Raw genomic sequence first — 61,414 nt, 5'->3', positions numbered from 1 at the left:
CCAAGATATTAAGGATTTAATTGGGCAAAGTAATGTCATTGTTTGTCATACTCTTAGGGAGGGAAATCAATGTGCGGACTTCTATGCTAAACTTGGAGCTAATTCGGATACTGAGCTGCTCTACCATGCCTCTCCTCCGGCTGATCTTTTGCATCTTATAAGGATGGACGCAGTTGGAACCCTCTACTCGAGAGAGTAGTTCCTTCTGTTTTTCTTTTCTTGTCTTTCTTCCTGTTGTTGTTTCCTTTTGTTTTGCATTGTAACAAAAAAAAGAATACCACAACACATTGATGATCGAAGAGGAAGGAATGGACCAAAACTCTCCTAATAGTTAAAAATATTTAAGTAATCGAACCTGATTTTTTTAATGCTAAATCATTGTGTTGTGATTGTATTTTTTTTTTCCTATGGTTTTTTCCCTTGAAAATTGTAGACATTGGATAGAGTTTTTTATTTGTCGAAAGAGTTTGGATGCCATTAGAGATATATTTTTTTAATTTTGCAAAATAAATTATATTTAATTTTTTTTAATTTAATAGAACAAACTTTTATTCTAAGAAAGTTTTCAAAAATTATTTTTATTCAATTTATAAAAAAAGTTTAAACTTTTAAGGTATATTTATGATTATTTGTAAAACATTAGTTGGTATATTTGTAAAAATATTCAAAATGTTACGATAATAAACGATTATCTTGGACTCTTGGTTTTATTATGTTTTTTCTTAAGTGATGATCTTCACAAAATAACATGAATCCTTACAACTACTGGAGTCTCTACAACAAAACATTTCCAACATAATTCTTTAAAAAAAAAAAAAAAAACACTTCCAACATAATTCTCTTCCTTCTCACGTAAAGATATAGTGGAGGGAAAACATCCTCTCATGTTTTCTCGTGTTTCAAATCTTAAGCTTAATCAACTTTTCCTCATTTTCCAACAAATTCCAAATTGTAAGCTTAATTAACTTTTCCTCATTTTCCATTAAAACATCCTCTCATGTTTTCTCGTTTTTCATATTTTACTGTTTTGCGAGTGTGCCAAAGACTTGTGATCATACTCGTGCAACTATGGAAGACTTGCTCATCGGAGTAACTCAAGCCAACCTTCCTACCCGCTCTGCCCTCCCATTAAGTCACCCCCAAGACACTAACTTCACTTTGTTCAACAACTATAAAAAAATCTGCCATCCCACCCTTAAAGTGAATGGCGTTTCTCATGAGCCAATTGGAGTAACTCTCATATCTTTACATTTCAAGGGTCAGGATCTCATATTTCTTCATTATTGATTTCACCATGAGATAATGCGCTTGTGGAACTACAGTTCCACAAGACGGTGATCATAATCAATGACGGTAATGTTTAGGACATGTTTGTCATCGTCATCCATGTCTAACCCCGCCGTCCCACACTAAAACTGAATTTCAAAACTCGGAACTCGCTACGTTCAACTGTAAGGGAAGTTGGTTTTTCACAAAGCGGGCTTTCAAAACAGAAGTTTTGAATTTGATTCCAAACAGATCTGTTTTTATCTAGGTGACATCTCATCTAAACTCTGATTGGAAGAACTACTCAAGAATTCTAAATACATTACAAATGATTATCTGCTAAATAACTAATTTACAATTATTTTTCTAAACCGACATTTGTAAAACAAAACTAATACTATCAGATAAATGCAGCAGATCACAGATGAGCTACCACCTTCAATTATTATTCAAATGCTTTAAAGGTTTCCTTAAACTATTGACAGCCTAGTTGTTGCAAGTCACAACCATTTTTTGTTTTACTAGTAATTCACCCATAACAGATCAGAGAAAATCAGCTTACAAAAAGACAGAAAATATCTACTTTTGTCCTCAAAATTTAAACTTAGATCTGGATCATCCTCCAAAATACTCACTGTCAGAGCAACGCTTATTGTTGAAATATTTTGTGTATCTGGTATTTCAGATACAACGTATGATTCAATATTAAGCTACATTGTAGATCATAAAGCGAAAACTCCAAACAATTTAAACTTACACAAAATAGTAGAGCATTCAGTACTGGCAAAACTTATAATTTGAGTGACTCAGCTCCCATGTTACAAACAAAATCCAACTTCATTGTCTTGCACTTGCTTCTTGCCCATTATGAAAGTTTCAACAACCATTCTTCCTTTTAGGTTCCATCTAAAGTTCTTAACAATTTGAGCATAAAAAAGGAAGTTGCAAAAGAAAGAATAACATAAAAGAACTAGGAAGCTTAATTAGAAGACCAATGTTAATAGAGGCAGAAACAGTTGGAATCTTGAACAGCCAAGTACAGCAATCCAGCCCCCCAGTCAAGAAGGTAAACAGTGAAAATTGTGAATCTGATACTATACAAATCTCAAGGCCTACGCATACAAGAACTAGGAAAATAACATATATAAAGCATCCACGCTGAAAATTTTCCTCAGATAATGCACTAAAATGGAAACCCGATCCCTTCTAAATTATAAATATAACCAATATGGTTTGGAAGACAGAAGTAATGGGGACCAACAACGTAATGCAAAAAAAACTAATGACAATAGAAAAACACAAACAGCATATTGATGACAACAGACAATCAATTTATCAAGCACGATTCATTAAGCAACAAAATGGAAACCAAAATTAATCATATAAATGAATAACGTTGTTGATGAACCATCATAAATAATGAATTCATGCTTATCAAATTCAGTATACAGCAGAGAACCAGTCAATGAAAGAGATGTATTTATTATGTATGTATATGTTCATCCTCAACATTGATACAACAAGACTATTGGAAATTTCCAATATTCCTCTCATCCTAACCACATATATAAAAAGAAAAAGGGAACAAAAACATAAACCTAAGTTTTGAGTACCTTCCCTTTCAAGATGCCCTAGGATCAGTTCCATGTTGCCAAACATAAACAAGTTCATCCCAACCAGTACTAGCAAGAAGCCCTTCAACAAGAACACTCATATCAACCCCAACAGCAAACTCAGTATGATGATCATATCTACTCACCAAAGCATCTTCCACCATAAAATCCCAAACACAAACAGTCATATCATAAGAACAAGACACCAACAAATTCCTCACATGCGGCGAAAATTTAACCTTTCTAACAGCATAACCATGCCCATTAAGCACGGCAACCGGAACCCTATAACTCCTTACATCCCAAACCTTAACTGACTTATCAACCGACCCAGTTGCAATTATACATTCATCATACTTATTCCAATCGCACGAAAGAATCTCATGTTCATGTGCCGGAAGAATCATTGTAGAACCTGGTATTAGATGTAATAGATAGTTAGAATAATTAGTCACACTGATTACTTAAAAACCTAGTATTGGATGTAATAGTTAGTTAGAATAATTAGTCACAATTGTTACTTAAATTAGTGTATGTTTGGTTCCACTTTTGGAAGAGTCAAAATTGATTCTACAAGTGTAGAATATATTTTGACATTTTTGGTTCCTCTAAAGTAGAATCAGTGTATGTTTGGTTCCACTTCTATACGGGTTAGAATTGATTATGGAGGGTTAGAATTGATTTTGATATGTTTGGTTGCTTACGAGTATTATTGATTTTGCCTCCATAATTGATTCTGCTTGAAGCTAGAACTTGTAGCTTTTGATTCTAGAATTGATTTTTCTAAACAAATTTATAGTTCAACTAACTTTTAAGGGAATGTATTCAAACACAAATCACTTTACCTTCAACTCACTTTTAGTCACAATCAATTTTACTAAATCAATTCTTGTCACCGCACAATCAAACATACCCCTAATTTTGCTTTAATGGATTCTACTTGAAGCTAGAAATTGCCGATGTTCAGTTCATTTTTACATGAACATAAATCACTTTACCTGAACTTAACTATAGCTAAAATCAATTTCACAGAATCAATTTACTAAACAAAATCAATTTTTCTCACTCCAAAATGAAACATACACTTAGACTAATCAATTGTTTTAATTTGCTATATAAGCATCATTGTATAATTTGTTATTTATTTGTGAGTTATATCAAAATTGTAATACCTGGTTCACGAACATCCCAAATTCTGACAGTACAATCCCCAGAAGCCGATGCAAAAACATCGGCGTGACGAGGATTCCAAACAGATGAATAAACACAATAAGCATGCTCTTTGAACGTTCTCACCGAAGTGGGACGATCCACGGTCCATAATTTGACGGTATCGTCCCACGCAGCGGAGAGAAACGAATCACGGCGAACAGGATTATAATCAACGGAATGAACTTCACGTGTATGTTCATGAAAGGAACGAATAGGGTTTGAAGTAGGTGGAAGAGCGAGGTCGTAAAGTTTGACGGAACCATCGGCAACGGCGGCGACGGTAATGGAGTCGTGAGATTCGGACCATGTGACGTCGTAGATGCCGTCGGCGGTGTCGTAGGCGGCGAGTTCGGTGATTGGGAGGGCGGGGTTAGAGGAGAGTTCAAGGACGTGGAGACGGCCGTTGCCGAGGATGCCGAAGTTTTGAGCGGTGGCGACGGCGATGCGGTTTTCGTAGAAGGGGCTGAATTTGACGGAGTAACCGTTGAATGGGGTTTTGAAAACTGGCATCGTTTTGGTTAGGTGGAAGAGTGAGTGTTAGGTGTTTGATGATTTGTCATTTGTTTCTCAAGCTTCAAGATTTTAAGATTCCCCAGATTCAGTACAAGATGATTTGGCTAATTTCATCCTCTTTTTTTTTTTTGGGTTTTTTTTTGTTCATAAGAAGTTTAGGTTTGTTTTGAGGGTTAATAGGCTTTTACCCCCCTGTAATATAGGTGACTTTTGGTTTTGCCCCCTAGAAAATTTTTTTTTTAGATTCCGTCCTCGTAAAATGAAGATTCTTTGGTTTTGCCCCCTGACCCCAATGAGTCAGCAGAATCTCCTATGTGGCACGTGACGTCAGCAGATTCTGCTGACGTGGCGCGCTGACTGTATAATTATTTTTATTTTTTATTTTTTTTATTGGGGTACACGTGGCATTTTTATTTTTTTTAAAAAAAATATTAAAAAATAAATAAAAAATTCTGGAAAATTGAAAAAATAATAAAAAAAATTTAAAAAATTCTGGAAAAATTAAAAATTAATAAAAAAATTGAAAAAAAATATTAAAAAATTCTGGAAAATCGAAAAATTAATTTAAAAATTCTGGAAAAATTAAAAATTAATAAAAAAATTGAAAAAAAATAATAAAAAATTCTGGAAAATTGAAAAATTAATAAAAAAATATTAAAAAATTCTGGAAAATTGAAAAATTAATAAAAAAATTAAAAAAAAAATTTTATTCTTGAAAATCGTAAAATTAATGAAAAATCTGGAAAAATGAAAAATTAATAAAAAAACTGTAAAAAATATTAAAAAATTCTGGAATTTTTTTTTAAAGAAATTAAAGAAATCTGGAAAAATTAATCAAAATAAAAAAGTATCTGAAAAAATTTAAAATTTCTGGAAAATATTTAAAAAAATTCGAAATTTTCAAAAAAAATTAAAAAGATTAATCATTTTTAAAAAAATGAAATTTTTTTAATTTTCATTCGTATTTTTCGAAATTTTGATTAGTATATATGCATTCATCACTTTAAAATTTAGTTTTGTATGGTTGTATTAGGTCCAATTTAAATTTGAAGACATGCAATTGAAATAAAACGAACCAACATGTCATAACATTAGTGAATGAGAAAGCTAGATTAATAGAGTTCGATATTGCACCCGATAGAAGAACAACCCGCAAAATTCCAGGAAATACTAATAAGTTGTAATTTTTAAATGGTCGAGAAAAGGGGAAATAATGGGCGATAATAGAACACATGAATCAACGAATGTAGTAGACATTGTTGAAAACAAAATTTCGAAAAATACGAATGAAAAATTCAAAAATTTCATTTTTTTAAAAATGATTAATCTTTTAAATTTTTTTTGAAAATTTCGAATTTTTTTAAATATTTTCAAGAATTTTTTCCAGAAATTTTTTATTTTCCAGAATTTTTTCATTATTTTTCATTTTATTAGATTATTTTTCATTTTTTAATATTTTTTACAGTTTTTTTATTAATTTTTCATTTTTTCCAGATTTTTTATTAATTTTTTGATTTTCAGGAATTTTTAATTTTTAATCGAAAAATTAATTTTTCAATTTTCCAGAATTTTTTAATATTTTTTTCAATTTTTTTATTAATTTTTCAATTTTCCAGAATTTTTTAATATTTTTTTATTAATTTTTCATTTTTCCAGAATTTTTTAATTTTTTTTCAATTTTTTATTAATTTTTCATTTTTCCAGAATTTTTTTATTAATTTTTCAATTTTTTTATATTTTTTAAAATTTTTTTTATTAATTTTTCAATTTTTTAAATATTTTTTAAAAAAAAAAATAAAAAATGCCACGTGTACCCTAATAAAAAAATAAAAAATAAAAATAATTATACAGTCAGCGCGCCACGTCAGCAGAATCTGCTGACGCAGCGTGCCACATAGGAGATTCTGCTGACTCATTGGGGTCAGGGGGCAAAACCAAAGAATCTTCATTTTACGAGGACGGAATCTAAAAAAAAAATTTCCTAGGGGGCAAAACCAAAAGTCACCTATATTACAGGGGGGTAAAAGCCTATTAACCCTTGTTTTGAAAGATAAATGTTAATGGTTAAATGTTAAATTAGTTCTCCTTCGTTTAGATTTGAAGCTAGAACTTCGATCTTTATCTTTAACTTAAATTAGTTGAGTTTCTTAAGTAGGATTTTCGCGTTCATTAGAGATGATGTAGACCTAAGTTTCTACAAACGTCTACAAATCAACCACCAAAAAGATTTTTACATCACTAACACGAGTTGAATAGGGTGAGTTAACTTATTCCCGATCGAGTCAACCTTCATCTTTTCAACCATTACTCAAAAATCATTAAAAGAATATAAAAATAAGGGTTAAATATGTTTTTGGTCCCTATAAATATGTCAACTTTTCATTTTAGTCCCTCTAAAAAATTTCTTCAACTTTTAGTCCCTCTAAAATTTTTCATCTTCACTTTTGGTCTCTCTTTTAAAGTACACTCACAGCGGCGAAGCTAGCCATTTTTTCATGAGGGGGCCAAATTTAAAAAAAGTAAATAAAGTATATTCTATGTGTTGTTTTGACAATTTTTATTGTTAATAAAACTATATTTGTAGCTATTTAAAGGTGCAAAAATATGATGAAATACATCTATCAAACAAGTGGATATATTTTGGGTTTTCTTTTATACTGGTTTTTGACAAATAAACTTATCCGCGGTAGCTAAATATATATTATTGGGGTAGCTAATTACACAATGCACTAAAATTTTCAAATAAAAAAATATGTTATGGGGTAGCCAAAGCTACCTCATGGTGAAGGCATAGCTTCGCCCCTGTACACTCATATGTAGAATTCATATTTTTTAATAAAAATTTGTAGAAAAATTCATAATATTATAAGAATCTCTCCCCAAAAAAGTTAGAATTTTTTAACAAAACATGAATTTAATATGAATTTTTATATTTTTTAAGGTCAAATATTCATATTTAATTAGTGTTTTGTTAAAAAATTCTAATTTTTTTTGGAAATTTTTTTTAGAATATTTGACACATTTCTGCACATTTTCATTAAAAAATACAAAAATTAAATTGAAAATAGGGACCAAAAGTAGTGATTGAAAATTTTATAAGGACTAAAAGTTGAAGAAAAATTTTAAAAGGACTAAGACGAAAAGTTTGTATATTTATAGGGACCAAAAACATATTTAACCCTAAAAATAAATGATCAATTTGAATTACCACTTGGTGGTGTACCCAAAAACACTTGCATGAAATAGTAAGGGGTCTCTTCTGACTTAACCAAAGATCTTGAGTTTGAATTTAATCCTAAGGAATGCAGCAAGGCTTAATCTTTTAAGAGAAAGTTTTGTCATCGTTAACGTCCTAATCGATTCGGTTGGTTAATTTATGTCGTTGTGTGTAGAGGATACCTAGTTCGAAAAAGAAAGAAAAACCTAGTATAATTCTTTTTCATGTGGTTGAGAGATTCAAGAAATTGTAGAAACTACAAACTAGATTTAGTATAATTCTCTATAATTGAAGACCTTTGAAGAATCCATACGACGGTTTCTTCAAATTATTTGATTGGTATCGAAATAATTATAAATAAACAACGACTTGATATTAGATTTGTTTCTTGAGTCTTCCTATAAAATATTGGCGTTCAAAGATCCTTTTATCTATCATTAAAAGTCTTAAAACTTTGACAAGTCTTGATGTTTTTACATGTAAGAGTTTCTTTGATGGATCTTTTGAACATTTTGCTAGAATTCTAATATATTTTTATTTCTCTGTTAAAATAGAATTTAAGTTAACGAGAATGTTCTTCAAAAAAAAAAAATTAACGAGAATGTTAAACTTTTTTTTTGACAAGATGTTAAACTTTTCTTATTAATGGTATGTTTCATCTTAATGTAATACTACATTAAGAAAACAACACTTAATTGAAGACATTTGTGACCTACAAGTCATAACAACCAACCATGTCAATCCATACATTATCCTTCAAAAAAAAAAAAAAATGTCAATCCATACATTATATTACTTAGTTCCCTTCTTTGATTTGACCTTCAACTCATAACCATCCAATTGTTTTTACTTCTGTGGTCTCAAATCTCAAGCTACTCAATAATATCAATATCATGAATTCATTAGAGAAATTAATTCAGGGTCAAGTGAAAATGGTTGAAGGAGGGAAAAATGACAAAACTAAAGCATTCAATAATATACGTCAAAAAAAAAAAATCCATTCTATCAATATCATGAATTAATTGAAGAATTTAATCTCATGAAATTGGTTGAAACTTGAAAAGAGGAAGAAATGGAAAAACTAGTTTTCATATGCCCACATCACATCAATATCACCAAACATACTTTTCTCCTTTCTCTATATCTCCTATTTGCTATAATTAAAGGAACGAATGGCTCCCATTATAGGTTAAAACTTTGAACTCCAATTGTTGCAATTTCTTACAAATAACAACGACATGAATGTGTTAAAAGTTCATCATGATGCTCTTTGGTTGTTGCAATTCTTGTCCTTTCTCCTTATTATTTTCTCTTAGGAATTTTGTTCTTTATGTATCCACACACATTTTTAGACAAAAGCTTTTTCACATTTTTATTTTCTTACCCTTTATAAATGGAAGAGTAGATGGCCATAAAATAAAAAAGTTGGTTTGTATAGCACTATAGCAGCTGTTTGTGGGGCAACAAATTAAGCATAATCCCTTGCTTTCTGAATGACTTCGATTGGATTCAGCTTGCTGGATTTGGAACCTTTCTAACCAGCTTTATTAATAATGCTTGAGATTTCTCTACTTTCCAAAATACTAAATTCTACAAGTTATATGTCCTTTTGTAAAATTGGGACTCAAAAATCATCCACAAATATAGAATGGTTCACAAACGACTATGATTTCTCAATCAATAATTGTTCACTGCTGGCCAACCTTTTTTTAGGGCTTGAATTTTTCACTTTCATTTTTATTTTTCGACAACTAGTTGGTTGAATATTAAAGCTTTTTTTTTTATGAAGACGTTGAATGATAGAACTATATTTCATGTTTCTTTATTTTTGTCAACGGACTACATTGCATTATGAGTTACAAATTATTACTACAAAAATTACTACATTGAAAGATATTCGATGGAAGGTTTCTATGTATAGAAATTTTGAGGCCTAAGAATTTTTTTAAAGAGATTTTTATTTTGGGGATAAATAAACTTAATAATAAATTCTTATATTAATCTTTTAGTTTTCTTGAGATTCAAAAGTTCAAAGTTTTATCATTAAAATAATTCTAATGTATCACTTTTGCTTGATATTCGATCCATCTTGTAATATTATTTTATCTTAGATAGGATTCAAGCAATTTTGATATATTTCCTAAACACAACTTTAGTTTTAAAATTCGAAATATTTTGATTATCGTACAATTTAATATATTTGCACAGTACAGTCGATAGAAGCATGATTGATCTCTTCATAATAACAAAAAGGCATGATAATGGTTCGAACACTCCAACCAAATTCCAAATCGTCAATTATTTCATAAGTACATATTAATAAAGTAAAAAGGAGGCAAAGGGTTGTAGCCTCATTGGCTTAATTTGCCCTTTACATGGCCTGTATGTATGCCTTTTATTAATCTTAAAAATTAAATCAATACATGTGTGCTTCTTGCCTTTGCAACATTAAAAACTAATTTTAAGTTGCAGAAGTATATTGTGCTTTTCGGTCAAAATTTTTATTTATATGCCCATTTGTAAATTTTCACTTTCTTTTGTTGAATATTATAGAACTATATATCATGTTTCTTTGTTTTTGTCAACGGACTACATTGCATTATGAGTTAAAAATATGTATAGTTTATTGCATGTTTTTTGGTAAAAAAAAAATAGTTTATTGCATTGTTTTAAATCAAAATGAATTTGACGAAGTTATGATGACACCATAATCTTATTGAAACTCTAAAGTATATATATTTTTTTTTGTTAAAATTACCATGACACATTCCATCAAATTAAACTTACCGTCAATCTAAACATGCTCTTAGTTTTTATTATTTTTCAAGTAGAAAAACTTCATATGCCGTCAAAAGTTTTGAGGGCGATTTTGTGGGGGTTATAAGATGAGGGGTGGAGCCTGATATTAAACTATGAAAGAACTTAGATATTTGACATATATAACAAATAAATTAGGATATTATACCTCTAAAATGATTAAAAAGTTTAAAGATTATAAATTGACAGTGTATTTTTTTTTTTAGGATTTAGGGTTTAAGAATCATTGTTTAGGCACTTTGGTATGTTATTTGATAAAGTATCTTACAAAATACCTATACAGTGGAACATAATTGAACGTAAACAATTATAATGTCAATGTATACCTTTTAAATTTAGTCGAAAAAGTTAAACCAAGAGTAGAGAACATTAGCATGCACATTCCACATGTGCTTCTTGTCTTTTAACATCAAGAGTTGGTATTAAGTTGAAGAAGTGTATTGTGTTTTAATTCAAAAAATATTCATGTAGCAACAATATTATTATTGCATTGAATATATAACCCTATTTATAAAGCCGTTTTCACATTTTTAAATGAGACAATGAGTCCTTCAAAAACAAATTTTAGGTTGAAGAAATGTATTGTGTTTTAATGTTTTTTTGCAACATGTCTACAAAATATTTGTTCTTGTCTAAAAACAAAATCAACCTTAGGGAAGGTGAAGGGAGATTGATCTCTTGTGGTGGTGCATATCTCTACAGTGGCAGCGTTGGACTGGAGTGGGAGGTACCCACAAAAAAACATTATAATATCAAAGTTAATATAAACATAATATAGTAAATGAATTAGAAAAATGAGAAATACTTGAATTAGGGCAAATCGTGCCCTACATTTGTGTTCGTTTAATAAAACACAAATATATTTGATTTCTTTTGCTTATACTCACTTGATTATTTCTGTGCATAGTATTAACCCGGTCTTGTGGATCAAAATATTATATACCGAACAAGAACCAATTTGCATATTTTTTTAGAAAGAATGTTAAAAGCTCACTTCCTCCTCCTTGAAGGAATGATGGTCAAGGACACATGTGTATTAATTCATGACCCCAATATGAAGTTAATTAACTAAAGCAAAAGCATCCTATATTCTATTCGTACCGGGCCGGGTGCATATAGAATATCAAAGCTCTCAATTTCGTCCCTCCTATTCCCATCCTTACTTCACATGTTCCCACTAACATCTACACCTGTACCTATTAAATGCGAGGGCCACATTAGAGATGGGACAATCTACAAATTAACCAGCAATTAAACCCATCCAAACACTTTTAACTGCCTGTCGTCATTTTTGAAAGAGTAATGATATTTTGACATCCATTTGATGACAACTTTGTTGACAACCTTGTTTTTCTCACTTCTTATTGGTCAAAAACAATGGAGAGAGAAAAAGGAAGAGAGAGGATAACAACATCATGTGAGTATGAGAGAGAAAGTTGTCCAAAAGTTGTCAAAAAATAGTTGTCAAAATATCATTTCTCTTTTTGAAATCTCCATGTTGGATATTCAATTACTATGAGGACCACATAGGTCAACATGATATTATATACTACCTCCGTCCCAATTTAATTGACACATTTTTGTTTTTCACACATATTAAGAAAACTGTATAAATAAAGGGGAAAGTGGAATATATTGTATTGGGAATGATAAAAGTAGTAATTATTTAGTGTTATATTGTATTGGGAATGATGAAAGTTGTATTGAAAATTTGAAATGAGTCAGTTATTTTGGGACACTTTTTTTTAGAAAATGAGTCAGTTATTCCGGGACGGAGGGAGTACAAATCATATCAATCTCCATTATTCACATCTTAGAAGATTAATTACCTCAATCACTTATAAACCAATATAATAAGGGTATTGTTATCTTGTGCCCTTAGGGCACAAGTTAAGGAGCTTAAAATGGAAATTAAAAATAAATTTTACATTAAAAGTATAACTTTTGCAACTTTTAAGACATTGAATTCACAAGTTTCAAGCAAAACCTTCTACATTTGCATTCTTAACTTATGCCCCAAGGACACAAGTTAACATTTCCTATTAATTAATTATTCCCATGTGGAAATAATGGATACAAGAATAATAGGCAATAGGTATATGTGAAAACAAAGTAAAAAAGGTACCCCATCTCATATAAGCAAAGAATATCCTGCATGTTCATTAAATAACCGATATATTTGATATATACTCTCGATCAGACATTTATTCAATAAATCTGGAAAAAAATATTGTTTATATATGAGATTGAATGGTTGTCAAAAAAAAATATGAGATTGAATGGAATATATTGTATGGATGTTCATATTTGAAACTATCTAAATTGAAATTGGAAAATGGTTTATAATTGAATCAAACCGCACAAAATTAAAGTTAAACTATGATTCTATAGCATTATGAGAAATTAACAAAATGGCCAAAATGATAAGTCTCATTTATGATAAGAAAGAATATTGTAAAGGGGTTTTGGAAATAGCATGTGATGAAGTAGAGTTGGCTTTGCTAGAATGGCTAGTAGACAAACACCTTTGCTTTAATAGTCAAATTAAAGCACTTCACTAACCTAAAATCCATCCATTAGGTACATATAAAGTGTGAAATCCATCAAACTTCACTTTCCAATGAAAACCACAACCCACATGATCATGCTTGGGGGATTGAAAGATCACAATTCACAAACACTCTCTCAAAAGAAGATCTCCTCATTTCATCTCACTTCCCATCCCCCTCTTCGGGAAATACTTGTGTGACATTAATGTCACGGTGACATTAAATCTGGACCACACATTGGGTGACATTAGATGTGTTGTGTGGCCCAGATGCAATGACAATGACAATGTGTGGCCCAGATGCAATGGCACGGTGACATTAATGTCACCAAACTCCATATATATATATTCTCTCCCTCATTGACCCTACATCACCAGCATCCTCACCTAAACTTAGTGTAAAAATATTTATTATTGGCCGACAAGTGTCAACTATTGATTGATACACGCACACCCCAGTGACAACCCTATCAAAAGTTTCAAAGTTTTTTGCTTGCTAAGAAGTCCCCATCACTTACTATAACCATGTGTCCGCTTATGAGTATACCCAACCTTCCATTCCTAATGCAAATACTATTGAAATCACTAAAAGTAAAGAGTTTGTGTATGTGTGGTCAGGGGGTGAGTGAGGGACCCTGAATAATGCATCAAAACCTAAACTATACAGAGTGTTATGCTATTAATTATTCATGCCATGAATTTCATCCCTAAGCTACCTAGCATGGAGAAAATATACCTCCCCTCCATTAATCAGATGTGGACAAAAAAAAAATACAATAGAGACGAGTTTAAATAATTTACTGGTCTCCTATAATTTGACGAATCAAAGTTTGAATTTTGAGAAAAAAAATGTGTCCGTTTTTATGTCCAACAATGTTTCAAATATAGATTACCTGCTATTAAAAAAAACTTTTGAGGAAAAAAGTTGACAAACAATTAAAATGAAAAAGATTTAAAAAAATTAAGGTTTTTTCTCTTCTTCTTATATCTCCAAGTGCATCTTTGAATGATGGTTAATTTAGTAAAATCAAAAAATCATCGTGATTTCGCTGAAAATGCAATACTAACTTTTGCTAAATTCATTTTATCATATTTTAATTCAACCAAAACTCACTGTCAATCCAAACATGCATTACTTCTTCTATATCTTATCTAAATCACCAAGGTTGAAGAGTAAATTTTCAACCAAGTGATTCTAGGATAGCCGACAAACATGTATTACTTTTCAAAAACAAACTATGAAACCTGATAATTATCTATATAATTAGATACTAATAATTTATGACCAACCACTTTATTTAAGTAAAATTAAGATTTGATATAAAGATAGAATAAAATGCATAACTTTGGTAGAAATCAAATTATTTTATGTGACCGATTCCCACTCCATTAACCAAAACAGAGCAAAAAAGCACACAACACAATACAACACATTCTCCAAATATCAATCTCTCTTCTCTTCAACTCTTTCCAAACTCTCCATATATTCACACATTTCACTCTCTCCCACTTCTTCTCCTTCTCTCTCTATGAGATTAGTTGAGATAAAAGGAGAAGAAGAAGAAAGTATGAGAAACAGCATAAGATGTTGCATATCTTGCATTCTACCATGTGGAGCACTTGATGTGATCCGTATAGTACACTGCAACGGTCGAGTAGAAGAGATCAGTGGCAGCATCAAAGCAAGTGAAATCATGAAAACATACCCAAAACATGTTCTCAAGAAACCTTCTTCACCTTCAGCGCAAGATGGCGGGGTTGTTCCTAAGATTGTTGTTGTCCCTCCCGATGCTGATCTTCAACGTGGTAAGATTTACTTCCTCATGCCTCTCCCAACGCCGCCACCACCGGATAAAAATAATCACCGTCATAGCAAAAACTCGTCGGTAAGAAAGAAAAGAAAAGAACAGAACGAGAGAATATTAACAAACAACAGTAGAAGTAACGGTAACAGTAACAACAACATCGAGAACAGTGCTATGTTGGTTGTGTCTTCTGATCAGTACTTGACTGAGATTCTGTCTGAGAAGGTTTGTAGTCAGAGAGACAGAAGAAGAGGACGTGTTGCTGTGTGGAGACCTCATTTGGAGAGTATTTCTGAGTCACCAACAAATCTTCTATAACGGTTGTTCTTCTTCTTTGTTTCTTTGTTCTTTCTTCATTATCAATATCTTTGTTGTTTCATCTTCAAAGTATCAATTATCCATTTTTATTACTTGTCTTCTTTCTCTTTTTCTTATTATTTTCTTAGTAAAGAAGAAAATAAAATTTGTTTCTGTCAATTTTGTGTACATATGGTTAAAATTTTAGTGCTATGATAATATGTTATATATTGTTTTGATATTGTTAATTTGAAGACTTGAACTAGAGGAAGAAATCATCTTGAAAGTTGACACTAAGCTTATAGATCACATACTTGTAAGAGGTTGATGTGCCCAACGGTCCAACTATGCATTTTTAGATTGACGGGTATCAGTGTAATTTTGGTATAAAATATATTTTAAAGCTTCAATCGAATCATGGTTTTGTCTAACTCACTGTGGTTATGATTAGAAATATGCAAGTAATAGATTGATTGCTATTTTCTGTTTCTTTTGCATAATTTTGAGGGTGTGTTCATCACTAGTGTTTTGGTTTTGGTTCAAATAAGGCAAGAAATATGTAAAGGTTTGAATTTATTTTATTTTTTGATGGATGATGAAGCTTAAAAGTTGAAGTGCACATGGAAAGATAAAAACTATTGAGAGAAGAGATCAAATGATTGGAATACAGGAGAAAAGAAAAAAGGATGCCATTACTATTGTGTCTGGTTGTGGTGCGTTCATAAAGCTTATTGCATCATAATAGAATGTGATTGAGACATGATCCATGTTATGTTGTTGCTACCATTAGAGTAATCCATTCACTGTTATTAATTCCCATTCACACATAGGGAAAAAATAGTGTGTTCTGTTCAATATTCATTGGTGTCTGTCATTCTTTAACGCAGAGAGCATGACATAATGCTTCCATCACATTCCATACATATCATAAGTTCTTATCCAATTAAATTCCAAATGTTTATTTTTGCTATAATATGTTTAGACTTTACTACTGCCATTATTATTAGATGACATGATTCAAATCTCTTTCAGTTTGTATATTGGTTTGAATTCGGCTTTGAAACACAACAGCGTTAAATTTCTTGAGAAACAATTTTACGATCATTATGGTTCTATTTGGCTCATGTGATTAATCTCGATTGCGCGTGATTTACATAAAAAAAATTATCACATCATTCTTTATATCTAGGGTTAATAGGGTTCACTTTTTTATCTAATCTTTTTTACACCTTGATATTCCACTTAGTGGAGAAATTATTTTCTCTATTAAATATTTCAAGCATATACTTATATAACTTTATTTAAAAGAAAAAAGAATAAAAAATCATTGGGGTCCCCCAAATGAGGGAGTACAGATTCACCAATGTGTATTATAAAGCCAAAAAGGTGTACTTTCCCGCACAATATGAAAGGATAAACAATATGAAAAGACCAAAGTAGATGATTTTGAGGATTGAAGTAATTGAAAGTAGCCACAACAAAGTGTTTGCTTTCCACCACATTTCTAATATGCAATGATGGTTTGCTATAGTTTGCACTTTGCTATAAATTATTTGTGGGATATGCTTTTAAGCAATTTGTTCTAATTATTAGTTACCAAAGTTTATATAGCTAGTGGCCATGGCATCCTGTAAAGATGATTGATTACACTTTAGTTTGACCTATCTAGTGGATTGGTTGGACGGCAGAGATTGAGCCTTGAGGGAAGCTTATGGTTCTTGTTTTGATTCTGATTTCATGTGATCCAAATGTATCTATCATAAAGCACGGATACGGACACGACACGGACACTGACACGCCGATACCACTAAAAGTTTAAGAAAATTACATAATTCAGTGTAACTATAAGTGTCAGTGTCGTGTTGATGTCGAACACGACGCGTGTCGAACATCTGTACACACCTAATCCGAGGAGTGTTCATGCTTCGTAGATATGTCATTTTTTTAATATAAACATTAATAATTGGAAGCCCTACCATCTAGGACCAACCAAAAAGTTGGCAGACTGAGACTACTTCATGTATGTATCAATGAATGAATCATTGAAGTGTGATATACTTAACACATATTATCTCATTTTTGTGTCAGTGTTATCTGGGCCATCAGGTGAACTCATTAACCTACTTGTCTCAATCTCTATATGCAAATTTCAGCAACAGAATTAAACCATTCCCATGTTCTCTTAGCTTGGAATATTTATTACCATACCCATATGAATGGAATATTTATTAAAAAATAAAAGATGCAACAGCAATCTAACTGCAATATTAAAGTTTTTAATGTCTTTTTTTAATGAGAAACAAGTAAGGTTTTTAATATCTTTATTGTTGAAACTACAATTTCAAACTGTGTTTATTGCTAACAAAAATTCTTTAAGATTGTGTGTCATCACTGCTATGTTTAGTGCAGTGACATTGAAAACAAATAAATTATAATGATGCCATGACTTGTTGATTTGAAAAGCTAACTACCCATTGATGTAATTGGGAATAAAAATCGAAGAAGCCAATTAAGTAGTACCATACTGCCACTCTGTATAGATATATTGAGAGAGTTGCTATCTGTCTATATAGGATTGGTAGAGAATTTATTGAAGCTGACTCCATCATTTTTCTCTACTAATAAATCTTTTCATACCAAAACTTAATTGAAGAGGTTTAGCTAATAGAGACCTAACTTATTAAGCATAAATTCTGAAAGATGAAGAATTATGAAGATTTTTTTCTTCTGAGAAGCCAAATTAACTCATCTAAATCGGTATTAGGGAGCATCGAACTTGAAATCTTGAGAAGGATTACACTATCTCAAGCCAATATCACCGGACCAACCCAAGTGGATTAGAATTATGAAGAATTGAATGGCACAATGTTAATTTTGGAAGACTTCCTACCCCTGCCAACTTGAAAAGAAGGGGAGTTTTGTTGGAAGGGGTGAGCTCGGATCGTGTTTGGTGTCCCGTAAATCCTGAGGTGGAGAATTGCTTATTTTGTAAGTGTAGATTTACCTGAGAGGTGTGATATTTGATTTTTAAGTGGGTTGAAACGGGAGTTATTTTACCCAGAAATGTTGCCACACTTGATTATTTTTCCTCATCTTATTGGAACAAAAAACATCGGAAAGACCTCATGCTAATTTGGCAAGCTACAATTTGGAAGATCGGAGAGGCTCGTAATAGGGTGATCGTAGATGCAATTAAAGCAACCGCTTGAAGATGGTTTCTAGCTAAGAAAAATAGGGGAGTGTGTGGAGTGGGGTGGGGGTCTTGTATGTACTATTAATGATTTTCAAACCCTATCTTGTGTCTTGATTATTAAAATAAGGTGTTTTTTAATTAAAAAAAAATTAGGATGTTTTTTAATCTATACTATATATATATATATATATATATATATATATATATATATATATATATATATAAATAAAGAAAATAATCTCTTTTGACTTTTTGGGGTTGACTTTTTGTCCTTTCAAAATCATCTTCAGATTTCAATGTAAATAACACATATAACAAATAGATAAGAATAAATTCAAATATTAAAACAAAATGTAACAAATTGTATGTGTTCAATTTTTTCCTTACCATTTAAAAAAAGATAATGGATAAAAGTGAATTCAAATATTAAAAAAAATGTAACAAACACTTTGTCAAAAAAAAGTATAAACACAATTTTTTTTTTAATGTAAACACAATATTTTTTTGTTACCACACAAAATATATCATGTAACAAACACGATATGAGTATATGTCCAGTTTTTTTAAAAAACATGTACCAAACTAGATCAAGTATATGTCACTATAAATATAATCAATAAGAAAATGATCACTATTTTATTTTTATTTTATATACGGAAAAACCAAAATACGTTGAGTTGATAAATAATTTCGTTATATGTTTTGACAACAATTTGTAGATAAATCGATATACGAATAATTTTCATTAATATTTAAAAATTTAAAAATTGTAATCACAATTATACAAACAAACATAATAAAATATACACAGACGTTAGCGTGGTAAAAAGAGCGGACAGACGGACACGGTAGTGCCCGTTTTTCCGCTAGTAATAATAATAACAACAAAAATAATACAAGAATTACTACATTTTGCTATAAATTACTATCATTGGACAATTCACTATAAATAGGGTGTTTTTTTGAACCCAAGACCCTGAGAGGGGCGCACTCCAAGGTTTCAAGTCAACACCACAAGATCAACTCGAGTAGGTTAATATACACCAAAATAATCTATAAGATCAATTGACACAAAGAAGAAAAAGGAAAAAAAGAAAGAAAAAAAAAAGGATTCTAACTTCAAAGATCAATTTGAATTCGAACAAAACTATGTATGATGCTAAAAGATTAGAATTACAAAAAAAATATTTTGCAAATCTTACAAAGAAGAAATGTTCGATTAATACGTAAATCCTATTCTTTTTCAAAATTTTCATAGAAGGGTTATATATATATATATATATATATATATATATATATATATATATATATATATATATATATATATCAGTAGTATTTACTAGGATCCATAGACAACATTTTCTTGATTTTCTTAAATCAAAAAACAAAATACTAAATATAAATAAATCCATTTAAAAATAAAATGAAGAAAGAGTTGAAGATCAAAGTATAATTCCATTTATGTTGATTATAGAAAAATCTTAGAATACGGCGAACATGAATTCACAGGATTATTGGGATGGATCTGAGTTATGTTATGCTCCCCTGACACAGACCTACCGTGTTTTGCAACTGCAGTTTTTTCGTCAGACAGTATTTTCTAGTAGTGTCATCTTCATCACGGTCTGTATAGATGGGTTTGTCCTCCGCTTCTGTGTTCTATTAGACTATAGATTATATGAACAAATATAGTTGAATGAGACAACACGCCGTCACATTTTTGTGTTTTAAATAGAATGCACGTTCTTTCATATACTTCTCTTTCTCCTTTTATTTTGTGTATTCTTAATCATGTCTTTCTTCTCGTCCCCATGATTCATATTACTTTTATTTTCTCAATAAACAAGTTTGACTAGGTGAGGAACCGACAGTCTACTTGTTTATATGAAAAATCGAATGGGTCATTAGGTTATCGTTAGGTTGAATGCATGACCAATCCAATTAACGACTCGAACCGGTTAAAGCATCTGTTTACGGACCGTTGTGATAGATATTTAGCATGTGTACCAAAACTATCGAAGTAATAATAAAATTCGTATCCACGAGGACCGTTGTTAATTTATACTCAACACTTTCGTTAACATAAAGGATATACTAAAATGGGGGGTTGCCCTAGGCAGTTGGTTTGTTTGCATAAAACTTATAACAATGTAATTAAATTGGTTTGAAAATTAGATTAAAGCAGACGATCAAACCTTCGAATCCTCTATTGCGTACTGTGAATAATTTGCTCCTCTTCTCTCTCAATGTTCAATTAGTTTTACGACGAATTAACCTAATAATTTTGATCAATCTCTTGAGTCAAAATCCTTTCCTAAGTTATAATCTCTTAAGTTGATTCCTAATTGCGGAAGCAACGCTTAGTTCATTAATCCTAATGTCATAACTCGCAACTTTATATCTCTAGTTTCATATGTAAAGTTAAACAGAATTATTAGTTCAGGTTAAATTGCTAGGGCTAGCAGTCAATTAAGATCCAAGATCAATTCATATAACTAAGAAGTTAGGGCTAGTAGTCATACACAATTATATGAAAAGCATTAAACACAAACTAAGTCAAAAAAGATTTCCATTGATATCTAAGACATTGCTTAACAAATTACATGCTCACAGATTACAACAGATTCATCTCATGCTTAATCAAAAGAGAATTAACTACTCGTTACGAAAGGAATAAACAATATGGAAGGAAAAACTAAACCGAATGATGAATGCGTTCATTCCTTGTTGTTGTGCCTCCCGTCTCCCCAAAAGTGCCTCTTTGGTTACTATGTGGGTTTTCTTTACAATAGCATGATACCTTTTGTTTCTTCTCTCTCGGATCACCAATACCAGCTTTGGGTCAAAGGCCCGTTTGTTTTTCTTTTCCTAATTCACCAAACACATGTTGCACGTGTGACCTATTATAATAACTAATCTATGATTTTGTCATTTTAACTTCACTGTTCATCACTTCAAAGCATGCCACACCTTTGTATTTAGTCATTGATCCATAGTAATAATAGCTAATAATATACTACTTGACTCAATAAATAAGAAAATGACAATTTATTAAAAATGACTCTAAATTAAATACTAAATAAATAAAAATAGACTCAACTTAATACAAAATACTCTAAAAATATGGTATGACGGATTGTCATCAGACTGCTTGGACCGGTCGGTCCTAGCCAATTTTTGAAACTATATCTTGGGGCAAGACTTTTATTTATTTTGATGTATTCTAATGATGTGCCCATGTTGTTGATAATTTTGCTCCCACAATTTGATGCAGTCTATTATGGATATAATCCATTCTAGTGTGGTGTTATGAGGAGCATGAAAGTGTTTATGGAAGAGAGGCGGCTAATGTAAAAGAGAGTATAATTTAATATCACTTTGTATATTCAATATACATAATATTAGTTTCCATATGATATGTAAGACTCCAAAAGTCATCTTTATCTTTAATGCATGAAAAGTAAATGAACATGAATTTTCATGAAGTGGTTGTAACAAATCATCTTTAACATACGTTTGAAAAATGAATTAAACTAAAAATAATATAAAAATACCTACAATATTTTTTTACATTAACCCATACAATTTTATTTAATATTATTATTTTTAAATTAAACTTAATGATAGAATAAATTGTATTTTATTATACTTTATATTTAAAATTTGCAACCCTTGGACTTCTAAAGTAAAAGTAAAGTGTTAGATTAAACCTATATCAAAATATAAAAGGAATATACTCTTTTATTATTTTTACCCTTCATTAAACTATTTTATCATTTTTATAATATTGATATTTAAATTATAAATTTAAAAATTAGTTATATCTCATTAAAATAGGAAGAATCAATAACAATAGGAGAAACAATACACACTAATAGAAAGTCTAGAAACGCAATTTCGGCCATGCCATAAGATTTTTTTATGTCTCTAAGACCTATAACAAGATTAGATGGAATATTATAAATGTAAAAAAAATCATTACTGATCCCGAAAAGCCAAGTCCCGCAGACTGCTTTATTGAAGAAACAAATGCATATAATGCATATATACTAAAATCAGAAATGATATGAATGTAAAGTAACTCAAACCAAGCATGATTAAGCTTTCAAGAACAATTGTGAATCTGAAATGAAATCAACAGAACATTGAAGAGAAACAACCCCGACAATTGTGTAGAATACCTGATACGCTTTCAAGGACTGATCAACAGCCTCTTTCCTCTCATCACCTCTCTTAAACTCAGCCAGATAACGATAATAATCGCATTTCCTACATCACAATCAAACACGAAGTAAAACAACATTCAAGATCCAAATTTCATCGCGAGCAAAAACAAAACAAAACAGAATCAAATCAAAGCCAAAAAATAAACCTACATTTTGTAATAGAACACATTAGATTCACCGAAAGAATTCGGAATAAGATGATCATCAATCACAGTCATAATATCATTACAAACATCAGCCAACTCCGATTCAACTTTTTTCTGATAGTCCTTGATCCGATTGACATTCACATCACTCCCTTTCGCTTCTTCTCGCTGCTCAATTGACGAAAGAATCCTCCAAGAAGCCCTACGTGCTCCAACAACATTCTTGTAAGCAACTGATAACAGATTCCTCTCTTCAACTGTTAATTCAACATTGAGTTTCGCAACATTCTTCATCGCATCAACCATTTCTAAAAGAAACAAATCAATTAAACAAATAAGCAAAAAAAAAAAGATACGAATCAAAAGCGAAAATGAGATGTTACCTTCGTAGCGTTCGGCTTGTTCAACGAGTTTGGCGGTGTATACGAAGCAGACTCGATCACAATTTAAAACATCCCTATAATAAACACATTTAACCAAAGCAAAGAAAAAAAAAGTTCAACACCTTCAAATTAAAATCTACCATACACTTATTTTCTTTATCACCTTCATTTCACACACACAAATTTAAGTGCTTAAATAAACACTTAATTTAAGTTGTTTAATTTAAGTGCAAACAGAGCCTAAATAAGCACTTATGCTTTAAGTGCTTAATTTAAGTTGTTTATGCAAATAGAGCCTAGATAAAAAGGCGCCATGAAATGATGCTAAAAAAGCAACTAGTTTGTAAACATGAAAACACCTACAACACAAGCTAATTGATTTCGGAATAAAATCATTATCTCATTCTCATGATTGTGAAATGAATCGAATCAAAACAGTGCAAAAACATCAGCATTGGAAATTAAACAGAGATCTGAAAATGGAGTTTTCATTGATACAACAGATTGAGGTGATTTGTAAACAATGCAGAAGCATGAAAAAGTTTGAAAAACAAATCCTTTGATTATTGTGATGCCTTAGAGATTGAAAAAGTTTCCTTAAGAGTTCCATGAGTTTAAATCTTTAGCTTATGCAACAAAAAAAAAATCTCTAGCTTAATTTTTTTTATAGGTATATTCACCTCCCTTGATTTTAAGATTACTATAACCTATTTCTTCTAAGAAATGAATGGATAAGACTAAACTTAAATTTATATTAAACTTTTAAAATTTAAAACATTAGCACGAGGATATGCAAAGAATTGAAACATTAAAAAAAATTGTTTGGGAAAAATTAAAATAAATATATATATATATATATATATATATATATATATATATATATATATATATATATATATATAATTTAGAGTACACTCTAAAACAAAATCCATTAACAATTCAATTCTTGAGTAAAATTAAATTTATATATACACAACATGAATAAATAAACTAAAATTTAGACAATAAAGATAACATAAATATTACAAATCCAAAAAACAATAAAAAAAAAGTGTACAAAAACATTAGTAATAGATAGATAATACATTTAAAAAAAATAATAGATAGATAATACATAAATGTAACAAATAATAGAATTTAATATTACTTTGTATAATATATATAATATTGGTTCTCATATGACATGCACGACATCAAAAGTCATCTTTAATACATGAAGAATTAGAGAAAATGAATTTCCGTGATAGATATCTAATCAAAGTAGTTGTAACAAATAATATTTAATATGAGTATGAAGAATGAAATGAATTACAAACAAAAAATACATGAAGAATTAGAGAAAATGAATTTTCGTGATAGATATCAAATCAAAGTAGTTGTAACAAATAATATTTAACATAAGTATGAAGAATGAAATGAATTACAAACAAAATTATTGAAGACAAGCAATTAATGATTTGACAATAACACATAGTATTATTTTATCTAATATTGAAAAAAAAATATTAATGATTGAATAAATTGTGTATTTTATCCTATCTTTACAAAAAATATTAACATTTGAACATTAAAAGTAAAAGTAATTTTTAAGATTAAATTTTATAAAAAATTATTGATAATTAGTACACATGTTTTATCTCTAACTAAAAATATTTTGATAAATTTTACTTACTTTTTAACTCAATTTGATCAAATTATCAAACTCATATTTCCTATGAGTACAGAATGCATAATACCAAATATCAAATTTCTTTATACTATATATAATAGTGTCATAAACTATATATATTTAAATTAATTTTAAATATATTTGTAAGACCAAATTTCTTTATACAACTACATATTATTACTATTGAAATTTATTTTTAAAGTTTATTTTGAATATATTTTTAATTTATTCTGTTTTATTTGAAAAAGTTGTTGGTCTATATGGCCAATAAGGTTGCAAGCTAGAGGGGGGGGTGAATAGCTTTTTGACAAGTTTTTTCGGAGTTTAATAAAAATTCATTTTAACGAAATCGACTATTGGAATAGTGCGTGAACAATCACAACAATAAGCAAAAAGATAAACCTATGTGCAATAAGATTCAATGTAGAATTGAGTGATTCACAATAAAAATCTTATTAACAATCAACCTTTAATGTGTCTTGAACAATTTACAAACTTTAGACAATTTCAAACCAAACCTGATTTTGCAATCAATTGATCTAAGCAAATTATTTGAAACTTAATTCAATGAATTAGATTATCTTTTGATGAAAAACAACTTAGATCAACACTAACAATTATCCTAACAATTATTTAATTAATCATATGCAATATTAAAAATAAAGAGGATAGGGAAGAGAGATATCACCAATATTTTATAGTAGTTCGCTCTTTCTCGTCCTCGCTAGACCAACATCTACTCTTGTTGATGAAGTACGCCTTCACCAATGTCATCCACTAAGTAACAAATGTTGAATAGAATGTGTTTACAAGAGTTCCTTGAAATTAAACCTAATTCTTCAACCCATGTGCAAACACTCCCCCAAACTTCAAATAACCTTTGAATTTGGTGCTCCTTGAATCTTCGACTCCTTGAATACCCGTGCACCCCTTCGAACTCTTCACTCGAGCCTTCGATGCTACGTCCGATATGCGATTCCCCTTCGACTTCAAGAACGGTTACAAAGACCCCCAAGTCATTTGGAGGTGGAATGAGATTATTTACTACACTTTTGAACCTTGATTAAGCCCAATCAATATCCTTGAAAGAACCAACTTACAATTCCTACTAGCACCCTAGCAAATCAATGTGACTCAATGTACAAGGTGATTCTAAGAAAAAGTGTTTAATCTTGAAGAATTTATGTGCAATGAGGTTTTGAGACCTAGAGAGAATAGTTGCAAATGATTCAATGATCTTGGAGTTGAGAGGAGGAGAGTTTATATAGTAAAGAAGGGAAAGTGTAAAATTTCGTGTAAGAATAACTGTGTGAATCGATTCATTTAATAAGTGAATCGATTCAGACCATATAAGACAAAACTGGAAAAGAGGAGAATGTAATGAAGAATGATACGTATCAAACAAATATTGAATCGACTCAAAATACCCAGAATGAAGATTGATACGATTGGTTTCCAACATGAGTCGATTCAAACCAAGTCAGAGAGTTTGATGAAACGATTCAGACATATATGATACGATTCACAACTGAATCGATTCAATATTCTATGAGACGATTCACATGAAGTCAGAGAGCAATATGTTGTGTTCCAAGAACCTGTGAATTGATTCAACCATAGAAGACACAACTTTTAAGACACGTGATGCGCAAATTTACAAGAATTAGAGTGAATCAATTTGTTCATGAATTCTTGAGTTGCTAGGGTGTTTATATACATTCTAAGAAGTTATAAACTAATCAACATGATAAGAGATAGAAATACATTTTGACAAAGAACATCATCAAAACTATAACTAGAGGCTTCAAAAGCCAAATCAAAAGTTATATTAATAAAAAGTTATTCACATCGCAAGATAAGTCCTCGTGAGCTTAGCTCAGTTGGTAGGTACAATGCATAATATATGCAAGGACCAGGGTTCAAACCCCGACCACCATAAAAAAAAATCGCAAGATATGCTATAAAGTATGGGTGTTTTAAACCCAATACTTTCTTACAACCCGTCTCGAGCCAAATGCAACGGGGCATGTCTGACCTGGTCGAAATAAAAAGTTGGACAATTCATTTCCATGTACTCGCTTTTTGTTTTTAACCTCAACTTAGGGTTCACTTCACACGCTGCAGCTCCTTGCGCTCCTCTAAGTGAGTCTCATGTTGCCGCTTTTCCAACTCTGTCTCACACCACCGTAAAGCATCTTTTTAATGACAATTGTACTCTTAAATTTGGTCTATAGAATATAAAATGCTAATTAATTTGCAAGATTGTGCTATTTTTTTTAGACTGCTACTTTTGACTATGTTTTTGTTTCTTATGATTCAAAGAAATTTGTTGATTAATTCTTTTTAAAAATAAGTGTACGTATTGATGAATTGTTGTGGGACAAACATGATTTTGTCTTCATATTTTTCCGTCCTTGTTCGACCTGAGCCTCATCGGGTTTGATCTGGTTCTTGGACGGGTTTGGGTCTAAAAATTGACCCGATCAATTGTAAGGATTGGGTTCAAGTCACATATAACCGACCTGACCCGTCCCTCGTACACCCCTACTACAAAAAGACCTAAGCAAAGAATTCAGAATACGGTAACAACAATAACAACCAAATCTTATCCCACCAAATAGGATCCACTTCACAATAGGACAACAACGCATCAAAAACACTAAACAAGATGCATACATCAAAAACAAATTTTACCACCGAGAAGTATAAAACCTAAATATTAAGGAGGTTAAAAGCTACAATGATAATAGTAAAAGAAAAATCCTTGAACTTTGCTTTAATCCATGATAAAAAATTTCACCATATCAACAATTGAATATTTGTTACATTTCTGCTCATCAAATACCAAATTTATACAATATTCCCAAATCACTCTCATTAACTTAGAAATGGATTATGCAATGGACATCTAAATATCATCCGGTTAAGGTCAGACGACTGAGATCTTAAAACACTTTATTATTTTTATTTAATACAAAATTTTGATTTAAAATCTAAATCGTCCGGTCTCAATTTAACAATCATCGATCACTCATTACATGGTTGCACACGGTCTTTGACTGCATAAAAACATAACCCCATTAATAAAAAAACTTAAATATATACTAGCATCTATGATTTATGCAATCTTGAGAATACACCAATAATTAAAAAAACAAAGAATGATTGTTCACAAATCCTAGCTTAATCGACAAAAAATACCAAAATCTTTAGGCAAACGTCATGATCGAGGTTTAACTTATAATGACTTTGTCATTTCGTCTATCTAAAAAATAGAGTGATCACAATGGATAGAACAAAATAAAATTGAAGTGGAGAGAAGTGTATACTCTAGTTTAATTAAAGATTAAAAATATAGAAGATAGAAGTATAATCTAATTTTACTTTAGTTTTTAATTTATTTTTTTTATTTTTTTTTTAAGTTTGGGCTTCCGCGGTCAGTGATCCGATGACGCGAGCCAGTTCCCCCAATACACCGGCGACCGTACCGTGTAATCACACGCCGTTTAACCTTTTCTATATCTTTTTCTCTTTCTCTCTCAACCCTAATTTCTTCTCATTCTCTCTCTTTTCTAACCCTAACCCTAATTTCTCCGATGCCGGATTTTCACCACGATTCTTTCACACCACCGTCACGCACCGTCCCCGTTCGCGAGGATTGTTGGTCAGAAGAAGCTTCTTCCACTCTCGTCGATGCATGGGGTCGTCGGTATCTTGAACTCAACCGTGGTAATCTTCGTCAGAAAGATTGGCAAGATGTTGCTGATGCTGTTAACGCTCTTCATGGTCATACCAAGAAAACTCATCGCACAGATGTTCAGTGTAAGAATCGAATCGATACGATTAAGAAAAAGTATAAGGTTGAAAAAGCTAGGGTTACGGAATCTAATGGTGTTTTGAATTCTAATTGGCCTTTTTTTGAACGGTTAGATGTTTTGATTGGACCTAATTTCAGTGCTAAGAAGTTATCAATTTCTTCACCGGTGGCGGTGACACCGTCGCCTCCGGTGGCTCTTCCGTTGATTCCTCATCGGAAATTTGCTAATTCTGGTGGTTATTCATCACCTGCAATTGCGGTGCATTCCACCGCGGTGGCGTTACCTCAGAAGAGGAATTATTCTGCCGTGGCTGCGGCTACTGCTACGGTGATGGATGATGGGTATTTTAGGAGGAATTATTCTGCGGTAGCTGCAGCCGCTGCTGCTGCGGAAGCTGATGAGGATGATGATGAGGATGATGAGGTGGAGGAAGTTGAGGAGGAAGAGGTGGAAGTAGAGGAAGAGGAAGGGAGGGGGAGTGAAGTGGATGAAGGGGATAAAGGGAGAGAAGGGATGAAGAGGTTGGCGAAGGCGATAGAGAGTTTTGGTGAAATGTATGAGAGAGTGGAAGAACAGAAACTGAGGCAGATGGTGGATTTGGAGAAACAAAGGATGCAGTTTGCTAAAGATCTTGAAGTGCAGAGGATGCAGATGTTTATGGATACTCAAGTTCAGCTGGAGAGAATTAAGCGTGGAAAACCATCTGGGTCTAATGGTGAGATATAAAGTAAAGTAATTTAAGCTTTTTAATTGTTTTTGTTTCCCCTTTTAGCTTGTGATTTGATAATTTAATAACATAGACCGCAGTGCTTAGTTTTTTGTTTTTGTTTTTCAATGAGTGAATGGTGTTATGCATGACAGGGCTTTTGGACCCGAGAACAGTGGGTCTCAAGGTTATGCTTTGATAAGTTTATTTTTGGTTTAGGAAAATAAATGTGGTTTTTTTGTGTGTTGATTTTGTATTCAATGAGTGCAATGAATGAATGCTTTTGATTGGCTGTTTCTAGTGCTATGGTTTAGAGAGTTCTTCATATTTTATGATGAGACATTACACTTAAGAATTGTTTTTTCTACGAAAAATGTCTATCTAGTCGTTTAAGACTTTAAGAGTGTTTTTTGATGCATAATAAGAAACAGCACAAGCTAAACTGCAAAAAAAAAAAAAAGTTCCAATACAACAACCTTTTGTTCTTTATGTTTTGTGGTTGGTACATACAGCAATGTCGTATTTGACAGTACACTCAGGGTGGTTATGCCAGATGCGAACCCAATTTGGCTTGCTGATTGACATCGATGGGATTTGGCTGGAATTATGTGTATTTTTGACTTTTAGATGGTGTTGTGGACTTGTGCATTATTCAAGTTTCTCCTGAATTACACTATTTTAATTTTCAACTCTTGTTTTGTGCGTAAATTTTTTGTTCTATAACCATTTTGCAATAAGGTAAACGCTAACTAATGTCTTAACTCTTATGTACAATGGGTAAGGAATCTAAAATAGATTTTTTTTAATGGAAAGTGTAGCTTCTTGATTGTCGTGATTTACACTATTTTCTTTTCTATATCTTGATCCCTTGACAAGCATTCTGAGCAAGACCTGTAAAATAGTAAACTAAAACAATTGTGTTGTATTGAATTCTTAATTTTTCTGTACATTGAGTTCATTTTGAAGCAGTGGGGTTTTGTTGGTTTGTCTTGTGATGGCAGTTTTGTATCATACATGTATTTTCAAGGTGTATTTTCTTCAACAGCATCTTGTTTCTGTGGCATCACTTCTTTATTTGTTGTGTTGAGTGTTATTGTTTTTATGCCGGTGTAGACTGACTTGATTTTGAATAAGCTATCTTACATTATGAAGTGACCCTGTTGTTCTTTCGTGTACGGATATAGTGGCGTGTTTCTATAAATATAAGGGATAAACAATTTGATAATTATTTAATAGTAACAAAGTCAAAGATTTCTACCTTGTGTCAAATATACATATTCATGTATACTAAGCATGTTAGTAATGTAGATGAAGTAAGAGAAACAAAATATATCTAGCAAACATGTTTAGTGGTATATATAAATCTTACATGTAAATAGTTTAAATAGGTCAGAAGTCCTGAAATATTTTCAAAGGCATAGCTCACATCCTTCAAATGATATAAAATCTAATGAGTCTAAAAGTCCATATCCAAGTAAGAATGTAGATAATTATTTAATAGTTATCTTAATCTTAATATTTATTTCATATTTAGTAGTGATTATGATAAGTAAAAATGTTCCTTGAGGGAATAGGTCAGATGGCAGTTCACAATTCACAGACAAGGATGAAAAAATGTCCTGAAAACAACCTCCAATGAGAAAACGATGCTCGAAGAAGCGCAATCACCGACAAGCAAGTGGAAAGCCAGAAGTTCGGCTGCAAGCAAACTTGCCTAGCTCTGACTAACTACAATTTGTTAGTCAGTTGCAACTAACATAAGCTGATATTTAATTAGCTTAACAGTTTTTAGTAGTTATGCTACTCACCCACAGACTCAGCCAGGTGAAAAAAAGAACCCAAGGTAGACTGCCTGTCATCATGGTCTGAACCCCAATCAACATCACAATATCCACATATGCACTGAGGGACACTAACATGAAGGTAATGGCTTTAGATTTAGGCCCAAAGAGATGGTACCTTTTAGATACCTTTATGCAGGCTTAACAGCAAGCCAATGAGCTTCAAGGGGTTGGGACATGAACTAACTGACCATGTTAACTAGGAATGTGAGATCGTGCGATTGTTGCATATTGCAAGGCACCAACCACTGATCTGTACATAGTGGGGTCTGAAAATGCCCCTGAACCTTCTTTATAAAGCTTGCAGTTAGCCACCATTGGAGTTGTACTCTAATAACACACCTGTTGGAATTGCTACCATGTGATTAGGGGGTCACATCACCTGTTCAAGTCGTGAAATCACCATGTTTGCCTTGTTTTCTTTAACCAGTTCTATGAAATCATCTGTTTGGAGGGTTGATTAGAAGGATAGTTCAATCGTTAGAAAGAGAAATAAGCCAAAGGAAGTATATGCGTGATTATTAAAAGAGATTTGGAGATAGATGATTTATCTCTACATGACAACTGTCTATCAGCTGCGCTGGGTAAGTAAAGGTGCCACACACCACCATAAGTATTTTCCTGATGCCTTAATCTTTCTTCCACGCTGACATTTTGATAAAAAGATGTAAGGTTGATCCCTGATGCTTGGATATTCAATAAAAAAATTAGTTGATTTACTCTCCTCTAATTAAAACTTACCTTATATGCCCAGTTCAATAAACATAATTTAGTGGGATGGTTTGGATTAATATATCCAATAACCACCTGGCCAGCCGTAGTTGGTATCCAGGTGCAATGCAAATGTAGGAGTGAGGTATCCAAGTGAAAGAAACTGTATAGTTGGGTCTTTTTGTTTTCTGTTGCTATTTGGTGCAATTCTCTTCTTTTTCCTCTTGATTATGGATAAGTAGTTAGAGGGCTGGAAAAGTTAGGAAACAGTTTTGACAAGTAGCTGATATGGATTGATTTAACATCAGAGAGATGAGATTGGCTTTTGCTGAAATAGTGATGGCCTGGATCCTTGTGGACGGTTTTCTGTGGAAAAGATGAAGTGTTTGAATGGAAATTTGATGGTAGTTATCGTATATTGGTGTCTTTCACCGTTTCAGTTGGATTGGGTTCATGTCACCTGTCTTGATCATGGGATCCTCCTAACAGTTCCAGTTTACTTATTTATAATACATTTATAGTTAGGTTAAATCTTTCATCTTTGAGCTTTTCAGTCTCCTAAATTAAAATACAGGTTTTCATGAATGTTATTGCGGCATGTTTGGTTTCTTTCTATGGGTTTTATGGAGCTTTACCATATGTTTTAATGTTTATTTCTAAGTGCTTTACCATGTGTTTTTGGAAAGGATAGTAGTTATTGTGTGATACCTGGTTTTGATGGTATGGATGCCTTGTTGCATCATTGTAATGTCTCATCAATATATATATATATATATATATATATATATATATATATATATATATATATATATATATATATATATATATATCAAAGTAGTAAAACATAGTCGTTGTGAATTGTTCTTAAATTGTTGCAAGGATTTATCGTGGTTGATGATTGAACCTCACTCCACTTACATGTCATGTGTTTCTGCTGAACTGTATTGACAAATTTGTTCTTTGCTGCAGATATGTATAATAGCTAGCCAAGCGGGCAACGGTTTCAGTGATGGTGATCGGAACACTCTAATGTTTTGGTTATGATCACGGGAAAGTACATATCTTCAGCTGATACTGTCATGAGGGAATCTCTAAATAGAATTTATCGAGGAGTAATTTTGGATTCATTTAGCTAGCTTTTATTAATTTTGTTATTAGCCCTTATAAATTAATTCAGCAACTGTACTTAAGCCTAATTTGGGCTGCCACACAGAATTGACTCTAATGTATAACTCTTCTATATGTCTCGTTCTCCTTTCTCTCTTTTTTTATACCCTCGTTTTGTTTCTTATCCTTGTTAGATTCTAATATTATGAAATATTAACCAGTAAAGTGAAATAAAATATTCAAAAACGAAATTTAATTTAAAAGAATTTGGACTAGAATGATAAATAAAAAACAGATGTTCATGTTGATTTTCATCGTCTGCTTTGTCCTAGTTTACGTCCCGAGTTTGTTTGAAAATGCTCGTTCAATTCCACAAGTCTAATTAAGGCAAAATTATGTTCTTTTAAGTTGAATCTGTTTATGTTTGGTTTTTCTTTCAAAAAAGAAAAAGTTTGGTTTTATGTTTTTTTTTTCTCTCCTTAAACTAGTCATTTATGCTTGACTTTTGTTTTATAAAATTCTACGATGAAGTATTAAGATTTAATTTTAACATCACAATCAAATTGATTGTCCAAGCTAGTTTACTGGAGGAGGAAGTTAATGATATTGATTATGTGGATAGGTCTATATCACCAAGTTTTGTACATGTGCCTTAATGGATTGTACTCCCTCCGTTTCAAAATACATGTCCAATTTTTGCAATGTGCACTATTCACTTGACTTACTTTGACCATACTTTTTAACTAATGTATAAATACAAATATTAGCATGTAAGATGTTGTTTGATTTGTCTCGACAAATATTTTCAAAATATTAAATTTTTATAATTTTTTACTTTAGATAATTAAAGATATTAACGGTCAAAATTGTGCATTGACATATGCAAAGTGGTTGACTTGGACATGTATTTTGAAACGGAGGAAGTATAAAGTTTCAAGAAACGTAGACAATTTATAGAGCTTAACTTATGTTTTCTGAAAGAATACTATTAAGGGAGGAAGACTCTTGCATCAATGAATAGAGGGTATCAATTCCTGATACTCCAAAATTAGAAATGTATCTGCATCAGATAAGTATGAGATATTGATCTATGAAACTCGTATAAGATACAATACGGATATACAGATAAGCAAAATTTTTAAAATTCAGGATTCGACTAAGATACGTTAACAATATTCATACTAATATTTATACACACATAAAATTCTTGAAAAAAAAATCGATTACTCGCCATACTATATAATCATAAAAGTCACAATTTACAAAAAATAATAGTAATGTTTTTATATAAATCATATTCTATTTTCATTCATATGTTGATTGATTGAATCTCTCTCTCTCTCTCTCTCTCTCTCTCTCTCTCTCTCTCTCTCTCCCTCCCTCCCTCCCTCCCTCCCTCCCTCCCTCCCTCCCTCCCTCTCTCTCTCCCGACTTTCATCCACCAAAAACATAATTTTTAATTGATTAATCGAAAAAACAACTATAGTGATTCATATCTTAAATTGAATAATATACATCTCCATTTGAATTTTCACAACACAGTCTCATTTTTTTACCCTTAATTTTTTTTTCTCTTCAGGATACGTTTCTGTGAAGTATATGTGTGTATCTGTCGAGTATCTTATAAGTATCTGATAAAATATATATGTTAAATTAAAATAATTAATTTTGATACCTCGTAGGTACATATCCGCGAATATCCATAGAGTATCGGTATCCGATATATCTAAGACGGGTACGTTTCAATTTTTGAAGTATCTGGACTTCATAGCTACTTCGTAAATACAGGTAGATATGCATTTCGTAAATATTGGTAGATATGCACCATGTAAGGCTACAAGTATCATACTTATTTATTTTATTTTTTAAAATATATTTTACTAGATACATATAAGATTGTAACGAATGATAGTAAAGAGAGAGAGAGACAAAATACTTCCTTAGTTTTTTTTTTTTTTTAAAATTTACTTTTAATTTGTTGGACAATAAATGTATCTCTAGACCGCATCGTATCCTGAATTTCAGGATTTTCGCTTATCTCTGCTGCATCATCTAGCTTATATTATTCATATAAAAAAAAACTTTAAGCTTATATTATTCGGTTTACAAATTCAAATGCTATTTAAAATGACATCTAAAAAACTTTGCAAACTAGTAATAAAATACCTTTTTGGTGGTGGTCGAGGTTTGAACCCCGGACTCTGCAAACTAGTAATAAAAAAAAAACTTTAAGCTTATATTATTCGGTTTACAAATTCAAATGCTATTTAAAATAACATCTAAAAAACTCTGCAAACTAGTAATAAAACGCCTTTTTGGTGGTGGTTGGGGTTTGAACCCCGGACTCTGCAAACTAGTAATAAAAAGCCTTTTCGGTGGTGGCCGGGGTTTGAACCCCGGACCTTGCATATTTTTATGCATTGTCCAATCTACAGAGCTAAGCTCACGAGGACAGTAATAAAACGCTTTAAGCTCATGAAAAACGACTATTATCAAAACAACGATTTTTAATCATAATAATTTGAGTTTATTCCTTTTAAGTTCTCCGCTATACGCCAAGGGTTTGAACTTTTCAAACGGAGTCATAGTGGAAAAAGTAGATGCCTCCGGAGAGGCCGTAGACTTACAGTGGTAGTAGTAGTAATAGATGTAAAGCTAGGCAGCATTCTTACCGTTTCTATTTTGAAGATGAAGTCTAATATGTGATAAAATTACAAAGGTTGTTATACATATATTTAAGACTTACTCAGAACAAACATGCTCCAAAAACATTATTGTGATGTTCTGTTTTACAAATTGGGATCCATCAATATTTTCCTGTGATGAATTTTCAGTCAATGAAGTGCAGATGGATACTTGTATTTCTAGCTTGGACATGCTCGTTCTCCTTGGCAAGTTGAATTCCCAATCCAAGTAAGTCATTCTTGCGGCCCTGAATGCAGAGAATATTAATGTAGGATTATAATTATTCTCATTTAGTATCAACTAAATTGAAAAAATAAATAATGATAAGAGAATGAATATTCAGCAAAAAGTCAAGCTATTATTTTTATTAAAAATATATTTAATATTCCTACTTAATTTTTTATTTCTTTAATATGAAGTACTCATGAAATGATAAATATGATATGCTTTACGACAAGAAGTTTTCAAAAGCACATAGCATTAATCCTCATAAACTACTATATATGCAAGTGTTGGTCAAAAAATAACATAAAGTAAGGACATGTGCAAATGGTAGTACATAGCTCAGAACTGAACCACAAAAGAGACAAATCAATTAATTGGATTTGAAGAGAAGTATTAAAAATAATAGTTCCACATCTGAGGATCAATAAGGGAGACTAAAAAGGTTAATGAGGTGAACCAAGAGCTTAATCAGAGTACTAAAGCCCCACATCTAAAAATACTCCTATAATTGTGCATGTAAAAAAAAATACAACAGTTCAAGAAACATCTCCATGCACCTGCAAATAGATAAGTAGGGATACAATTGTATATTGAAGTTTTTAAGATGTGATGTCCTTAATATTGAGGGCTTACGTTCCGCTACTAGTTCTCATGGTATAATTTATCTTAATTACATTATGTATTTGAGTTTCCTTAGTTCGCTCATAATTTGGGTTCCACTTTAGATGATTTGAGTTTGGTGACTTTATTTCTATCTCTTTCCTAACCAATAATTCTCTCATTAAAATAATTTATTGTAATCATTAATCTATCATTCTCTCATCTAAAATGCGGTAAAATCACCAAAGTCACTAAAACTCAGTCACCCAACTATTTTCCAACAAATTCCTCGTCTCACCAACTATTTTTTAAAGTATCTATTTTACAATCACGGGTCTTCTACTATTCCACTAAACTAAAAAATGTAGTGTGTGACTAAAATACATAAGAGCACAAACAATCCAGCTTTGTTTAAGTTCAAACCCGTAACTATATATAAAGAAGGAAAAACATTTCATGTAGCCTAATGCCCGACCCTCTTGAGTTTATGTCCGACTAATGTTGTGAACCCATGTCTTCGATCTAAAACTCAAGTTCAACATAGAGCACAAACACAGAAGATAACTAAAATTGGAGATTTGACCTCTAAGTGCAAACCTAGGTAGGAAAATAAAGACAAGTATAAGAGCATGAAAGAATCTCTGTCTGAAGTCTTCAACAAGATTAAAAATGAGGCTCGTGATAAACTAAGAAGCTATAGTGATCCTTTTTCGAAGTCTTCATCTATACCAACAAGGAGGCTCACAAGCAATTAAGAAGAATGATCCATATCTCAAATACTCTTCAACACAGCCGATAACAGGACCAAAACGGATAAGAAGACCAATATGTTTTAAAGATCAATTATGATACCTATTGGCGGTTTAATGCGAGCGGAGATAATTTTACAAATCGACGTCTCATCAACTAGGAACTATGCTTATAGTTTTCAAAATATGCATAAAGCATGAGTTTTAAATATATATAAGACCAGAGGGCGTACAAATGTGTACATACACACACATGTAGTGTATTACCCCAGAGTTGCCGGAGTTATAATGTATAAGAGTATATTGTTTGTGCTATACATAACACTTATTAAAATTTCATATATCTCATATATAATAAAAGCAAAAGATGTCTCATATAATAACAAAAGTAAATGCAGGTCCGGCCAATGGGGTAAGGCCACCAAGGCAATTGCCGTAGGCCTCAGAAAATAAAAAACAATTTACATGATAAAAGACCTCATATTCTACTATTGATACAAATTTAATTGATGAAAAGATCTCATATTCTACTAAAATTGATAAAATATTATATATAATGTATTTGATAAAAAAAACCTCATATTCTAGTAGTTTTACAAAGTACTTATTATGACCTTAAAAAGAGTCTTATCTAAAAATTTGTCCCAGGCGTCAATATATGTTGGGCCGAGTCCCTGAGTAAATGGCATTGTATTTGACAAAACTAGATATTGTCTAAGGTTGTTACATCTTTTTAGATTGTTTTAATAATGCATGAATTAGTTCGTAGCCTGAAAATATCTATAAAAATGTAATGTACAAAATTCAAACAAAAGTCTAGATTATTTTGCTGCAAAAAAACATCCTCAAGCATAAAAATATATAAATATGGGTACAATTCTTTTTAAATATTTGAGATGTAAAGTCGATAATATTGTTTCACCATACATTTTTTTTTTTTTTTATCAAATGTGAGACTCTTAGGCTTTGTTTGAGAGATTGGAGGGGAGCGGAGGGGAGGGTTTTGAAAAAAGGGAAGGAGCAAGTGGAAGAAACAGAAGACTTTGAGAGGAGAGGGCTCTGGAGGTTAACTTTTTACTCATAATAAAAAATCCCCCTCATTTGGGGGAACTCAAAAATTGCATTGGGGGAGGGTTTTGGGGGGTTATGGAGGGTTTATATGAATTTTTCAAATTCAATCTATGTTGTTATAATATTCTTAAAATTAAAAGTATATTAATCATAAGTATTAGTTTATCATTCTCTAAAAAACCGTTCTTTCAAAAATGTGAATTTTTTGTCCATTTTTCTATATATTTCCAACCCCCCAAAACCCTCCCCTCCCTTCCCCTCCAAACTCCCAAACAAAGCCTTACTATTTGAAGTGATAGAGGATCAAATAAATGCGTTATACTCACAAATAGTATTTGGAGAGCGCACAATATGATCATTGTCCTTTATATTTTATTTTATGAATGTTGTGTAGATTTAGTTGGATTGTATCTTAAGGTTGTACGGAAGTTCCCATAGATGGATGTTGACTTTCAAAACTAATGGACACAATTAAGTTGAAAACTTAGAGAACAACAGGAAGGGATAGACTACCGACACAAGAAAATAATTAAAACACACAAAGTAATATAGTTTATGTGATTTTAGTTTCAAGCCTTTTTTGAAAGTACATAGGTACATTCAAGATGTACGTACACTAACATACTTCAGCCTGAAACTAGATATGAATGTCCACACACAAGAACAGTCTGATAAGTTGAGATGTTTGATCCATTTGTCTATGCTTTCCTTTTTTGTCTAGAAGACAAAATTCCCATTTAACTTTCTTTGCTCTCCCACTCTTTTTTAGACAATATCTGTTTCTCATACTTATGGAAGCATTCTTTTATAATTGGATTATATTTTTGAAGAGACAATATTGACAAATCAAATGATCAATAGACAACAAAAAAGGAAACGTCCAGTCACTTTTATATAATCTCTCCTCACACACACTAATGGTTTGATTATATATGCTTATAAAAAAATGGTTAGATTTATATATAGACAAATACTCTATAAATATGGGAAACATTGAACACCTATAGAATAGGGACAAATTACCAACTAACTTTTCCACCTTGTCTCTAATGTGGTACAATGGTCTTAAAGAAGCACTGAGTTTATTAAATAAAACATGTATTTGTTCGTTTAAAAAATAAATTCAAGAAATCCAAAGTACATTTTAGGTTCTACGTAAATTTGTATAAAATCTCACATGCAACGTATGTGGTTTACATATCAAGGTCACAACCATGGGGAGCACAAGAAATCTTGGAGAATCAGAAATTGGCCCAAAATTGGCATAAAGTTAGGCACCTGAGGGAGTATTTAATTAGGAAATATAATTATGTCTTGAATGATAGGAGAGAGAAAGAGAAGGAGAGAATGAGTGCACTAAAGAGAAGGTATCCTCCTCCCTGGTTAAATTATTCTCACATTTTTTTAACCAATAAATTATTCTTACACTGACAATTTACATTTCTCAATTGACAATGGGAATTTAGGGTTTGTATTCTTTTGTTTTTTTAATAAAATTTTAGGGTTTTGTATTCGGCTTCTAGGGTTTTCTATACTCCAATATCTGTATCTCCATATGGCAAAAAAAATTACCCTCAGGTTTTAAAAAATGGCTTAAAAATTGTCAACGATATCTTATCTTGATCATAACTTCATTAATCTATACCTACATCTACACAACCAAGATATAACTTACTACATCTGTCGAAAAAAAACTTACTACTAATTGCTTTTAAATTCAAGCTAATTAAGGCATACGAATATTAAAATTGCTTTTAAATTCAAGCTAATTAAGGCATACAAATATTAATTAACTTGATAAAAAAAATTACCATATGAATCTCAAGAAGCTAATTGGTTGAAAGACTTAGAAGTAGTATTATGAGTGCCCTTAAGTTGACTCCTCTTCTTCTTTTTCTTTGTGTATGGGATCCCTCTAGCCTTTGATTGACACTCCTTAACTTCACGAAGGTAAACACGAATAGCTCCGGTTCCAAACGGATTATTCTCCGGCGATCCACCGTGTTCTTCATAAGCAGCTCTTAGCCGTCCGATGAGTGCATCAAGACTCCCCCAAGCTTGTCTCAGCGGACAAGTACATGGTGCCGGCGGATCGGGTTGTCCGAAAAAGATGCAACCGTGCAAGTGAACCTTAGTCTTTCCAAATTGATCTAAGTAACGAAGGAACTCAAGCACATGGTTGAAGTTGCACTGAGACAAAGATACTGGTGGTGATTGGTTCCTTAAGTATTGTCCAAAAGTGTTCCAGTCACGTTTCTTTTGTGACTCGTAACGGCTCAAAGGAGCTACTGCCGTTGTTGGTTGTTGATCGGAGCCGCCAGGCCGGGACGATGAAGATGAGGCTTGAACGGTGTCGTTTTGCATTGAGCTTGACATGGTGAGTGATTAGTAATTAATTAATACTTAATTAATTAATTACTAGTGTGTTTGTGAAGGTGGGGAATTGGGATTAATAGATGTTGAGGGAAGGAGAAGTATAATGGAGGTGGTGAAAGAATTTGTGAGTGTAGTGGAGAAAGATGAAAATCTCACATCTATTGGTCTTTTGAGAGGACATGTCATGGGCCCTATAGGAAGGTGCTTTTGTTCCCTCTTTTCAAATTCTCTCTCATATTTGTATTTCCACTATTTACCTATATTATTACAATGAGCAATGCTATATCTCTAGAAAAATAATATCAAGAATTCTTCAAGAATAAAGAATAGTCAATCACAATGCACTATTTGCCACAATTCAAGGAGGTGTGGCTGAAAAATAGGAAGTGGACAAATAAATCATCCAATTAAAATTTGCCAACTATTTCTTGAAAAATTCTTGAAGCTATTTTTCTTGAGAAGCAGCATTTTCCTATTACAATTATTTGTGGAGACTATTGTTGTTTATTTATAATATATATACACACTACAAGAATTCCCCAAATTACTGACCAAATCAAAATTGCATTACTGAGGGATCTAGACCCTCAGTAATTACTGACGGAATAAACCTTCAGTAACATTAAAAAAAGCCCTCAGTAACGTTACTGACGGAATAAACCTTCAATAATTCCGAATATTACTTTACTGGCGGATAAATCCGTCAGTAATGTTAATGACCAATCTACTTTGGATTACTGGAGGATTTTTTCGGCCAATAATGTTAAGTGTACGTATCATAGAATTAGGGAGGAGATTGTCTCCAGTTTTTTTCTCTCATGTGTAATCTAAGCTCTCCATTAACCCTCTATTAAATAGGTGAGAGAGTGTTTTTGTAACAATAAAAAGGAGAGAGAGTATAATCAAAGGTGGATAGTTAAACACTGTAGAAAACTGGAGGTATCTCCACTGGAGAGGATCTACTCCCATAGAATTGGGAGGAGATTGTCTCCAGTTTTTTTCTCTCATGTGTAATCTAAGCTCTCCATTAACCCTCTATTAAATAGGTGAGAGAGTGTTTTTGTAACAATAAAAAGGAGAGAGAGTATAATCAAAGGTGGATAGTTAAACACTGTAGAAAACTGGAGGTATCTCCACTGGAGAGGATCTACTCCCATAGAATTGGGAGGAGATTGTCTCCAGTTTTTTTCTCTCATGTGTAATCTAAGCTCTCCATTAACCCTCTATTAAATAGGTGAGAGAGTGTTTTTGTAACAATAAAAAGGAGAGAGAGTATAATCAAAGGTGGATAGTTAAACACTGTAGAAAACTGGAGGTATCTCCACTGGAGAGGATCTACTCCCATAGAATTGGGAGGAGATTGTCTCCAGTTTTTTTCTCTCATGTGTAATCTAAGCTCTCCATTAACCCTCTATTAAATAGGTGAGAGAGTGTTTTTGTAACAATAAAAAGGAGAGAGAGTATAATCAAAGGTGGATAGTTAAACACTGTAGAAAACTGGAGGTATCTCCACTGGAGAGGATCTACTCCCATAGAATTGGGAGGAGATTGTCTCCAGTTTTTTTCTCTCATGTGTAATCTAAGCTCTCCATTAACCCTCTATTAAATAGGTGAGAGAGTGTTTTTGTAACAATAAAAAGGAGAGAGAGTATAATCAAAGGTGGATAGTTAAACACTGTAGAAAACTGGAGGTATCTCCACTGGAGAGGATCTACTCCCATAGAATTGGGAGGAGATTGTCTCCAGTTTTTTTCTCTCATGTGTAATCTAAGCTCTCCATTAACCCTCTATTGAGGGATTTGAATCCGCGAGTAATGTTGTGAAATCCGCCAGTACCCTTTTTTTACAAAGAAACACATAACACCCTCAGTCTTCTCTCACGCTGAGATCTGTCTCTTCCCTTCACCTTCGCAGTTTTATCTCGCCACCCATCAGGCCATCACCACCACGATGCAAACATCCCTCAACTTCAACGCCTCCTCACCTCTCAAGTCTCACCTCATCTCTGCCTCCCGTCCTCGACCTCACTCAAGACTCTATCATGTTCAACACGACAACACCGTTGGACCAGAATTCTTGTCTCCTCGCTGCTGCATCAGGTAAGCCTTTCGATTCCTTCTCCAATTTTGATGCTTGTTGTTGTTAATACAATATTGATTTTCCCCAGTTTATTATGCTTGTTTTATCCCCAATATCGATTTTGCAAGGGATGAATCATGAAATACTGTTTTGATTTCCCCAATTTGATATGCTTGTTATTTAATCCCACAAGTTAGGTATAATAAAACAAACAAATTAATCTGGGTGGAAAGAAGCATCCATACGCTTTTGTGACCAAGTTAATCTGTATTGATGACCAATATCATAAGAAGAAAGTTAAAGGTTAATTTTAGTATATCATAACAATAGTCAGAAATCATGTGCATCATGACTTCTACTTGAGAAAAACTTGTCAATTGCAAATGGATCAAAAAGGAGTGAGTAAAATACGTTAACTCTCTAGATATCTTAATTGAAAGATCTAGTCAACAAACAATCAAGTTTCAGAGGACTATATCATAAAGAAGATTGGTATGTATCATAGATTATGTATGAAACCTGTACATTAATGTGCAAGTTTTATAGTAATATAATTTGAAATATTAATCCCTTTTAGAAATTTACATTCAGATTGTGCAAGAAAATAGATTCAAACACACATTGTACCACCTGCAGCAGGTCCAATAGCTTTGAATAGAGACATAGCTGTCATAGAAATTCCATTAGCTGCCCCTCTTTGGTGTTGTTCCTGTTTTCCAAATCAACATGCCAAAAATAATATCCATCAAAATCTAATACCAAACTTTGTAAGAAAACAAAAGATAATGAATATAAAATAACATATAACATTTGTTATTTTGAAGAAAATGATACAAAAATAATGAATACACTTACCACTGCTCGGTTCTGTATAAGGAATAAACCTGTTGTAATGGTCACCTAAGTCCATAGAAAAGAATACAGTCAGTCAACAAGCTTTTTCCATATACTGGTATATTGTAAGTTGGTAGATAACAAGTGCTAGACCTGAAAATTTCACAAGCTAGTAATTGTATAAAATATCTATTATGTAATATAATAGGATATTAGGAATACAAAGATCAACACTGAATATGCACCTGTAATTGCAAGAACATTACCAACATCATCAGTTGTGAAGTTCAATCCCCCCAAATTTAGAGGACTAACAAACCACAAACAGAAAACCTAAAGAAGGTAAACAAGCATGAGAATCCAAAAAGCATATATATAAAGCATGAGATTAAATTTAACCTTATTATTTAAAAATTTACCTCTTGATAAGCAAAATCATGAAGTGAGAAGACACAGTAAGCAATGATAGATGACATAAAGGGCAAATTCATGAAGAGGTTTTCATTCTTTTGATCTATCTTTTCTTTGTCAATAACTACTACAAATGAAACTCCTGATATTATGAAGCAGGGCAAGAAGTAAGGAAACCTGCAAAATGATTTGTTGTGAATAATGGAAATCCACATATGATTAAATGATGGACTGATAGAAAAAACAAGATGGGAACCATAGTTGAATCCCTAGTGTCTGTTTGGTATCAGAAAACATTTTCTGCTTTGTTTCACTATCTTTTTATAGATATTTGAAAGAGTAACCAAAATGAAAACAAGGTGATATTTTTGCAATTAAATGTGAAAACATAACATGAAATAGAAAATGTTTTCTAAACCAAACAAACCCTTGAGTTTTATAAATTTGAAAAGCAGGAAAATTCCACTTACTTATCCCAAAAGGAACTCTTTGGAAATATATTTGGATATTTCTCTGCTGGCTGCAAGAAGAAATTTCCTAAAGTATTAGAGATATTAGAGGAGTACTCTCAAATACATACATAAATTGAAATTTGAAAGAGATCGAGTCATTGAACCAGTTATGTATCCAGGTGTACACATTCAAAAGTCCTAGTGCAATAGATGAAAAATTAGAGTGCTAAGATGTTGTGATAACAGCCATCCAAAAACTCGTACTAAGGCCGAAAAGTGTGTTGAGAATGACACTGAAATCAAATGAAGACTATTTAAATGAATTCGTGTCCGAATTATTTTCTATGATATCTTAATAAAAGCATCAAATTCATTGACAGATATACTTACACTGTGAAAACACCATTCACGTAGACAAATATATTAGGTGTTGTCTATCATACCAAAGTTCTTCACCACTTGATTAATTGAAATAGTAGCTGCTGCAAAATTCACATGTAATGTTGTAGTCTATTCATGTGATGCTGTTGATATGGGAAAATAGTGGAAAAAGGAAGAAATAAAAGAAAAGTTGTGGTAATCAAGGAGTGGGAGAAAAGGAAATGACTGAGAAGGGATCTGATGTCAATTCTAATGGTTATGCTCTTGTTATGGATAAAGCTAAGGGAAGAGTTTTCATGCAGTAAGATTCTTGTGATGTTTTGTTTTAGTTTCATTTTATCGTTTGAGACACTTTGGTGATTTTTTATTTACCTGTTATGCAGATTTGTTTAGAGATATGCTTTGAGCCAAGTACCACTCCTTGTTGTCACAGGTATTAAATTGTAACACAAAATACCCTGTCAGTTTTTATTTTTCTGATTTGGACAATTCAAGTTATACTAAATGTTATTTGGAATTGGAATTTGTTAGTTTATGAACTGTCTGTGATGTATGAAACACAGTTGCTGAGTAGCTTTGATTTTCAAATTGTTAGTTTTTGAAAATTATGATTTCTTTGTACACCTATGTCAGCCACAGCAATATTGAATGTCCAGATCCCCTTTCCTGAAGCATTTCTTTCTATTATATAATAACTAGTGATTGATAACGAGATCCATATGATCATGAGATAACACCTCTTAAAACCGATTCATTTTTTTTAGTTTTATTACTGAACTAATATTTCAATCTATAAATATGAATTCAATAATTAGTTTGACTTCTTTTACTTTCAATATAATCATTTTCTTGTTCCTATTATCACAGCTGACTTCGATGATCAGATATACATCGCCGCAACCAAACAAACGCCCTTGCCTCCAGCTCCCATATGTATGTAGTGATCATGATGAGTATCATAGATATCATATCCTTGTGATCTCCAGACATCTTCATTGGCGAGACCTGTTTTTAATCGTGCTGATTTCAACATACCAGAAGAGAAAAGTTTTATGAGAAACTTTAATAATTTTATGGATCATGTTTCTCGTAAGAAAATCCCCAAAATATAGGGAGAGGAAGAAACAGGAGTGGGAGATCATCATAAGGGAGATGAGGATCAAATTTTCCTAAATATTTTGATAATTAATTTATCCTGTTAGTTTTTTTTGGATTGTATGAATATTATTGAAATATTTATGATTTTGTACAAAAACTATTTATGATGATTAGTTTATTCTTTTAGTTTAATTAATTTGTGTCTTATTATGTTTAATTTTTTTCCTTTAATTTATTTGTGTTTAATCAATTTTATATCTTTAATTAAAATAAAAAAGGGATGTAAAAAAAAAAGGTGGAAAGTGCATTACTGGCGGAAAATTCTGTCACTAATATAGATTTGCCAAAACATTACTGGCTGATAAATCCGTCAGTAATTTTTTGGGAGTGATCTCATGGTGCATTACTGAGGGATTATTCCGTCAGTAATTACTGACGGATTGTTCTGCCAGTAATTACTGAAGGAATAATCCCTCAGTAATGCTTTGTCAGAATTACCTCTCCATTACTGAGGGAAAATTCCGCCAGTAACATTACTGACGCCAGTATTACCGAGGGACACCAATCCGCCAGTAATGCGTAGTACTGAGGGATTTTTTGCATTATTGAGGGTTTAATTCTGCCAGTAAAATGCAAAATTCTTGTAGTGACACCAAACATGATGTTAACATATTTGAGTTTGATTTCAAGAGTCACTAATTTGGGAGGTAACCTAGGTCTATGTTAAGAGAAAGATAAATGTCACATTGACTTGACGATTAGTTTCATAACGAATTTAAAAAGATTTTAATTGTAGGGATACCTTAAAACGTTAATTGGAGTCAAAGACTCTACTTGGAAAAAAAATGTAAAAAGTACGTCTTTTTTATTTTTATTTTTATGAGTTAAGATGAAAAATGCATAACTTAATTAGGGTCATCTAATACATGGACTTTGTTTAAAAGAGTACTCTTTATTTTTAGCAAATTTTAATAAAATATTATATTTTTTTTTATATTTAACATTATAAATTTTTTTTATCAACAAAACCTTTATACTAATTTTGAGTCCATATAAAACACATCCAAATTAATTATATTGTGTCATCATTGATCATCATTTTCACAATTGGCATTATGAGACTTGGCAATGCTAGAAACAAGACCCTAGTATTTTCTTATTTTGTCTAGTTCAAGTAAGCCAATTAGATTTCGTTTACACAGGAGTTGGTGCTTTAGTGCGTATAGTCCAAGTCTGACTTGATTTAGAATCATATTTATGAATAAGCACAATTTAGTCCACTAATCGAGTTAGTTGTGGCCACAGTGATCAATATTTATGCTTAGTGAGTAAAGGATATATTTTTCTTTCGATAAATAAACAGTTTATTGATTGAGGTATCTCTACTATGAACTTTTAAAAGATGGTTCAAAGTTAGAAAATAAAAATAATATTTTATTAAAATTTACTAAAATGTATATATAAGGTCAATATTGATTCAGTGGAGCACAAATAAGTGAGCAAAGGGGATTGCTAGATTATTTTGTCAGTGTATGATATTTGGCATCTTCTTTTTTAGTTTCCTAGCCATACGTACCAAGGTTATAGACCCACTTCTGAATTTGTTTCGTGTACGTACGTATGTGGTTGTTCTCCACATCTTCTAATATATTACTATAGTTTTGATACATCATAGATATGAATAGGGATGGAATCTACATTTTCTTAAGGTTATGTACCATTATAGTATATACCATTGACCAATTAAGGTGTGTCACGTGGCATACCTTTTAAAAAAATCTATCAAATAAATCATTTATAAAGTAATATTGGTAGATGACACACTCAAATTGGCCAATGGTGTATAACATTGGTACCATTATGGTACCCCAAGTGCTATCCATTTTGTTAATGAGAAGACGCACGGATACTCAATTACAGAATATAAAAGAGAAAGGAAAACGAGACGTACATACAAAGAGATGGGTAGAGGAACACAGCAAAAGTATATAATAGACAAAACATCCATATTAGTGTTAAAAGTATTGGTATATCAATTAGGTAAGAGTCCCACCTTAGAAGAAAAAATAAATGTTGAACAAGTTATAAGTGGAATGACTAATAAACATAAAAGGAATGTTAGCAACACACATTTTAATACATACTTTTTAACATACTCTATTTGATTGGTTAAAATTCACATGACGTTCAAGTTCCAACTCACTCATATGATTGTTTAAAACCAAATATGATGATTCTTCGGATCCCTCATGACCAATCAGTGATATCAAAGCCGATGTTTGAACCGACTCATTGTATCTAAAGTCTTGTTGAGTGCCACTAACGGCGATGCAAGTATGTATGTGTGTGTGTGTGCGCATATATATATATATATATATATATATATATATATATATATATATATATAATGAAAAAACTTCCGTTTGAGGGTTAATTTATCCACAAAGAATGAACGAAGCTCTCACTTAAGATTGTTGTTATATCAAATGTGAGTAAGAGTTACATATTGAATGGAAAAGTGAAAGTTGATCATCTATAAATGAGATGACTCATAAACCTATGTGCTCAAGTTTTGAGTTAAAATATGGTGTTCAACTCAGTTGTATATATAATTGTTCAAAGTCCAATGTGATCATCTTCTCGACCTCCTCATGGCCCAATACAAAGTGCATTTTACACTCATTAGTTGTTTACAAAAATTAAATAAATTTAATAATCTAATTCTTTCTTCATTTGTGTCCCACATAGGTGTAGCTCAAATCACAAGTTAATAGACATTGAAAGAATTTTAAGAAATACTCCCTCCGTCTCACAATAATAGTCTCTTTAGCATTTTTTCTTTTTCTCAAAATAATTGTCGCTTTAGAATACCAATGCAGCATTTATTATTTTTTTTCCATTATTATACCCTTATTTATTGAATTTCATCAAACTTAACTACTCCACTAACTACAATTAATAAGGGTATTTTAGTAAATGATATTAATTTTACCATTGAAATCAACACAATCAATCATTTCCTTAATAACTGTGCACAAACCTTAAACGACAATAATTTAGAGACGGAGGGAGTAGGTCACAAGATCAATAATAGAAACTATCATAATCAGTAGTTACTATATTTGTCTATAAATAAATGCAAAAATTAAACATAAAAAAATGCAAAAATTAAGTTTAAATTACAATTAAGGTAACAACTCCTGTAAGGTTGTGCTACTTGATATTACAAGAAAGAGAGAGAGACATGTTGACCAAAAATGCCATCGTCGGGCCCCAATAGTTTTTTATTTGACAATTGCTTTTCTGACTTTCAAAAGTTTCTAATAACACATAAAAATGTCTAAAATACCTCCAGTGGTAGTTAACTACCGCTGACTTATAACTAGAAAATCGACGGTAGTTAACTACCGCTGGATTTTTTGGTCATTTCCATGTGTTATCAGGAACTTTTGGCAGTCAGAACAACAACATTCTTTTTATTTAGGGGAAAGGGCGGCCAATAGTTATTGAGGCTTATAAGTTACAAGTTATAGCAAAGTTTCAAATGATGCATTGTATATATAATTTTCAAATCTAACAAAAAAAATATTTTTAAATTTATAATTTTTTTTTTAAAGTTTGTTATAACCATAAAATTTGCATCTTTTTAAAACTTCCGTTTGAGTGTGAACTTATCTACAAAGAATGAATGAGACTCACACTTAAAGGAAAAGATTGTTGCTATATCAAATGTGAGTAAGAGTTATATATTGATGGAAAAATGAAAGTTGAACATCTATAAGTGAGAGGACTCGTAAACCTATGTTTTTAAATTAAGTTAAAATATGATGTCCAATGCACTTGTATATATAATTGTTCAAAGTCCAATGTGATCATCTTCTGGACCTCCTCGTTGGACAATACAAAGTGCGTTTTACACTCGTTAATTGTTTACAAAAATTAAATAAATTTAATAATCTACTTCTTTCTCCATTTGTGTCCCACATAGGTGTAGCTCAAATCATAAGTTAAGAGACATTGAAAGAATTTTAAGTATAAGGTCACAAGTTCAATAATAGAAACTATCATAATCAGTAATTACTATATTTGTCTATAAATAAATGCAAAAATTAAGCATAAAAAATGAAAAAATTAAGTTTAAATTACAATTAAGGTAACAACTCCTGTAAGGTTGTGCTACTTGATATTACAAGAAAAAGAGAGAAAAATGTTGACCAAAAATGCTATCGTCGGGCCCCAATATTTTTTTTATTTAGGGGAAGGGCGCCCAATAGTTAATGAGGCTTATAAATTACAAGTTATAACAAAGTTTCTAATGATGCATTGTATATTATTTTTAAATCTAACAAATAAAAAAATATTTTTAAAGTTTGTTATAGCCATAAAATTTGTATTTTTTTATATTAAAAATCATACAAAAAGAATCTAAGAAAATGCACATAAGTTTATCTTTTTTTAAGAAACTAAACGAAATATATTAAAGAAACAAGCAGTCCCTCAAGCACAAGACGTGCCTAAGGAAACTGACAAGAGTTATTTACAATACAGTTAGGCTAAAAACAGTCCAGAAAATAAAACCAGACATTACAAAACAGTCTGTAAACAAGATAAAGAGTTTTTTCTCCAATAGAGGTAGTCAAAGTCGAACATGATGTAATTCGCTTTCAACCACCAATACGTTTGAATACATAAGTTTATATTTGTTTCTATACGAGCTAATGATGTCTCTCAATTTATTGATCATATTAAGATGCACTATTAGAAATGGTTTATGAAAAAGACTAAGGGAGTATTATCTCTTTTTTGGATGATGTGTTGATCCTATCCTTTATTATAAAAGCTTGAGTTGTTTGGCTACAATTTTTGCCCTAATTCACCATATTTTGCCCTAATGCCTAGCATTTTTCCCTCCTAAACAAGTATTAATTGCTACTTTAATCTCACCGTTCAAACTCTATTTTCACATTTGATCACACCCATTGATTCAAACTCTAAAAATGTTTCCTCATATAACTTCGTTAATGCAATTAAAGACGTATTAAATGCTAATCAATTCATTCAACAATCCCCTACACTAATTGTTAATCAAAAAAATCATAAACATCCATTAAAATGAACTTATATCAATTGGTCACGAAAAATAAAAGCTAGACTTGCTTGGCAACCATGTTTGCCCTAATTCACCCTATCCTTCCTTTATTATAAAAGCTAGACTTGCTTGGCTATCATGTTTGCCCTAATCCTCCCTACTTTGCCCTAATTCCCTAGCTTTTTTCCCTCCTAAACATGTACTAATTGCTCGAGTAATCTCATCCGTTCAAGCACTTGATCACATCCGTTTATTCAAACTTGAAAAAAGTTCTCTCACTTCGTTAATGCAATTGAATACGTATTAAAGCCTAATCAAGTCGGTCAACATTCCCCTACACTAATTGCTAATCAGAAATAACTAATTCCCCTACACTAATTGCTAATCAGAAATAACATAAACATCCTTTAGAAAGTGTCAATTGAAAATGTTTCACGCATACATTTTTTACTGTTTCACGCATACACTAATTCCTATCACATTATTCTACTGACATTTCAATGTTTCACGCATGCATTTTTTACACTATAATGTGCTATCCGATATAGAGTGATAGAAAGATATGCGTTTCCAGGTGAAATTTCCCTCGAATTTTACCACTAAAGTATGCACTAATCACTCTACCAATTACTACCTATTAAAAGCAATTATGACCTACTTATTTCAAATATTAATACATATTAAGGTTGATTCGATTTTGAATATTAATTATTATGTACTGTTAATGGCAATTAAGAACGTAGTTAATGACTTGAAAACGTCGTTAATGACAATTAAAAACTTTTAAGTCGCATATTTTTGTATAGGAATTACTTTTAATTGCTTTTATGCATTATGCACAAATCACTCTACCAATTACTACCTATTAAAAGCAATTAACTACGTACTTATTTCAAAAATTAACACGTATCAAGGTTGATTCGATTTTGAATAGTAATTATTACGTACTAGGCAATTAAAAACGTAGTTAATGGCTTGAAAACGTCGTTAATGGCAATTAAAAACTTGAAAGTCGCATATTTTAGTATAGGAATTACTTTTAATTGCTTTTATGCATTATCCACTAACCACCCTACCAATTACTACCTATTAAAAGCAATTATGACGTACTTATTTCAAAAAATAACACGTATCAAGGTTGATTCGATTTTGAATAGTAATTATGACGTAGTGTTAATGGCAATCAAGAACATAGTTAATGGCAATTAAAAACTTTTGAATAGTAATTATATCCAATAGAAGACTATGATTAATCACATTTGAAACTAACGAAGAGAATTGTCAATTATATATTTAAATACCACTTAGTTGTGCTAATACAACCATTCTCGACTTTAAGCAAATTTAAGCAAATATAACTCTTTCTTCCACTTGCTAATATGGCAAACATTTTCACCCCCATTTCAGCTGTGACAGGAGGAAAGAAGGATTTGAAGTTGATTGTCCGTGTGGCCCATGTATGGCTGATCCGTGATAAGGAAAATCCAGACGATATCATCTTCATGAACATGATATTGGTTGATGAGAAGGTATATTATATAAATCGATTGTATAAATAAATGATCCTTTTTTCAAGTTGCCACTACGATAACATATAATATGGTTTATGTTAATGACATGTTATTTTTTGTTTAGCGAGGATGGATCCATGCCACTGTTCGTAAGTTCCTGGTGCCAACGATTCAAGGAATGGTTGAAGAAGGAGGAACATATAAGCTAGAGAATGTCATGGTAGGATTTAATGAGGGGAATTACAAACTCTTGCCACACAAGCACAAACTTAACATGTGGGCAAGAGTCAAGGGCAATCACTATTTCAGAGAAGACAATTTCCAATATCTGTTTCATTTGCCATGACAATCAATAAGAGTCAAGGGCAATCACTCAAAAATGTTGGTATTTATTTGCCGAGTCCTGTATTCTCGTATGGTCAGTTGTACGTTGCAATTTTCAGAGTCACTTCAAAACAAAGTTTGAAAATAATAATCGTTGATGGAGATGGAGAGAGCACTGATACGACCTCAAATGTTGTTTATCACGAAGTCTTTCGTAATTTATCTTGATGGTTAATGTTCAAACCTTTTTGTTATGTATGCTACCATTTCATTTTGTTATGCATGATATAAAACTTCTATCGGCTGTGTATGGTTACATTATTTTCATTGATTCGATTAACTTCTACGTGGTAGGACCCGTGCGAAAGCACGGGTCAATGGTCTAGTAAATTGTATTGGTAGAGAGTAGATGCATTTTTTAGAGCGATCAAAATAGGTTAGTCTATCCGTAGTGGCCGATCTGCTAAGTTTTGGAGTAATGATATTTTGACACTTATACATTCAACTGACACTTTGAAAGAAAGAAATAAAGAGCGTGATATGTGATAATGTAACGAGAAAAAAAATTAAAAAAAATGAGTATTTAGAAATTAAAAATGTTCAAATTATTGAATTTTTTTATGATAAATAAAACATTTTATTAATATCATCAAGTACAAGATTATAAGTAATCACTTTCTTCACCTATTAAGTGGAATTGAACTTCTCAAATAATAAAGTGGGATGGAAGAGAATACTCAATCATGTACGTGAACTAAAAGTTACTTCATCATCAGCAATTGAGCTCCATATTGAGAGTTAATAACAGTCACACGCAATGACAATTTGCACTAGATTTGTTAAAAAAAAAACATAGAATGTAAGTTTTTATTTTTTATTTTTTTGGGTACTAGATCTTAATAGAATGCGTGAATCAGATGAGAAAAAACTAAGCATCATGTTTCTCTTATAAAAACCATTGCTTCAACACCTACTATTGGCAGCAGCCAACACCTTGATGCTACTATCATATCATATAATAATATCAGCAAATGACATTAAAAAAATAAATATAACATCAGCAAATTGCAGCCAAATTAGACCCCACTACACTATCTTCCTTTCAAAGTTGGGCAAATTTCTTTGTCAATTAAAGGTCACAACTCTATGAACACCCCTGACCAAAACAGAGGTGAATTTGAATTAAAATTCCATGAATCCAACATCACACAAGTAGACCTGCCTACCTGTCAACCAGAAGAAAACAAGCAAACATCATAAATAAACTTAGATAAACTAGGGATGTCAACGGCGCCGGAGTAGGGTACTCCCCATCCCCGCCATCCAAAATTTTCTCCATCCACGTCTCTCTTCCCTATTTTGAGGAGTATTTTCTTCCTGTTTCCGACCCTGAAATCCCGAATTCCACGGTCCTTGTGGGGATTCATCAACATAACGAAAACCTATTATTTTCAGTAAAATTGATTGTAAATTTTTTTTAACTATAAAACAAATAAAAAGTAACACAATATTATGAGTCTTGTGCAAACAATAAATTTTACATATAAAAGAAATTTATACACTTATTGTGTGGAGAGAAAAATAAATGTAACATTTATAATACTTGATGTACATTTAAAAGTTATTTTAGTAGAATTGGAGAGTTTCCGCTCTCGTCCCCATGGGAAAAAACTTCCCGCCAACGAGGGTACAAATGGGACAGTTCCCACATAGATCACCACCTATATGTAGAAATTGACATCCCTAGATAAATGTCAAGCATTCCAACTTGGATATTGTTTGGAATGCATACTACAAGAAACATTGCATTTTGCCAGGGGTAAAACCCCTGACATGTTGTGCTGCTAGCTTTTTGCAAACCATTGTCAACTCAAACGCAGGAATCTCTGATTTTGGCAGATATCTAGCTAATCAAAGCCTACACTGACAGGTTTTTTGAATTTCAAAATTGCCGCTCAAAATAAACACAGGGCTTGTGCATATTTGCGAGGGGCAAGCCCCTGTCTTATTGTAAGTGGTCCCCGCATCTCTTAAAAGTCCATTTGTGAGGGGTTTCCTTGGCATTTTCCCTGGCAAATGGACATATTTCTTGTAGTGGCAAGTCACCGCTTTTTTGAGGTGTTGTTTTCTTTGGGTTTAGTACAAGTTTTCAGTAATCACAATTTTACCTTTAGTTAAAAGACGTCTAGATCAATTGAAGAGAGTAAATGTTTAAAAACTACCTTTTACCATCAATTTTCAAGTAATACGAGACTTTTTGATATATCGAAACTCAGAACAGTAAACCCTAGTCGAGCTAGGGGCTAAATGATCTGTCAACCCACATCCTTGCACCGATTTTGAAAATGGAGCACCAATATTGCAACAAGTGGACTTTATTGTTTATTATATATCTTATCATGTCTTTGTTATCTTAAATATCAAGTGGACTCTATCAATTATTATGTAAATGTAAATACCATTTACTGCAATGGTATTTCTTTAATGAAAATTGAATCAGTACTGTTTGACATGAAGATAAGTTCAAAATTCAAAGTCCCGTAAGTGTAGCTCAGTTGGTAGCTACCAGGGACAATGTTTGCAGGGGCCAGGGTTCGAACCCCGGATTTCCCACTTATCCACACTTTAAAAGTGTGTGATCTAGCCACTAGGCTATTGAACAAAAAGAAGTTCAAAATTCAAAAAGTCCACCTAGCAAAGGAGTCCACCTCGTAAAGGAGTGTTTATGCTATAAAGCTTTTTTGGCTTAGAATTTTCAGTACCAAGTCTAAGAAGTTAAAAAGAAAGCTTGTCAATAGGACTCAAAAGAAGGTGCAAAGATATGAGAATTGAGTTTTGGAGGGGAATTTTATTTTTCATTTTTAAAAAGATGATTGAAATATTGTATGATTATCTATCACGTTATTTTTTACATTTTTAAAATCTCAAATATATCAAGATATAAAGTTAGTCGTCCAAAATTTTCCCGAGTTTCGCCAAACATATCTTTAGTGACTAGACATGCATCCTTTAAATTTTTGCACGGATTTGATTTATTTGCTTTTGCTTTACCTTTACCATTACCATATAGGCTAAAAGGATTTGCAGAGAAATGTGAAAAAAACATGGGAAGGCAACTTTGGGTCCGACAAATAGCATTGAATATATTTGAGAATGTCACCACCTTACTCTGCTTACATTCTACACCTTTGATGTCACTTTCAAAAAGTGGATTCTTTCCCTTATATTAACTATCTATATTATTATCAATTTTAGCCCTTATAACTGGAACTGTGATTAAAATTCAAGATAAGGTCGGTCCTAAGAATTTTGATGCACTGAAGAATCAATAAAATCGTGTCTTATTAATTATTTAAATGTCTTTCTTTATATATATATATATATATATATATATATATATATATATATATTTATTTTTTTTTGCGAAAGATTCATTAATAAATAAGACTCTTTAAAATGGTCTGCAATGAATTGGTGGAAACACAAATACACATTTTTTTTTGCTCTAAGGCAACAAGCTGTTGAAAAATATTGAAGATGGATAACCTAGTCCGTGACCTCCTTCTTACTGCTAGCGATTTTTCCACTAGTGCTATTTCCTTTTTTTTTTTTTTTGACAAGTTATCCATTTCCCAAGCAGCCTTACTCTATGGAGCCTTTGGAAATGTGGCAATAACAAACTATGGGACACCGCTGATACCCGCCGCTTGTGATCATCAAGAGACACTTTCTATGAATGGAGTTATATGCAACATGCAAAACATCCGGTGCAAGAAACAACACATTATGAGTTTCTCAACGTCACTCCATCTGCGGCGGAAGCTACCGGTCTTCTTGAAGCAATCAAATTAGCTACCGTCTTGTTTGTGCACTTTATTATTAAATGACATGAACTAGTTTTACCTTTGCTAAAAAAAAATAAGATTCTTTAAAAAATATTTTCAGTAGAATTAATTAAAGCGTCTCAAGAAGAAATTTATGTATATATTACTAACTACTAAATAAAATAAAATAATTTTGGTGTCCCTAAAAAATGGTGCCCTGACGGCCCGCCTCTCCCACCCCTGGTTGGATGAAGATGTAGGAAAACCTTGCATTGAATAATATATTTTCGTTAGTAAAAAATACAATATATATTTGTTAAATGAAACATGTGAAATTACAAAATTGGAGAAATCCATGATATTGTATTCTCCATTTTTTTTTATTTGTATTCTTTTTCTTTTATTTAGAGGAATATACTTAAGTCTAGTGTGAGGAAATGGGTTGCTCGAGACTTTAAAGCAACATTATTTTCGGTCATGTTTTTATTCTCACTTTCTATTTCCCACAAAAGAAAACCTATTTAAAAAATGAAAATTTGAGTAAACATTTGTTTATCACACTATATAATATTGTAAATGATGGATAATTAGCTCTCTATTAACTTCAAATGGATATTTCCAGCATTCACGCATTTGGTATATCAATGTTCGTTCGATCGGTATGCGACTAAATTCATGTTTGGTATTTTAAATTATAAAATTAAAATTTGCATTTTGTGAACGTAAGATAAATGCGTGAATGCGGGTTCCCCGTGAAGGTAGAGAATACAATATCATTAAAAACTTGCGACTTATGATCTAGGTTTAAATTTTTTTTGTTTGAAATTCACGAATTTCAAAATACAACCTCACTTGAAAACTTTTCCATTTTTGGTTTACTTTTTTTATAGTGCAAAGAGCTTTTATTTCATAGGACATGAATAGGCTCATCATAAAAAGGCCAAAATCAGGATTCATATGTACGAGAAACGTAAAAGAGAGTGTCAAAACTTAAATAACCATAATGCGCAAAGGGACATATATCAAGTACTGGACCATACAAAGATTATCATATCGGTGTTTCTTTTCGGTGTTTCGCACTCCTTTATTCCTTACATATGACATAAATATTTAAGTAAATACATATTTAACATTAACAACATCTATATTAATAACATAAATATTTAAGTATTTGAAATACTCATGTCTCCAGATCTGTAATGTTAACGACGTTAAAGTCATTGATTGAATTTGCACTTGATCAAATATAATCTTTAACATAATAATCGAGGAAACTACATGGTTTTTTATCAAATAAGCCGCACACTAAATAAAAGGTTTATCTATGTTCAACTTGTAGTAGTAATAGTTTTTTTAGTTAAAAGGAAACATAAAAGAGAAAACAGAGAACACATGTATAATCTATTAATCTGACACAATTAAAGCGTTGAATCGTCTTCTCTTTTGAATGCTTTTAAGTAGAGAATAGAGATACACCTTGAGCGACAAGTAATTGTACAAATAGATATCACTTTTGTATCAAAAGGTTGCTTAGATAATGTTGGCAATAAGGTATTAGAATATAATTTGTCCTTTCATGCATTGACATTATTGTACCCTCAAACCTGACATACAAAGTTGAAAATTTGCAAACAGGATGCAAGGAAGTGCTAAATAAAATAACAAATTTTACTTATTTTGACTTTTAGGTTTGTAATAATATTGTGAAAGTAGTGTTTAATGACTTCAATCACACGATTGGTTATGCGGTCGATCGATCAAAATCACGGCAAGATTTCACGTCAACGCAAAAGCTTAGATTTGTAGCTTCAAGATTTCCACGACAAATACGCATTGAAATACAATTTTACTGTTGCCGTCTTTTGAAACGTGGATCCAAACACACGCTAAATATACAAAAAGTAATATTTAGTTTGTGTAAAATTTTAACAAAAGTTCCTTATGAATGTTTTTTACGTTCATTTTTTTGAATTTGGATTGAGTTCAACACAACACACAAGTTCAAGATAGCACCATGCATGTGTCGTGTGTGCACTCAAAACCGTTACCTAATTGCCACTAGTATTCGAGACCAAAGGAGTAATAATATCTTCCCTCTTATATCGAGATGTTGCAGCAGAATTGAAAACCCGTTTTAGTAATTTCTCACCTTGTGTTGTGACGCGTAATACAATTTTCTCTTTACTACATATATTCACTAAAATAGCGATCGACCGACCTTTTGCGTCAATTTCTTCCTCTTTTTCACATATCGTATATGAATCTATGGTATGTCTAAGGAGTATCCAAGGGTTTGTCCGAACAAAGAAAGTAAAAAAAAAAAGTTTTTTCTTTTTACAGCACTTCTCTCGGTCATCCGACAATTGTGTGTCACTAAGACACGTTTAATCGAAAGAGTGTTCTTACTTTATATATATAATTGTATTTTAGACCTTCAAAATGACATTTTAATAACTATACATGTTTGTACCATACTCTAAAGTTTGTAGTGGTACTGCAAATTGGCTCCAATGCGTATGTCTAATCTGATGCGACCCGATCAAATATCTGATCAAACTTAAATAACCCGTTGTAAACTAGACCGATTTAGAGCTTAATGAATATTTTATCAAAAATACAAAACCGTGATAGAACAGAGTTGAACATGGGAATTGAGCCTATATGAATCAATATCTATTATGTGTATTGATGAAATATATTGTCAATTTTGTTGTGAATTTGAATTTAACCGGATAATACATACACACACATTAAAAAAAATACGATGTAGTAATATATTTAAATATAAATTATAATATCACTATAAAGTACATAACATATATGTGAATCAGAATCAAAATGATGGAGAAGCCAAACCGTTGGCTTCAATGAAAAGAAGATATATATGATCAAAATACTGTGTATCTATAATACATGGCCGTCAAAGCCAACGTAACCACTATTTCTCTCTATCTCTTTTCTATGTTACCCTCTCATTTTCTTTTTTTAGGAAAGGGAACCATGCAATGTTACTCTCTCATAACCACTATTTCTCTTTCGCAAAACACTAAAAAACATACTAAAGTCACCATAAATTTCTCTCCACAAAGTTACACAATCTCATTGAAACATGAATTGAGTGGACTAATATCTTTAATAAATGTTAATTTCATTTTCGCATTTAAATTGATCTCAATTGAACTTTTATAAAAATTGTGAAAGAGATCTCTTGGTCCAATATCTTGAATAAGTTTTAGAATATTTTAAAATTTTAGTCTAGTTTAAATTTACTTTTATGAAACCAACTTATACGATGAGAGTCGTCTCGTATTTATAAACTTATTTTCAAACTCCATCTCATAAAATGTAATGTCCGTGACAATCAAAATTCAAATGATAACACTTTGTATGCACTTGAAAGCAATATAACCCAAGAGCAATATTGTAATATTTAATTTATGATATATTTTAATGATCTTTGATAGATTAGGTTGCTTATAACCCATGAGCGTTTGTATGAGACAATAACAAATTTATTTCAATTTAAATAAAAATTTCGGGTTAAAATTCAGTTATACAAATACAACAATATTAAATCTTTTAATTAAGAGTTTATTACGATCTTATTCGACTTACGTGGAAGAATATGCTGCTTATAATTTTTTTTTTTTTGAGGAAAGGCTGCTTATAATTTATGTAGGGGCAAATTTATATCTAAATCAATCAAATGGAAAAAGCAAGGTTAGTTTAAGCTTAATGCATTGTATATGATCAGGATCTTTATTATCATTTCATTTGATATTCTTAAAAACGGGTGTAGCTTCTACTGAAATCCCCTCAATCACTGTCCAATACTTTGAAGAAAGAAAGAATTGTAAAACCACGTGAAATGGCCCCCACTCCTTTCTAATTTGTCTCCAATCAATTGCTCAACTTAATTTCAAGGGTGGTAGTAGTAGGTAGAGCCCTCTTTTATTCCTCCCCCGGAGTAGGCAACTTTCCAATAAGCATGTCACTCTTGTCATTTCAGTTTCTCCTTACAATTATGGAAATGTTTTAAGGAGATAATATTTGTACAGTTATTTTATGATCATTTTTTAAATAATCTTCTTCTTTTATCTTTTTATTGGTAAAAATTAATAGAAAGAAAACAACAACATAATCAAAGCATGAGAAAGATGGCTAAAAGTTGTCCTAAAATAATTAAACAAATATCATTTTTTTAATGTTTTATATTGTTGATCATATCATAGGAATTCAAACTCTTGAGCTAACCGTGTAACAATAAAAAAATTTAAGATGTTTAAAATACAAAATGCATAAAGTATATTTGCATTTTTTTTATTTGAAGAAGCCAAAATAGTCACGGAAATTGTCCCCGTAAACTTAGCTCAGTTGGTAGGAACAATGCATAATATATGCAAGGTTCATGGTTCGAACATCAGATACCACAAAAAAAAAAGTCACTGAAATTGACACCAATAAGAATTTGAGAGAAACGCACTTCAAGATTTTAAATTAACATCATATGACCAACCCAAGTGGATTAACATGACACTTTAATTAAAATTATCTTATTAACTATTTATATAAAGCAAGCATAACCCAATTAACAAAGATACTACAACATGCAGGTGT

General features: G+C 31.6%; 5 protein-coding genes, 2 long non-coding RNA genes and 1 pseudogene across 9 annotated transcripts; 4 read left to right on the top strand and 4 right to left on the bottom strand.

The window, feature by feature from the left end:
- Positions 1 to 2,628: 2,628 nt before the first annotated feature.
- PEX7 (peroxin 7) lies at positions 2,629 to 4,667 on the bottom strand. The gene is made up of 2 exons (XM_085742487.1): positions 4,052 to 4,667; positions 2,629 to 3,294 (listed from the first exon to the last, which is right to left on the bottom strand). The coding sequence occupies exons 1-2, from the start codon at positions 4,599 to 4,601 to the stop codon at positions 2,888 to 2,890; spliced, it is 957 nt and encodes a 318-aa protein (XP_085598613.1). The 5' UTR covers positions 4,602 to 4,667; the 3' UTR covers positions 2,629 to 2,887.
- Positions 4,668 to 14,519: 9,852 nt separating this feature from the next.
- LOC146944108 (phosphatidylinositol 4-phosphate 5-kinase MSS4-like protein) lies at positions 14,520 to 15,536 on the top strand. The gene has a single exon (XM_085742485.1). It carries the CDS (start codon positions 14,716 to 14,718, stop codon positions 15,307 to 15,309), a length of 594 nt encoding a protein of 197 aa, XP_085598611.1. The 5' UTR covers positions 14,520 to 14,715; the 3' UTR covers positions 15,310 to 15,536.
- Positions 15,537 to 22,287: 6,751 nt separating this feature from the next.
- On the bottom strand, positions 22,288 to 23,865 carry LOC146944107 (14-3-3-like protein C). The gene is made up of 3 exons (XM_085742484.1): positions 23,237 to 23,865; positions 22,858 to 23,161; positions 22,288 to 22,750 (listed from the first exon to the last, which is right to left on the bottom strand). The coding sequence occupies exons 2-3, from the start codon at positions 23,157 to 23,159 to the stop codon at positions 22,579 to 22,581; spliced, it is 474 nt and encodes a 157-aa protein (XP_085598610.1). The 5' UTR covers positions 23,160 to 23,161; positions 23,237 to 23,865; the 3' UTR covers positions 22,288 to 22,578.
- Positions 23,866 to 28,452: 4,587 nt separating this feature from the next.
- Positions 28,453 to 33,223, top strand: LOC146944106 (uncharacterized). 2 transcript variants are annotated; one of them, XM_085742481.1, is made up of 2 exons: positions 28,453 to 29,438; positions 32,951 to 33,223. In XM_085742481.1, the coding sequence occupies exons 1-2, from the start codon at positions 28,502 to 28,504 to the stop codon at positions 32,965 to 32,967; spliced, it is 954 nt and encodes a 317-aa protein (XP_085598607.1). In that variant the 5' UTR covers positions 28,453 to 28,501; the 3' UTR covers positions 32,968 to 33,223. The 2 variants fall into 2 exon arrangements, with proteins under 2 accessions (XP_085598607.1, XP_085598608.1); XM_085742482.1 differs by having other exon boundaries at positions 28,453 to 29,450.
- A 2,545-nt stretch (positions 33,224 to 35,768) lies between these two features.
- LOC146944105 (protein LIGHT-DEPENDENT SHORT HYPOCOTYLS 10-like) lies at positions 35,769 to 40,984 on the bottom strand. The gene is made up of 2 exons (XM_085742510.1): positions 40,230 to 40,984; positions 35,769 to 36,020 (listed from the first exon to the last, which is right to left on the bottom strand). Exon 1 carries the CDS (start codon positions 40,792 to 40,794, stop codon positions 40,240 to 40,242), a length of 555 nt encoding a protein of 184 aa, XP_085598636.1. The 5' UTR covers positions 40,795 to 40,984; the 3' UTR covers positions 35,769 to 36,020; positions 40,230 to 40,239.
- A 1,678-nt stretch (positions 40,985 to 42,662) lies between these two features.
- LOC146944103 (uncharacterized) lies at positions 42,663 to 46,245 on the top strand. Its single transcript, XR_015025851.1, has 4 exons — positions 42,663 to 42,893; positions 44,951 to 45,252; positions 45,335 to 45,384; positions 45,819 to 46,245. It is a non-coding gene; the product is annotated as an uncharacterized LOC146944103 (long non-coding RNA).
- LOC146944104 (protein ZINC INDUCED FACILITATOR-LIKE 1-like) lies at positions 43,090 to 44,233 on the bottom strand (annotated as a pseudogene). The gene is made up of 5 exons (XR_015027979.1): positions 44,127 to 44,233; positions 43,953 to 44,040; positions 43,729 to 43,860; positions 43,494 to 43,582; positions 43,090 to 43,138 (listed from the first exon to the last, which is right to left on the bottom strand). The product of XR_015027979.1 is annotated as a protein ZINC INDUCED FACILITATOR-LIKE 1-like (transcript).
- A 6,168-nt stretch (positions 46,246 to 52,413) lies between the features above and the next one.
- Positions 52,414 to 53,277, top strand: LOC146944102 (uncharacterized). The gene is made up of 2 exons (XR_015028125.1): positions 52,414 to 52,667; positions 52,774 to 53,277. It is a non-coding gene; the product is annotated as an uncharacterized LOC146944102 (long non-coding RNA).
- The last annotated feature ends 8,137 nt before the right edge of the window (positions 53,278 to 61,414 follow it).

Source organism: Medicago sativa, chromosome 2 (genome assembly GCF_051527215.1).
Source record: "Medicago sativa cultivar Bolivia chromosome 2, Bolivia_mono, whole genome shotgun sequence".
In the NCBI taxonomy this organism is placed as follows: domain Eukaryota; kingdom Viridiplantae; phylum Streptophyta; class Magnoliopsida; order Fabales; family Fabaceae; genus Medicago; species Medicago sativa.
The sequence above is the reverse complement of the archived record's forward strand: the minus strand, read 5'-3'. Positions and strand labels throughout refer to the sequence as shown.

Coding starts and splice junctions, on each gene's coding strand:
- PEX7 (XM_085742487.1), bottom strand. CDS start 4,601: ATGCCAGTTTTCAAAACCCCATTCAACGGTTACTCCGTCAAATTCAGC. Junction 3,295..4,051: donor TTGGGATGTTCGTGAACCAG/GTATTACAATTT, acceptor ATCTAATACCAG/GTTCTACAATGATTCTTCCG.
- LOC146944108 (XM_085742485.1), top strand. CDS start 14,716: ATGAGATTAGTTGAGATAAAAGGAGAAGAAGAAGAAAGTATGAGAAAC.
- LOC146944107 (XM_085742484.1), bottom strand. CDS start 23,159: ATGGTTGATGCGATGAAGAATGTTGCGAAACTCAATGTTGAATTAACA. Junction 22,751..22,857: donor AATGTGTTCTATTACAAAAT/GTAGGTTTATTT, acceptor ATTGTGATGTAG/GAAATGCGATTATTATCGTT.
- LOC146944106 (XM_085742481.1), top strand. CDS start 28,502: ATGCCGGATTTTCACCACGATTCTTTCACACCACCGTCACGCACCGTC.
- LOC146944105 (XM_085742510.1), bottom strand. CDS start 40,794: ATGTCAAGCTCAATGCAAAACGACACCGTTCAAGCCTCATCTTCATCG.